Raw genomic sequence first — 63,861 nt, 5'->3', positions numbered from 1 at the left:
GCTGAGACGACGTGCCCGGTGCCTACTCGCATCGTCATCTCACCAGCCTCTAGCTGTCGCCAAGATCTAATCCCCTGAAAAGAAGAACAAACATGATTAGTGGCGCTCGAATCAATTATCCAGGCAGAATCATCATTCTCCACTAAACAAGTTTCAAGCACACATTTACCTTTATCGGCCTTGGTCTTAGCCTTGGTTGCTTTCTTCTCTTTCAGATACCAAGGACAGTTCCTCTTCTAGTGTTCATCTTGGTTGCAGTGGAAACATTTTCCCTTAGCAACTTGTGGACGCCTCCTTTGGGCGATAGGCGGTGGGTTAGCAAGTGCCTTCCCTTTTTCCTTACCACCCTTCTTCTTCTTCCCCTTTGCAGACTTAGAAGCAGAAGGTGCAGACTTCGTTCCTGAGGTCGAACCTCTATGGAACATCCTGGAGGATGAACGTCCTAAGGATCTCATACCAAGAGTTCCATGAGCGCGTTCGGATAGCTCCGATCTCACCATGACCAAAATATAACAATATACATTCATCATATACAGTTATTCAAATAAATCTAATTATCGGCATGCTAAGAACAAAGATAAATAACAAGGAGACAGAGTTCCATACCAGTTGAAGACTATCTTCAATCTTCGAAACTCCAACGCAACGGAATCCTCCAACAAATCTACCAACGCCCGGCGGGAACGTCGACTGCACCAGCACGATTAACGCGAACACGAATGTCGCAATGAGGATGACACCACCACTAATGAGCCCCAAGTATTCTCGGAGTGAAAGGGTGGACTTTGATGAATTTGGTAGAGGATGGAGGAAAAATGAGTCATGTAAGCGCTAAATAAGTAGGAGAGAAAACAATGCTATCGTATAGCAGAAGTTCTTATCGCATAGAGGAGCTACATAATCGTGTAGGATTTTCTGAACGATCGTTTAGAAAAAGGTATACGATCATTTAGCTAAATCGGCACACTATACGATCATTTAGAGAAGCTATCCGATCATCTAAGCAACAGTGTGCGATCGTTTTGGCGCGAGGTATACGATCGTTTAGGCGGAGAACGCTATCGCATAGGCTCTCAAGCGATTGTTTACTTTCACCAACGCGCGCTTCCGAATTCTTTTGGGCAATCTGACCAGCGATCGAATGAACGATTCAAAAATGAAAACCTTTTTCATTTTAACCCATCAGTTACCATAACCAATACTTCCCACTAACCCACGTCCGAATAGGGAAAAAGGATTAATTATCATATAATTAATCAATTAATTAATTAATTAATATAATCATATTATATTTATATCCTATAGTTTGATATCACATATCTACTATAGTATTTTCTCCTTTACTTGATATAAATCATATTTATATCTAATTTCCTCCAAAATAATGTATCTCATACATTTAGTCAATTATATCATATATAATTAACCAATCCAATTATATCATATATAATTGAACTTTCTCTTGTCAATTTGAACATTTTAAATTAACCCAAATACTGGTTCTCGACTTTATCCAAGCTATCCAGGGGACCTAATGGACCTGTGGCTCGAAGCTCTAACGATACGTGAATAGCTGACTAAACTCTTTAGCCACGAGATCCACCATCCATTAACTGTCAAGCATTCCACTAAAGACCAATAGCTAAACTCTTCTTACCACAGATATATTTCTATATCCATTAGATATAACCAATCATGAGTATGATGACCCTTCACAAATACTCGTAAGTACAGTTGGACCAAATTACCATTATGCTCCTGTAGTTACATCTCACTCCTTAAGTACCACTGATTCTTCTAATGAACAATACAACATAGTCCAACTATGAATGAACACTTCTTGGGCTAAGAGAAGGTGTGTGGCGTCACATCGTTCAAGCCCCAGAATCAGCCCTTAAGGGAGCCATCTATCTGCTTACCCCTGCTTCGGGGAATGAGTAAATTCCATCTTGTGTAGTTGAGTTCCCAACTCCCAAATCAGACGAATCCCCAAAATTGTAGGTTTGAATCGGCGACCTGGCCACTAGCACCCATACAAATCAAAGAACCGCCCTCAATGGCATGAGTTCCCAACTCACTCAGGATTGAGGTCATGTTACCTATAGTAATCCTAGTGAAGTGAAGTCTTTGTCCTTAACGGTGTTATATAATGAGACATTAACACTTCGTGGTCAGGTCTTATATAAACTCTTTGTATAGGACGCTCCCGCTCGCATGTCCTCGACACGAATGATCAGGATCAGACCATCTATGAAAAGTCACAACACTTGTGACCATTCCACAAAGTGGGCCACATCCGCGTTACCAGGATAAGGTTTCCCTCCTTTATCCATATACTATAGACCATTTTGGTTATCACTCAAGACATGATCCATTTGTATATCACTACATACGTGTTTGAGTCAAATATAGATAACCAAGGATTTTATGTTTATTGGTTTGTGGTAAAACAAATAAAACAATTAATCGAGGAAAATACAAGATGTGAAGTAAATATCATATATTAACAACACAAGTGTTCGTACATACTGTTTACAAACTACAGGACACGAGACTTTAGGGTATCAACCCCAACATGGAACAATCAATTATACCCACTAGCATATGCAATAGTGGACAATGAAATCGATCGATCATGGAAATAGTTTATGTCGAATTTAAAATGCACTATCGAAGAACTCAATAATCTAGTATTTATATACGATCGGATGGTATCTACCAACAATGCTATTCGTGCATTTTTTTTCCCATTACATTTCATGGATTGTGCATGTGGCACATAGGACAAAATATTATTATAAATTTTAAGGATTGTACGGTCATTGGGATGTTTAAAGATGTAGCATGACCATTTTGCATGACAGAGTTCCAGACAAAATGGGACGAACTTCATAGTTTTCGAGACATTGTTATCATGAAATATCTAGAAGACATCGATCTTCAAAAGTAGACACGGGCTTACCAAATAGAACGAAGATATGACAATATAACTTCCAACAGTGCACAGTGTTTCAATTCATTAACTAAAGAGTATCAGTTATTACCCAAAGTATGTTTGATTGAACATATTAGAGGAATGCTCCAATTGTAGTTTTATGAATGGAGGAATTACGAGGATCTCGAATGACATTGCACTCTGACTATTGTGAAACTTGATTGGCAAGTGAGGCTAATAAGGTAGACGATATCGAGTTGAGCCTAATGATTGTTATAGGGTCCACGTGCGAGATAATCGATTGGATGGTATTGTGAATCTTCACATAAAGGAATGCACGTGTAAGGAATTTGACTCACTTGGTATCCTGTGTTTTCATGCAATTGTGGCCGTTAAGGAATGAAACATACCCATCCAGAGTCTTCGCAGTCGATTTTATACGATGGACCCTCTAATGATTGCGTATGCAGAGCCTATAAATCCACTCAGGCACATATCTGAATGAAGAGACCTCCTGGATATGTAAAAAAGACTATCCTTCCTCCAAAGTTTGTGGCATAAGTCGAGCGGCAGAGAGTGAGAAGAATACCATCCAGAGGAGAATTTTGCAAACAAATAAATTGTGGTAGGTGTGGGAATTATGGACATAATAGAAAAAACTATAGCGAATCGCTCACAACTGTGCGATGTACTGAAAATGGCAGAACTAACTCAAATGTTTGTCGAGGTTGATTGTCTAAATATAGACCCAATTGACACTTTAATTATCTCAATGTACTCACTCTGTATGTCTTGATCTCTTAGAATGTCACTCATGCTCTTGTTATGTATACTCTTACAATGTCACTCATGCTTATGCATAGACTCATGAACTGACTCATGTTTTATGTATAGACTCTTAGAATGTCACTCATGTTTATGTACAGACTCCTATGAATACCATCAGAATGTAAGTCTCGCTCTCTTTCAAAATCTTTCTCTCTCAATGTATCGCTCTCTCTATAAATGTTGCTCTCCCTGAAAGTCGCGCATTTTAAAAATATATATAGTCAAAATAAGTAACAGATTCCAATGAAGTTTTATATACATAAAAAATACATGTTTTACATACATAAAAAAATATATTTTTTTATACACATAAAAAATACGGAGTGTTCACCCACAACTAACACGCTAACTACATCCTATATTCACTCATTCTCTCCTGAGTGATTATAGAAGGATCAACACCAGTCACCAAAATGTTGTAGTAATTTTACAGCAAAGATGCCACAATCAAATGACCCGTGTTGTATGTTGTCATTGATAGGTTGGGTGATTTTCCAACGGGATGTGGATAGGTTCGGCTTTGAACGTTTCACGTCACAATAGTGAAGTAGGGATGGTACTGTGACAGTTGATGGCGCCAACCAAGTCCCTAGCTTCGTCATTGGTGTGTATGATAGAAGTGGATCGAACACGAATATATGGCCTCTTGTCCATTGCAAGGACCATCCAGTGCTCACTAATGTTCATTGCCGTATACACGAAATCCACATTTGCCCATTTGATATCGAATTTACTAGTGATGTAGTCCTTGTACATGTCTCCATCCTTCCATACTAGGGCATCCTTCAGTCTCTACTTATTCTTTATCCATTTAAATACCCTGCTACAAGCATTAAGGTGACCCTGAAAAATAAAATAAGAAGTTAAGTAACGAAATATATCATAGTAAAATGACTCTGCACAACAAAATATATCAAAGTTTACCGTTACTCTAATTGGCAAGATGGTGAACTTGTGCATGCACATGTCAGGTCAGTTATAAAACTTTTCTTTCATAAAATGAAATAAAATATTTGTGGTCTGCACAAAAAATTACTATGTCAGTCAAAATACAAGATATCCAATTGTAAAAGAGTCAAGACTAGGAAACTTATATCACATTCAACCCATGAACTCGGTTCAATCAATTCCTTGAAAAATTACTTCGATAGTGGCTCAAAGGAATTCTCTTGAACCTCGTTATCTGTATTTCCATTAGTGATCCAACTCATCATTTCTTTAAAGATAGTAAGTGAAATGTCATATCTAGGTTGTACCCGACAATCGCTCTGAATAGTGACTAGGCACACCCGGAAGATGATACTTAACCTTTTGACTTTCAGACAGAAGGTGTACCCTAGTCATCTCTTATTATTTTCTTCTTTAGTTGAGTTGGAGGTGTATATTTATCAACACCTTTTCTCTTACAACTAGTTCTTCAAAATTTCTACATAAACAGATAATAAAAATTACTCATCAAGAAATATTAAAAAAATATATTCAAATCACAAAATATTAAAAAAAAAAAGAAAGATTACCGATCAATAAATTACTCACTGATGTAACTCCTTGCGTTGTCGTAACAACATTAGAAGTGTCGGCCTCTGTATGTGACATAGTGAGTAAGTCAAACGTGTCAGCCTCTGGATGTGGGATGTTAGAGGGTGAGGCAGACACGTCAGGTTGTGTATGTGGGATGTCGGTCTCTATAGTTAGACATCGATGGGTAATGATGTGGTATCAGGCTCTAGATAGGGTATGGGATTAGGTGTAGTGGTGGTATTTGGAGGCTCTAGAGGGGGATGGGAGTATGAGAGGCAGTCGCATCAGTTGTATCGAGATCAATAGGTGGGATGAGCGACAATTTGGCATCATCACCTGTATGGATGGGTGACCTTGTCATCTCCTCAATCACCATGGAACTCTTTAATTAGTAAACATAAAATGATGAGTTCACAAATATGTAAAAACTAAATATGAAGCAACAATAGTAAATGTAAACCTTGCACATAGATCATAAAAGTGACTGGATGGCCGATAATTGTGCTTTCATGTCTGTCATATTTTCCTCGATCTTTGATACACAACTATCTAAACTTGATATACGACTATCGAACCTCAATAATAAGCTATCAATGCTCAGTAGGTACGAATAAACAGAATCGTTGGGATTGCCTCTCTCCCTGCAGCTAGCACACTCAGGACACTCCTCATCCGTAGATCACTCTCTATGGGAGTCTGCAGAATGGTCATCAGGTGGGTTTAACTCATCCTCATCGCGTACGTCCCCCACCACATCATGGAACATATCATCACTAGGTGTGTATGTCCTTCCCTCCACCCTTCCACATTCAAAATCCTTGTGCTCGACATGCTCATGTTCATCATTGTTACCTCCAAGATGATCATCACAGTCGTTTTTAGAACTGCTTCCACTACTCGACCTACTGTCACTTTCAGCACTATCATCATTGGAACCTAGATTGAATATAGGTTGTCTGTCCACTAGGGTATCCCAAAACTCCTTCTCAGCGTCGGTCATGACAAGACCCTCTTTAACCTTAGTCTGCATTAACATCCCAGTAAAATGGTTACTATCAATTTAACAACCAAATAAACATATTATGCATAAAATACACTTACATTGTTAGACTCGAATATATCTCTCTTGAGTACTTTGAAGGACACTGAGTGGGAGCATGACAATCGTAATATACGAGGTAAAGCCACCTTGCTCCTTTGCTCAACAATGTTCCCAACTATCGATGCTACTAGGATCTCGTACGTCCATATCTAAATAAGATTTAACATATATTAAGAACAATAATAATGTTAAATCAAACAACACCATTATTATGTTAAGAAAATTTACCTGGAACGCTTATGGAAATCCACACAAAGAGTACTTCATGACATAATTTTTATTTTCTTTCACCTTCGTCTTGTATAAACTAATCTTATCATTCAACGCAGTCTTTAGAGCATCGAATGTCCTCTCCCAAATAATGGTACCCCAATCTAGACTATTATAATACTTTATGTTCTGAACATCCTTAAATTGTTTAAGTTCCACTGCACTTTTCTGTTTGTTCTTTCCCATCATTACAACCTCCATGTAGTACACTAGGGTGATCTTCACAACATCCTCATCATTTTCGAACTCCAACTCCTTGTATCTTTCTTATAGTAGACTGAAATGTAATGTGTCCTTTGTCACTCGATTACCAAAATACTTGATTGCAATTTCATATGAGGACTCCTCATTATGATCAACTCGCGTTGGGGATTGCCACAAACCAGTCATCAATAAAAAAATTATCCTTCGAAAACCTGACGACCTTTTTGCCAACAGAGAATCTCATTGAGTCAGTTCTCGTGCTCTTCACTTCTCTCAATAATATATGGTGGATAATTGGGATGTTGAATACCATGTCAATGTCTACAAATCGCCTAAAAACTGTTCTCTTGAACATCTCTAACTGTCATGGGGTAAGCTTCTCCTTCACAGTCTTGTTCGCATTAGCAATGTGGGCCAAACTCGTTATTTGACTGGGTAATCACTCAACTACAGATATTCTGAAACATGTTGACATCTTAAATCACTTCTGCATGAAATAAAGATTCAATCAGTAATTCCTTCAGAAAAAAAATTATAAACACAACATTCTATTTAAGTCTCGCTAGAACCACTCTCACTAGACATTGTCTCGTTAGTGTCGCTCTCTCTAGTATCGCTCTCTCTAGTGTCGCTTTCTCTGGTATCGCTCTCTCTCTGGTGTCACTTTCTCTGGTATCGCTCTCTCTGGTGTTGTTCTCTCTAGTATCGTTCTTTCTAGTATCATTCTGGCCCATTTCACTCTCACTTATCTCGCTCACATTCTCTCTTTTTACTCGTCTTCAACCTCAGAACACATCGAAAACTAAAAAAACAAACAAAAAAACCATAAGTTCACAGTATTTCTAAACCCCAAATTGATCCATCCTTTCTAATGTCGCTCTCTCTAGCATCGCTCTCGCCGATTTCACTCTCACTTATCTCGTTCATATTCTCTCTTTTTACTCGTCTTCAACCTCAGAACACATCGAAAACCAAAAGAAAAAAAAAATCATAGGCTCATAGTATTTGTAAACCCTAGAATGACCCACCCTTTCCCCATTACCGATTAGTTTAGGACATAATCGGACTTACCGATCAGATTCGATTTTTCGGTGGAAGTGGAAGATTTTGCAAGCCCAAATGATGGATTTCAAACACAACGAGACCGTTCGGAACTTATGAGCGATACGAAGCCGTTACCTTTGAAAAGTTTTTAGTTTTGGTTGGTTTTCAGTAAAAGGGTAAGAAGAAAAAGAAGTAAGGGCATTTACATAATCTGGTATGGTGATGATGTCAGCAGAGGGTCATTGACATTTTGGGCCTAAAAAATGGGTCATCTGTACAAATTTTCCTAATAGATTTTGTTATATTTACAATTTTTTTAAAATGTCATGATACACTTAATTATTATCCTTAAACCCTTCCGCATAGAGAAAAAAAGAAACAACTTTATTTATTTATTATTAATTAATACAAGGAAAATTGTATTGGGTAGCAAATTAAATTTAGGGTTTAGTAATTATTACTTAAACTTTTCAAACTTTGAAAATATGGCAAATATGCAATCAATAAATAATTTTTTGGTTTAGTAATTATGAATTTCTAATTATTTTTTATTACATAAATCCCTAAATAATTAATTTATAGAGAGAAAAGTGGCAATTGACAATCAGCGGCCGGACGTCTAGTGGTCGACGAAGGGTAGGGTAAGCGGAGGTTAGCAACAAATGGTGCGGAATTAGTGAAAGAGAGATGTTAGGGGAAAGAAAGATAGATAGAGAAAGAGAAAATCGGCGATAGACAACCGAAGATCGCTGACCGAACGTGCAGCGATCGACGGAGGTAAGCGTCAGGGAGGTGGCGGTGGTTGGCGACATATCGTGTGGAGTTGAAGAGAGATGTTGGGGGAGGGGAGAGGGGTCTACTGCTTTCGAAGAAGAGGAAGTTCAAGTTTTTTTTTTTTTTTAAAAAAATCTAAGTGTATCATTTTAATTCAACTGTGTTTGTGCATTTTTTTTAATACTTTCATTATTAAATTGTGAGTTGGACTTATTTTTTGCTTTTTTACAAAATTAAAAGATTTAGACTACAAGCTTAATATTATAAACTTATTTTGCCCATATTGCAACGAGCCCTTGATACAACCAACCTATGACTTCTTTTAATTAATACTATAATCAGTCATAATGGTAACCCCAAACAATAACCCCTATTTTACATGTTCATCCCAAATAACGGGGAAAAAATCTAAATTGAATAGAACGAACCACTAATCCAAATGCCTACGAAAAGTATAAATTATTTGAATTCACAGTGACCCGATCAAGCATTTGCGAAAACTGGATCCGCCATTTCTTCTTCTTCTTCTTCATCTTCATCTTCATCGTCCAGCGCACTGTGGAGAAACCCTTCCTCTGTTCTTCAACTTGACATTTTTACAGGAAGCTTCAGCTTGGGTCGATTTGTCGTCATTTTTTCCTTTGCGAACCAGATTGATGTCTTGTAGAAGAATTCCCTGACATGGGAAGCTTTTGCTGCAATCGAATTTCACAGCCACTTCTGAAGCGCTTGTGCCTCTGATATTCTGGTACATTACATTACTCACTTGTACTGCGTCTGCCTGTAATGTGTTTGATAAAATGCTTAGGACAAAAATTTTGTATATATTGAAACTTTTGATTTGTCCTGAATTCGGTTTTTGAAGTGTTTACCTGTTGTGTGCATGGTTCTTTCTGGTCACAGTAGTTTTGATCTATGATTATTGGGTTGGTCACATTGTCCATCACAATATTCTGGAATATTATGTTTTGTGCATACCCTTTTCCTCCCTGTAGACCAATGTTGGGTTAGAACTAAAGAAATATTTGATGAAGTAATTTAAGTCAAATCAGAACATTAAATCTAGCTGTTAGGTTGTGTGTTTCTAAAAGGGAAATGCTGAAATTTTCTTTTGGTTGGTAAAACTTCCACATTGGGCTCTCTGCTTTTACTCTTCTAGTTTTAGGTCTTGAACTTTTATGAATAGTCATAAATTTGTAAAAGCTTTCATAAATCTTAAGTTCTCAGTTTTGGTATTTAATATCAAACCCGTTTCATTTGATTTCAAATGTAAGACGAAAGCAATTTTTGCTCAAATTTTGTAGACCAAAATTGAACCTGGAAGTTAAGAAACCAACAAAACAAGACTTATACTAAATAATTTTCCAAATTTTTGTAAACAATGGAAGAGAAAAAGATGGAATGAAACCTTTCTCTTCTCCAAACTGTCAAAAAACTCGAAATATGCCATGCCAATTCTTTAAGTATAAAGAAAATTAAAGAAAGAATGACAAGGCATGGCCCATTGGATTTTTTGCTGTTTATCTTGCTTTTGAGCAGAAGCTTCCATTATATATTAATTTTACCGGTCCACTAAGTTTGAAAACTTTTCAATACTTTTTTTTTGTTCTTGATATTTGTGAGCAATTTGGTCAGTTTGTGTACACCTCAACGACACACCTATCTACCCTACAACATTTGGTCCCAAGAAAATTCATAGGATATTAGCTTGTTGATCACCATGAATTGTATCCATTCTCTCCATTTTCTTTTATTTTTATAAATTATACCCTATGATTATTATTGACAACTAGGCTAATCTATTGTGGATTTTTCAATGTCAAATTCTTAGCTGACTGGCAGGGGAGAAAACAGACCAAACTTCCCCCTTCCCTCCTGAAGGTCATTGACTTGTGAAAAAAATGTTAATTGTTTGGTAGGTTTGAAAAGCACATGATACCTAAACTTCTACAGGTATTTAGTTGGTCAAAAAGTAGAGGATTAAGTAATGTGCAGGTCAAGTTCTGGTGTCAAAATCAGCAGGCACAAACACTGTTGCTTTTGCATCCAGTAAACTTCTTTCATTTTCTGATTTTTGAGTCTTAACAAAGTGAAATACCTTCAATTTTCAAGTCAAAACAAGTGATCTTTACTGTTCTAAACAAGTTTTCTTTGAGCTACACGGAAAATTTAGAGCAATCCTTTTACCTGCCAAGTTTTAATTCTCACTCCATTTGATGTTCCTGAAAACTTTGCTGTATCAACCACCACATTAGAAACCTCCGCTTCTGATTTTCCAGCTCCCAAGCTTCCAATACTGCAAAATAAATCAGGAAAAGAAAAAACACACACACAATCAATAATACGAACCCCATTGAATGAAATTAGCTAAGTTTTGGAGCTTTGTTGTTGGTACCTGATTCCATGACCTGGTCCACAAGTGATGCCCTTTGCTCGGACATTTTTCGACCCACTTACGATCGAAATGCAGTCATCACCTCCAAAAGAATACCATAGACATATTTCAGAACTATCATAAAATTAAAAAACAAGTTCTCGTTTTAGTTATATATAGTGTATTTATTTGAAGGTTTGGGAATAGGAATACCAGTCATTATAAGACAGTTTTTTATGACAATTGATTGGGTGCCTGTGACATGGATGCCATCAGTGTTGGGGCTGTTTCCTGGTGCATATATCCAGAGATTTAGAGCTTTGACATTGTTGCATTTCTGAAAAGAAAGATGCATCCTTTGTGCATTTCTGAACCTTATCCCTTCCACCCTTAGATTGGTACATTCATAGAATGTAACAGCCTGAATAGAGAGAGAGATTAATTTCAAAGTTAATGAAAGTATGAGGAAACAAAAACTAAATTTTGAGTCCATTTGAAACGAATTTCTAAATACTTTAAAACATTTTTGTTTTAAACACTTGAAAATCATTTCAAATAAGCCCTTGATATTTGATAGGATCTCTTGAAACTATTTTGGAGATGATTTTTTCTTTTTTTTCAGAACTAAAATGATCATGTAAAACAACTAATTTCTTAAAAGTGTTTTTTCTGTTTCTTTTATGATGTATTTTAGCAAAATGACCTATTTAAAGATGTTCTTATTTCTCTCAAAGTTTCAAAACCACATAATCCTGTTTAATGATTTCAATAGATACAATAATAATATTAATTTCTTTAGTTAAACTTTATCCATTTAATTTTTAAACAAGTTAATCCCAACCCAATTACCCAATTTGGCAATGGTAAATGATTAATAACTTTTACTCATATGGATATGAAAATGAACTTACTGTTGGAGCTTCCTTGCAAGGCTGAAAAAACAAGAAAAAGGGGAAAAGAAATCATTTAATACACAAAATAAGTTATGATTATATTAATAAAAAAATGAATTGAATTAAAAATTTTAACTCACCAGAGTTTTATTGACTTTGCATGAATTTGACCACCATTTTCTTCCATTTCCATTAATGATGCCTTTACCTTCCACTCTAAAATTTGATATATTTTGAAAAATAATCCAATGCCTTCTGTCTTTCTCATAATCTGATATATGTGGGGATGCCTTTATTGTCCCTTCGATCTTCCATGTTGGAAAAAAAGAATAGAATTAAATAAAAATTATAAGGAAATTTTTACCAATAAAAAAAATGTCAAAGCATTTACAGAAATAGAAAAAAAAAAAAAAAAAAAAAAAAAAAACTATAGACACAACATCCTCTATTAAAGAAAATTGAAATTTTATTATTGAGTAAATAGTTTTTCTTATTTTTTGATTTTTGAAATTTTTTCTTAAATTATTAGAGAAAATAATATTATTATAATTGAACTCAGCATAGTATTGTCAAAGAAATAACATATTATTGATTTTCAATAATTAAAATAAATTCTTGAGTTATATATAAAAGAAAATATCTACATTTTATGTCGATGTTAACTTTTTTTTTTTTTTTTTTGGTTGAGAAAAGATGTTTAACTTTTCATTTTAAAATATAGGAATTTGCATAACTATACCATTTCCAATAAATGTTCACCAAAGTATCTCACTTTCCAAAATAATTGCAATAATATACGAACGAAAATACGCATGAACCCCTTGACATACCGTAACAAAATGGAGAAGCAATGGGATGAGTTTTTCTTTTTCCTTTTTTCTTCTTAAATCTTATTTCTAGAGGAGATAAAAAGCCACCTTTTTTAAAAATGAACAAACTTTAAATAAAAATTACTCAATCATGTATTAGATAACATGAGATTTCATCTCAAAACCATTTTGACAATAAGAAGAATGATCCATCTATTCCTGAAGATAGTGCCTCTTTGAGTTTACTTTTCTGAGATCAGATATATTTTTTAGACCAAATGTCTATTTGGACTTGATAAGCACTGATACCATACTAGATAACATATGGTTCTCGAAACAAATTGGAATGGGAGAGTTTTTAAATGTAGATTCCTCAACACCCTCGAATCCTATAAGCTCCCTACATCCTAAATTTTAAGTAATAATTTTTTTTTTTTTTTTTTTTAACGTTATTAAAATGTGAAAGGAGAGACATCCTTAAACCACTAAACAACAAGAAAAGTGAAAAAGGGGAAGAAAAAAACAAATAAAAAATGGAAGAGTTGAAAAATGTAACGTTGTGAAGAAGAGGAAATGAAAACCGTTAACTAAATGAAATAAATACAAAAGGAATTTATGACGACTTATTACTAATAAAAGATTGCAATTTATATAAATTTACCATATGGAAAAAAATATTTCCTCCACAACAACTACTTTTTAGACCATAGAAATATGAGTGAAACAGAATTATTATTTATTTAATGCAATATACATAATTTGATCAATTCAAATAACCCACGTAAGAAAGTAAAATAGAACTTTCTACCTACCATAGTAAAAAGATTAAAAAAATATATATTTTTTTTAGTAAAACATTCATATTTTAAATCATACTTTTTTCAATTAAACTTACAAAATCAATACACGTCACTAGACAACATAATCCAAATCAAGTCTATCAATATTTATTCAATAATAATAATATCTTTTTTAATAAAATGGTTAAAAAATCTAAAAATAATATAATTGAGTTTAGTTTGCAACAGTTTGGTCATTATACTTTTGATTAAGATTAAATGTCTCATTTGGTAATAATTTGATCGTTATACTTATGAGTGTGTATATATATTAACGGTTATAATCTATACGTTACAAAATTATTACAAAGTCATAACAAAATATAAAATAAGCTTTTGTCCAAAAATGAAAAATGTGTTTTTTTTATTGAATATTTAAAAAATATAGTGAGATGATTTTGTAAAACATATACCTTAAATAGAAGAGGAGAGTTACAAGGACCAGAGAAGGTGATTGGCTTAAGATGATAAATTCTGTCACATGGAACCAAAAAAATGGCATTTGTAGAAGAACAAGCGTCCTTCCAAGCTTCTTTAAACGCCTGAAATAATTAAAACACAAAACATTTCAGCTCCCAAACTCATTATTTCACAATTATAGTGCTATATTCTATAAAAATAAAATAAAAAACCCACCTCGCTATCGTCTTCTCCGTCACCCATTGCTCCATAATCATCGACGTTGAATATTTCGGACGACGCTACAGGCGACGGTGCCATCTTCTCTAACCTCGTCCTCAACATGCTTGAGAATTCAGAGGAGTACTCGTAATAATGTTGATCATGATCTTCTTTGTCACCACTGCTAATTGACGGCGGAGGATCAATGTCAGCATACGAGCCAGAACATGTTGAGAAAAACTCGGAGATGGCCATGGTAATTAGAAAGGAAAGAAGAAGAAGACAACAACGATGACTGAATAATTGGCAGCACATCATATCGTGCAGTTATAAAAGGGGAAAGGAGTTTGAGGGGGGGGGGGGGGGGGGGGGGGGAAGGGAAGAAAGTAGGGAAAGTTTTGATGGAATTGTGGGTGACCAACTGAATCAAATCAAAAACATGAAATGTACTTTAAGATTTGTGGGGTTCTTTATAGGAAATGAATGGAAGTTTGCTTGGAAATTTTTAAAGAGAGAGGATTTTTTTTTTTTTTTTTTTTTCTTTTTTCTTTTTGGCTGCAAAAACATGAGTGTGAGAGTTTTGGATTGAAAAGCAAGAGATTGAGATGCAAGAATGAGTTGGCCGGTAGCCGACTTTTGGGTTATTATTTTCTTTTTTTCACTCGAAAATCAAATTTTAATTTTAATCTCAATGGTTTATGTATAATTTGTTTGGGGTAATTTATTTTAAATTAAGTATTAATGCATGGATTTGCATGGATAAACCCTATTTGTTAATTAAATTTAGCTATACTTTGTTGAATAATTTCGCTACAACTATAGCCAAAACTATATCTTAAACGCAAAAATATGGTTATGTTTATTTTAGGGTTTTTTTTTTTTTTTAAACGTTATCATCTAGAATTAATTTGTCATCATGAACATGTACAATTTATTAATAATTGATATATGCTTCTGAATCGAAAGTTCAAATTCTCAAATATTAGTTAGTACTAAAAAAAATTCTTGATTTAATTTCTTAGAGGCATAGTTGGGGATATTTCTTTTAGGTGAATATATATATTTTAGTTTCTAATTCAAGTGTTTTTTCAAAATATAATTTTTATTTTAAAAGTTAGCAAATGATACAATTGAGTGAATAAATAGAAATTTAGAAATTTAGAGGAAGATATTAATCAAACTATTATAATTTGTAGATTTTGCAAAATTGATTATTACATTTATAAGGGCTATTTTCAAATATAGGAAAATGAACCAAAATATTTATAAAAGACCCAAAGATAGTAGTCTATCGCGATCTATCACAGATAGACAATGATATTTTACTATTATTTGTAAATATTTTCAACAAATTTTTCATTTAAAATAATTTATTTGTTTATAATCGTTCTTACTAGTTTATTAGAAAGGAGATTTTCAAAAATAGAAAAATAAGGAAAACTATTTACATAAAATAACCCAAAATTTAATCTTCTTTGATAGAGATTGATATATGTTGATAAAAGCTAATAGAAATCTATTAGTGTCTATCAATTGTCAATGATAGAAACTGATAAAAGTCTATCACTGATAGACATTGATAGAAGTATGTTAATGTCTTCTAATGTTTTTGCTATTTTTGTAAATAGTTTGATATTTTTTCTATATGTGAAAATTTTCCTTATTACAATCATATATTGAAAAAAGGGTTGAAAAAGAGATACTTTTTCTTTTGAAAAAAAGTTTAAATGGTTTTTCCTTTAAATCTCAATAAATTGTCGAACAATGATTCAACCTTCTAATCTTTGAAACAATAATCTTAATTAAGTTCAACTATATTCAAAACAACAAAAAGTTAAAATTATTTTGTTATTTATAAAAGTTTTTTTATATGACATATGATGTGATGAAATGATCTTTGGAAGGCAAAAAGCTATTCAAATTACTTTTTTATTCTTCCAAAATTGTACTTTATTTATTATTATTTTTAAAAAAAAAAAAAAAGATTGATCAGGTTCCACTATAAAGGAGATCCATATTAATTAATTTTATCTTAACAAAAAAGGGGGAAAAAAATCTGTCATTTGGGTCAAATTTTGTCTTCAATATTTATTTTGTGATGGTCCAAATTTAACTTAAGGATAAATATAATTTTAAAAACAAAATAAATAAATAAATAAGAGTTTTGTAGAGATAGGAGGGTAGGGTTTATGTTAGGTACAATTCAGTTTTCAGTTATAAATTAATAGGGGAAAAGAATATTTGGCAAATTCCCACTTTTTAGTTCAGTTCCTATCACAAAATAATGACACAAAAACTTTGACAATCAAATTCAAAAGGCTTTCTTTATTTTTTTTTCTTTACAACTAAATTAAAGTTTCATTGTTTTATATGTAGAGGCCACCTATATAGGACCAGAAAAGTCAAATTTTTGACTCGTACGGAACTTTTTTTTTTTTTTACAATTTAAATTTATTTTTAAAAAAATAGATGTTAAAAAAATATATAAATATGTTGTGATAATGGACCAAAATTACACATATTTTGCCTCATAAAGTTAAAAAGAAATATGTCATTGTAATTGTTTGTGTTTGTACTTATATGCAATGCGTACAAGTTAAATTCCACTGAATGAATTGGTTGGCCTTAAAGGAAAAATAGGAATAATAAACCTCTTTGGATTCACTACTTTTCTCAAAATTAAAGGCTACGTCTAAAATTTTATAAGAAGATTATTACGCAATTCACCTCTCTAATCTCATACAATATTTTCATATTTTCAAAATGTCACCAAAGTTTTTAAAAAATTATTTTTCAAGAAGTAGCGAGAATTCAAATTTTTGTTTAAAGAAAATTAAAAAAAAAAAAGATTGAACTTACAACTTCTTAAAATAAGTCAACATGCTTTAACCATATGCTCATGCTAACATAAAAGTAATTATTTTACATTTTGGGTAATCATCTTAAATGGTAAAATTGTTGAAAATATTTAAATATAACAAAATGTTACCATTTATCAATAATAGACCACGATAGACTTTTATATAAATATTGACATTTTGCTATATTTGTAAATAAGTTAATTCGTTTTTCTTTATTTTAAAGCAGTTATACATTATTTTATATTTATTTGTTAATTAAACAAATAGAGATATTATATATTTACTTATTCATGATCTTTACCTAAATTCCTAGGTTGTTTCAATCATGAACTCTGTTTTTTAGGCACTTTCAAATATTTTGTTTAATAGAAAAATTTGTTATGTCAAACTTTCATATATAAAATACTTTTATAGTTTCTCGAGATCCAACTATACAAAATTTTATCAATCACATTATGACAATTTATTATCTCCTAAAAAAGTGTCCATAACATAGAGCTTCCAATGATAAAGAAATTGTCAAAACTAAAATTTGAACCGACACACATACAAACAAAATTTTGATCAATCATTATATTGAAACTTACTAAAAGCCAAATCCACTCATATTCTTTGAGAGAAAACCTATGATATTACAAAACATATATTCCATTCAACATTTGACATGTCATTAGTAATTATTGTTTTATTTTACGCATCTCTTAATAGACTTAAATGCTTCTTTTAATAAAAAAAAATATCATGAATAAAGACAAAATATGAAAATTTATCTAGGATACCATAGCATATATAATACTAGAAAAGTTCTCCATAATCTGTAATTCTATCCAAATACAAATAGTAGATGAATATATGAAAATTTGTCATATGGTTGAGATAGTTTAAAATCGAGTTTGGAAGGTTTGTTCGGTAAGTTAGGGGAAATTGACAAAGTTGGGTAAAAAATGGGAAATTGCGTGGTGGGTTAAAGAAGAGGAGAAGACCCATAACTTAGAAACTTGACGTGGTTGTGTTTTTATAAAGGGTAAAAGGCATGGGGGGTTTATGCGACATGTAGTTTCGGGTTTTATGTTGTCATATTTACTATAATTACTTAAAAGATTCCTCGAAAATTGATCGATTTTCTTTCGTAATGAATAGAACTATCTCGAGGCTAGAAAGTCTTATAGTTGATAATATGTTATGTATGGAGTCGGTACGTAACGAATTATAATTGTGAATATGGACTACCTTGAATCAATTGAATTTTGTTAGTTGAATAATCTATATATCAAAACTATTTTGTAGTTATCGTAGTTTTTTTAAACAACTATTTTTTAAAAGAATAAATAAGTAACTTTTTATACGATGATTTTTTTAAATTATGAAAATATTAATCATTATCAATTTGAATATAGGACACTACTTAGATCATATATGTGAATCCTTTCATACTTATGGTTGAACTTTTCTAATATATATAGAGATTCATGTTTTTTATTTAAAAAAAAAAAAAAAAATCATTTTTGGACTATTATACCCTTCTAAATTTATACTTATTCCATTCTTTTTCAGGAAACTTAATTTTTTTAGTACATGCATAAACAAATCTACAGATTGCCCTTAGTTAATTTAATTTAATTTCATTTATCCTCATTATTATTATTAATGTTAAATTAATGCCAAGAGCAATACACACTTTACTAGCTACTTTTATTAGATTTAATTTAATTAGACATCAAAATCTAAAAATTCTGAAATTTAAAAAGTTTTGTAACTTCCCCACTACCTACTTTTATTGGATTAATTTAATTAAACATCAAAATTTAAAAGTTTTGAACTTTAAAAAGTTCTATAACTTCACATTATTCTACTAAAAGTTTTCTTCCTCACCCTTATTCAACAATCTTTAGAAGTTCCACTTCTTCATTTTTGTTCTCTCGATATATTGTTTTAAAAATTATTTTAATTTTTAAGGTATCTGAAAAATAATGATAGATTCTTTATAAATGATGATACATATATATCGTATCTATATTCTAAATTTTAGGTTTATGTTTTTTATATGATTTATTGGATCCAAATAACATACTTTTTTGTCGTATAACATATACTATAATATTCGTCTACTAATTATTTTGAGAGCAAACTTATTCGTAGATACATGAGTGTATAGTTATGATATTTTTCTTCTTTTATAACTAATGTATTGTTTTTGTTTATAATATTTTTTGACAAAATAAAACATTTAGTGATCTATTATAAACTCATGTTTGAGAAAATCATTTTGTAACTTAATGTCTCACTAAACTTTTAATATCTAATTAAAAAATAAATTAAAAATTAATCATCAACCAGTCCTTATGGACTATGAAAAATAAAATAGTAGAAATTGTCATTTCATTATCCAATAAATTAAAGATTTTTCTTTTAATTATAACTATAATTATAATATAAAATCAAATTAGGAAATTGATATATAATCTATGTCTATAACTTATAATCTAGATTTATATCTATACATATATCATAATATTTATAAATTTATTCATTCCATTTTCCAATAAGTTAAAGATTTTTCCTTTAATTATAATTATAATTATAATCTAAAATCAAATTAGTAAATTGATATATAATCTATATCTATAACTTATAAGCTAGGCCTATATCTATACATATATCTATATCTATATTAAAAAGCTAGGGTTTTTTTAAAACATTTTTAGTCTAAAATATCATCTTAAATACCATTTTATTACATTGCAGTTATGCCATTTCAAAATAATTATAATTCTCTATTTTTTTAACATTCAAGCATTAATTATTTTATTAAAGTAAATATGTAACATTTATTGCATTATCTATTTAATTATTTAAATAAATTTAATTAGTAAATTTTAATTATTTGTAACTAATTTACTTTCTAGAAACGTGTAACGAGATTTTTTTTTTCAGTTACTAATTTATTTTTATATTATTATTGTTGTTATTATCTTATTATCAATTACCAATCAAATAATAAACATCAACTACTCAAATAAGTTCAATTATCAACCATCAATATTTATTAATGTTAAAATCGTGACACTCAAGAGCACTATACCTTCGCAATCCAAAATTAATGTTAAATAGAGTATTTTAAATTGAAAAAACGTTTGGGAAAACCAAAATACAGTTACAGATTTTAAGTATTGATTAATAATTAAATATTGTGATCATAAGTATGTTAAAAAAACAAAAAACAAAAATCAAATGAGTCTCTTCTCTTTTAATTTTGTCTTAATTGATAGCTTCATTTGTGAACCACCAAAAGAATGAATGAGAAAGAATTAAGCCAAGTTGAGGATAACAACATTAGTTTGATTATTTATTGACTTTATGTCTTTTAATTTTTTCTCATTAGATATAAAACTGATTAATTAGATATTAGTTATATCATTCTATTAATGAAGTTTCTATTATGCTCTTTGGACTTTTTACATTATTATATGATGTATAAATATATCTTCATCGAGGAATAAAATGCATCGAGTACAATTCTACTATAATCAAGTATGATCGAGTATGATCGAGTATGTTCGAGTATGATCGAGTAATTCTTTCTCCAAGATTTTCATCTTTTACAATTCTAATATGTCTTAATTGAGAGCTTCATTTCGTTGGTCCAATCAAACCTTCTCCTTTAAAAAATTCTCCAAAGCGATTTATTTACGTAATGGTCAGCGTTTGTTAGGAATGTAGTAAATACTACAAAGATGAGATCTATATGTTATTGAAGAGCAGCGAGACAATCAAAAGTGAGTTGCCACAGTTACGAAGTGACATGATATAGATTATCGTCCAAATATATTGTGTTTTTTCCTTGTGGAACTTATATTTTGCTGAAGTTTGATCATGTGGTAAATGAGGCATAATAAAAATTATTTCTAGATTGCTATATTAGGATAAAGCAAAAAAAAAAAAATAATAAAAAAAAAAAAATTGTAAATATTAATTTTCTCCGTAATTCACGTCAATTTTATGTTTTCCTCTTTCATTGTAATTTCTAACCCTACTTTGTGTGTTTATTTTATATGAAACTATACATTAACTTTAGCTTTTTCTTTTTAGATGACAAAAATTGAATTTTATCGAGAAAATGTTACCAAAATAATATGAGTTAGAAAAACCAATATTTATACTTAGTATCTAATCCAACCTCCCATCTCCTTTCAAAATAATAATAACAACAACAACAATCAACCTCCCATTTAGTGTATATACTAAATAAATTATGTCAAGGAAAAAAAATATATCTTATAATAGCATTTTAATTATTTTTAGAAAAGAAAACAAAAACCTTTGGATACTCTCAATAATTAGATTATAATTCTATAAATGCAATACTTATACTAAAATACAAGTAAGCAAACCTAACATTTTGAATGCACTCTCTCAAAAATTTAAAATTGTTAAATCATTAACTTTTATTTTTAAAAAAAAAACTCATGCAAAAATAATGTAATAGCTACCGTTAAGAAATCAAAATAACAAAAAGAATTTGAGAAATAAAACAACTACTATCAAATTTAGGGAGAAATTATCTTCGTGAAAAGAAGAAGCAAAATGGTTGAATTAATCAGAGTCCGATATAAATTAAAATATAATATAAAAATACACTAACAAAAGTTGAAGAAGGTTAAAAAGTTACAACATTTGTCCAAAAATTCTATTAAATCATTACTGCAAAATTGGGCCTTAATGTTGGTTTAAAACTGACATTACAGGGGTACAATGTCGGTTGAAATAGACATCAAAGATTGTGTTATAAAAGGTCTTTAATGTCAGTTGTCTTTAATGTCGGTTTTAAACCGACATTACAGCTAACCAAAATTTAAATACCAATATTCTTCCATGTCGGTTGAAAATCGATATTGTACACCATCTTCAATGTCAGTTGAAAACTGACATTGTACACCATCTTCTATGTCGGGTTTTTACCAATTTTTTCAATAATTGTCCGATATTTTTTTAATGCCACATTTTTTTAAATGTTCAATCCATTTTTAATGTCGATCAAAGAGTTAAAAATTGACATTAACTAAAAATACATATATATTTTTTGTTTAAGCATGTGCAAATCAATAATATATTCTTAAAACAATAATATTTCTCTTACTTGTACGTATACAAAATAAAATCTTAATTTTTTTTCTATATTATGATTTCAACAAACAAAAAAATTGACCAAACAAACAAAAAATACACAAAAATTGACCAAATAATAATAGACACTAACAAAGTTGAGTTTAATACATTTGCCAAAATGGAAGGAACTTAATAAAGAATTAGAAAATGCATCATAGTTATCTTTCATAGTTGATCCATTTTTCATGCACTTTCAAACCCAAAAATCCTAAAAATACCTACAACAAGAAAATGAAGATAACACTTTGTGAAGTATCTTAAAAGTAAAATCTTCTATGAAACTCACCCTTCAACTGGGTCAATTGCAATGAAATCTAGAAGCAAAAATAGAAAGAACCTAGGGAACATTACTATATTTTAACTAACTTTACTAACTCTTATGCTTTAGAAAAATTTCGGCAAATGACATCACTATACAACAAAACCATTTTTTTTTACTTTGACACCTATTCAAAGAAACGCACTTCCAATACAACATTCAAACAACAATCTTCTCTCAACAAAACAATCAGAGTTTCCATAACACTATTCATACGTAGTAATTTGAGCACAAATTGACTAAAATTTATATGAACATAAATTGCAATATATGAGCACAAATTGGAGAGTCATAAAATTTCTAAGTAAAGAAATCTTAGCCAAAAGAATAAAATGTGATCACACTCAACTTTGACTAAAACCAAACAAGATGGTACTTTGGACCCCCCACCTAAATTCTATCATTTTATTGACCCCTTCCCACCCAAGTCTAGAATGCATTAAGCATATACACACATATATCTAGATAACTACCTTAAAAGCTTTCAAATCCAAGAATTTAATTTTAGTTTTAAATTAGTTAACTATTTCACATCATCGGAAAGCAGATAATCAATATAAAAATTGAATATAAGTAACATTCAAAAGAATTTCATAGAGACAAACAATAACAAGGAAAAATTTGTTTATATCAACGTGAGACAAACACAAAAGAACACAAATAAAATATTGTCAAGACCAAAATATAACAAAGAAAATGTTCTATAAGCACATTAACCACCAAACAAAAAGATAAAAGCAAGACCATCAAACAAGTTCATATTCTTGAACTAATTTTCATTTTAATACTTCCAAATCTTATGAACCATAATCAACAATAATACCTAAATTTGTTTATATTAAATTTTGAGATAAAATCAAATGAACAAATAAAATATTAAAGGCTAAAATATAAATTTATTTTAATAAAAGTTCTAATATACACTTGAACCTCACCAAGCAAGATTATCAAACAAACACATATATTTTTTAACTAATTTCATTCCAACATTTCAAAATCTCAAGAAGTTTAATCATTGGAATAAAAACAAAATGAATGAAATAACTTTAAATTACTAAATTGAAAATATAAAACGAAAGTTTTATCTTTGGAGCAAGCAAACAACTCAAACAACCCACACAAAAATTGTGAAAAACTTCACTCAACCCACAAGCTTGAATGGATCTGACAAGGAGCTCAATGATTGGAACAGATCTGAAAAACGAACTTGCATAGCCAAATCTGAAGACCCACAAGTAGGTCGAGCAAACAGATGACCGAATCTGAAAAACTCACGACCAGATTTGCAAATTCGACGCCGATGACGACCTGAATGACAAACGACGATATCAAATGTCGACTGAGAACGGTGAAGACCCACGAGCTGAACAACGATACTGAACGCCGACTGAGAACGAATGCACTGTAGAATTGAAAATCAAACACATTGTAGATCTGACAATGAAGATGAACGGTGAGATGTGAAGGAACTCTTATCAAAGAGTACCTATGAGTGGAAGCAAGATCGTTCCAAATTCATTGTGACAAAAATACCACATTCACAAACAAACATACAAGTTATGCATCTACAAACAAAGTACAACATGCTTTTAACAATTAAATAACAAAGGACAAAAGACTCACATTTGAAGAACTTTTCTTCCCTTGACCTCTCGCTCTTGTCAAGACCAGCAACTTCTCGTTGTCGCTGTGATCGCCAAGTCAATCATCCACCAAATCTCGCTGTCGCTCACCACCGAACGGTCTTCTACACGAATAGGCAACAAGGAGGACACCACCACTCAGTAACCTCGGTATTCTCGGAGTGAGAATCCAGGAGGTGTGGGCTCTATTGGATTTAGTAGAGGGAAGGAGGAAACTACGATCGTTTACAATGACCAAGCAAGTGGGAGAGATTTTGTGTCTATCGTATAGACGAATGCTTGATCGTTTAGCAAAGGGTGCATGATCGTTTAGTAATCGGGGCTGATCATTTAGACGATCATTTAGAAAATCTTGCTCTCGCACATCATCGTTTAGAAAAAGCTATACGATCGTTTAGAAATCTGCGCGTGTACACGATCGTTTAGGAAAACTTGAGCTATTGTGTATGCTCTCATTAGCTAGACGATAAGCAGTGTACTAATCGTGAAGCGATTATCCAATCTCTTTGCAAAATGAAAACTATTTTCATCTTATCCTTCAGTTATGAAAACTGAATGCAACCTCCCACTATCTCATACGGTTATGGAGAAAAACCACCAACAATTATCTCATAATTGTTTAATTATAAATAAATATAATCATATTATATTTATAACCTATAGTTTTAATATCACATCATATGCAACATATAAACTATAGTCCTTTTCTCCTCCACTAGATATAAATAATATTTATATCATTTTCTACCAATTAATGTATCTCATACATCATGTCAACTATATCATATATAATTGACTCGTTTAATCATATCATATATAATCAAACTCTCTCTTGTCAATTTGAACACTTCAAACTGACCCCAAAATTTTTTTAAAAAAATACGTGTACGTGCAATGCACGTGGTGGTACAGTAATATTATTGAAGTAATTGAAAATTACGGTTAATAATTTGAAAAATGGTAAGAATTTGGTATAGCCCCTTATAAATGGAGGGAGTGTTGAAATAAGGAAAAAAAAAAACTTCTCACCACTAACGCATAAGTAGAAAAATAATAGAGAAAGTAAATGAAATCAATAAAACTAGAAATACAAAAACCAATGTAAAAAGAAAACTTCAAACAAGAGAAAAAAGATTGTAGGTCAGAAAAATTTCACGATGTGAAATTACAATCACATAGAAATCTCTTCTCGACCCCAATTATAAAGTCCTTCTCTAAAGATTTTGACTACTCACATCATTTTTTCTACTCTTAAACTAGAGAATACAAAAAGGAATTTAATTAGAGTTAGCACACCTAAACTAAAGTGTATCTAACTGAGACAACTGAAAACCAAAGGTATAGCTCTTTTTATAGTGCTTGGAGCTCATCATTTCCTTTTAACTTTTTCGACGTAGAACAACTGCACTTCTAATATTTTTTCAGAACCCATCTTGATAGGGACAACGACCTCTCTATATATATCTCCACAATGATATGATATTATTTACTTTGAACATAAACCTAATTTCATCCAAAAGACTTCATACTAATGAAGATAGTTGTCTTCACTAGTATACTCATGATCATCCCTTTATCTAATAAATGAGTGAAATTTTGGTTACATTTCTAACCGAAAGATGAAGTTTAGATGGTTGTAGATTTTTGGGGTTGGTTTTAATTTTTCAAATTGGTATTTTTGTTACTTGATTTTGATACTTTTCCAGATATATCATATGTATAATCCTAGCCGAGACTTCTTATGAATAAAGAGAGAGAAATCAATTCAGGTAAAATGTTTAGTTTTACAATTGTATTCATGTAAGACGTCTTGGTTAAGCGCTCAATATTATGCATGAAGTGATAAGTGGCGACAGCACAGAGTTGGAAGAAGAAAGCTAAAATTAATCTATAATCTATACATATATATAAAAGTACAGGAAGAAACTTTTTTTTTTGACAATTCTGCCCTTGGATATTTTAAAAATACCTAACTTATCCTCTACTCTTCCCTCTATTTCTCATGTTAGGGTTAACTTTTTATTTTTTTTTATTTTTAATCTTTTTTTTTAGTGAGAAATTAAAGATGATATGAGTTTAGTTTTAAAATCTAATACACTCTTCTCTTTATTTAATACCCATCCACTATTACTTAAAACTCCACAAAATCTACCATACATAAAAACCTTTTACGTTTCTCAAAAAAAAAAAAAAAAAAAAACATGTGTTTTGAAAAATATTTCTTATTAATTTATTATAATATTAAAACAGTTTTTAATATAAAAAGTTGCTTGAATTTGTAATTTATTATGGAATGTCAAAAGTTTTAGACTTCAGGAATTTTTGTAACCCTCTCTATTTCTAGTATTATAAAAAAAACTCTCATCTCAATTGTTTTCTACAAAAAGAAAAGATTTGTTTTTGTCAATATATTCTCTCATTTGTGCTATTTTCTCAAAAAGTGTCTAGATTTAGTGTGTGTTAGTGCTAATATAATACAAGATCTATATATTGTTGTATATTACTTTTTTTTCTTATTCCTTCCTCTTTTTTTATTCAAATGAATAGAATACATACTATAACTTTTTGATACTTTTTCAATAAAATTGACAATAAATTCTTTATTGGAATACATACCAAAAGCCTTATGTACCTTGATGCATGGACAATAGCCACCAATCGTTATAACTTTGTTTATATCATGATGAATGAGGAAGTGTTGATTGTATTATTTTTTTTTCTGTTTAATTTTTTTATGAAGTTTAGTTTTCAATTTTATTTTATTTCGTTTAATTTTATGTCTTTAAAATTTATTTTTTATGTTCAAGAAAAAAGTGAATATGAAAAACTTAGCAAAGAGAATTAAAAGAAAATAATATACAATATTTTAAAAAATAGACATACATATAAAGTTATGAAAATATATTAAAATAAAGTCATAAAATTCAAAAATACTATGTATGCAAATAGTTTTTAAGTTGCCTAATATCATTCATTTTGATATAATGAAAAAAAAAAACCTTTTTTTTTTTTTTTTTTATAAAAGAAACTATACACAATAATAAAAACCAATTAGATTGAGAAATTGAGAGAGAAAACTTAATAGAATATCAATATTAATATATTGTCTCTATTTATTTTTTTTAATGTGAATATACTTTGAAATGCACTTTCTTTGGACATATACCATCAAATGCATTCACAAAATTTAAAATAATATTGTTTGTGCATGTGCACGATAATTTCAAAAGTTTTTTTTTTTTTTTTTAATATTCTTAAAGAAGTTAAAATCGACCATTTAGATATATTTATAATTTGAATACAAAAAATCTCAAATTATTCTAAAACTAAATACTAGTGTTATACCATGATCACCTTTAATTATAATTAATGAGGGTTTTTTATTTTATAGAAAAGTTAATAATATAGAAACGTTTTTGCAATTAGTTTATAAAACTACATAATAGAATTTATGAGTCATCTTCAATTATAATCAATTAACAAATTAAAGTTAAATAACTTTGCAAACTTCTTCTATTACTTCAAAACATGATAGAGTTATCTATATATTTCCTTTTCTAAAGAAAATGCATGTCCTACTTTTAACTTTTCTTTTCTACCTCAAATTTCTTCATTTTATATTATAGCATAATAAATCTAACCTACTAAATATTTATACGCACGGAGTTGTTGTTGTTTTATAATATATATTATATTTATATATATATATATATATATATTATATAACTATTGTAAGTATAAAAAATTTAATATTATTAACTTTGATAAAAAAAATTGAAAACATCACATGGAAGGCACGTATCAAAATCTAATATATATAAAAGTACAAATGTGGAATAAACTTTGTTTGGACAATTGTATCCTTGCATATTTTGATAATACCTATTTTAACCTTAAAAGTAAATATCACCCCTACACTAATTAAAAGCATATGAAAGATAAGTTCATCTTCTCTCTCCTCTCTCTCATCCCAATCTCACGTGAAGATCTTATTTCTATTATAAATATTATAATAATATATGTCCAATCATTAGTGTCATAAATGTCATGTGTCAATTTTCATGTTGTCCATATGTCATGTAGTTATTCATGCTTGGTGTCCATGTAAAACCACATCCTACTTGCCACTTTGCCAAATAGTGGCATGTAGTGGATCTTGAAAAGACACATTAGTGAGAAAATTAACTTCAAAATTTCACTCATATTTTCATATTATCCAATTTTATAATTTTAGTTATCTTATTTTATTTTATATTTTATTTATTTATTATTATATATTATTATATTATATTTTTTCCCATGTCGGTGTTCTCATTGTGATCCATTGTGCTCCTCAATTTTACAACACATTGTCAACACGAGCTCTCGTCGCTTCCCTCGCTAAAGGTTGGTCCTAAAGGTAGATTTTTTTTTTCTTTATTATAATTAATAAATTAAAAGTTTGCATATTTAGTATATATTAAATTTCTAATATAAGTACGATGTTTTGAGATGGTCTTGTCATGGCAAACATTATAATATTAGAACTCACAGCGCTTGACATTAATGGCAATAATTATTTGTCATGGATGTTCGATGTCGAAATTCACCTAGATGCTATGAATTTGGGAGAAACAATTTAAGAATGAAATATGACATCCAGTCAGGACAAAGACAAAGCTACGATTTTCCTTTATCGTCATCTCCACGACGAATTGAAAATGAAGCATCTTACAATAAAAGATCTTCGTATCTTGTGAACAAAATTGAAAGAAAGGTATGATCATAAAAAAAACCAGTTATTCTTCCTAAAGCTCGTTATGAGTGGATGCATTTAAGGCTACAATATTTTAAATCAATAAGTGACTACAGTTCTGCATTATTTGAAATCAGTTCAAAATTGTTGTTTGCGAAGAGAAAACTAATGATGATGATATATTAGAAAATACATTTTCTACATTTCATGTCCCGAATATGCTCCTGCAGCAGCAATATCGAGAGAAAGGTTTTAAACAATATTCTAAACTAATTTCATGTCTTCTCATGGTGGAACAAAATAATGAGTCATTGATAAAGAACCACAAATCTTGACCAACTGGAACAACACCATTCCCTAAAGTGAATGTTGTGAATGTTAATGATCGTGTTCAAGATCGTGGTCGTGGTCGTGGTCGTGAGCATGGAAGGGAAAGAAATAATTATATTTTCGTGGTGGTCGTTCTAATCATTCAAAATTTAAAAGAACCACACAAAATGATGACATAAAGGAAAAGTTCCATAAGATAAGAGTTCAAAGAGTGTTGAAAATAAATGCTTCCGGCGGGGAATGATTGGGCATTGGTCACATATCTGTCATATGTCAAAACACTTAGTTGATCTCTATCAAGCATCCCTGAAGGAAAAAGGAAAAAATGTGGAAGCAAATTTTACATACCAGGATAATGACATATTTGACTCATCCCATATGACAAATTTGGATATGGCAGACTTTTTTGAATCTCCTGAAGAGAAGATTGGCATAGTTGGTGGAACATCAAATGTTTCTTTTGACTTTGAGAATATCAAGACTTAATGTTGTTATTTTCTTTATCTATCTTCATTTTTTTTAGTAAATATTAACTTTTGTATATTCCAAGTGTTGTTTTTCTTATTGTAATTATTTCTTGTAATGAAGAAACATGGATCATTTTCATATGTTGGGTGATTAAAAAATGAGTAAAGAAAATTTATGTCTAGCAGACAATACAACTACACACACAATACTTACAAATAAAAAATACTTTTCCAAATTGACAATGCTGAAAGCAAAAGTAAATATAATATCAAGTTCTACAAACTTGATTGAAGGTTTTGGAAAAGCAAATATTATTTTGCCTATAGGGATAGAATTTACAATTAATAATGCATTGTTCTCTAGTCAATCAAAGAAAAATCTTCTAAGTTTTAAAGATATACATTGCAATGGTTATCATACTGAGACTGATAGTAAGAATCATGTTGAATATCTATGTATTATCTCAATTATCTCGAATAAAAACGTATATTGGAAAAGTTGTATGGTTTATCTTCCGGATTGTATTATACTCATATACGAGTAATTGAAACATATGCAACAATGAACCTAAAGGTTATGAATTCAAATATATTTGCTATTTAGCATGATAAATTGGGTCATCTAGGGTCTATAATAATGAGAAGAATTATCGAGAATTCCAATCTAATGAATTATCATGTGATGCTTGTTCTCAAGGCAAATTAATAATTAGACCATCACCAGCTAAAGTGGGAACTAAATCACCTACATTTTTAGAACGTATTCATAGTGATATATGTGGACCTATTGACCCACCAAGTAATTAAGTTAAGAGTACAATTTTCTGATTATACAATTAAGATCATTCTTCTTGATAATGCTAGTGAAATTACATCCCAAGCTTTTGATAATCATTGTATGTCAAGTGGGATAAGTGTTGAACATCCTATAGCTCATGTTCATACAAAAAATGGTTTCGCATAATCATTTATAAAACGTATTCAATTAATTGCAAGACCATAACTCATGAGAGCTAAGCTTCCTATATCTGTATAGGGACATGTTATTTTGCATGCAACGTCATTTGTACGCATTAGGCCAGTAGCTTATCATAAGTACTCGCCATTACAATTAGCCTATGGCCATAAGCCAAATATTTCTCATATGAGAATTTTTGGATGTGCAGTGTATGTTCCAATTGCCCCATCACAACGCACTATGGGTCCTCAAAAGAGGTTAGGAATATATGTTAGATATGATTCTCTATCAATTATTAAATATCTTGAACCCCTAACGGATGAAGTATTTACTACTAGATTCGTTAACTGTCATTTTAATGAGACAAATTTTCCAACATTAGGGGGAGGAATTAAGAAGTTGGAAAAAGAAATTACATGGAATGCATCGTTGTTGTCTTATTTAGATCCCTGTACAGATCAATGTGAACTTGAAGTTCAGAAAATAATTCATTTTCAAAATATAACAAATCAATTACCAAATGCATTCATATATGCAAAGAAAGTAACTAAGTCACATATACCAGTTGCAAATGTCCCATCGAAAATTGATATCCCAACACAACAAGTTGTCACTAATAAATCTAGAACACACCAAAAGCGTAGTAGACTAGTGGGTTTTAGAGATAAAAATTCTTGAAAACAAAGAATAAATAATAGTAAAAAAGACTTGGTTGAGGATGTAAAAAGCCATAAAGAATCCTTGACATGATTAGTGAGGAAAGTAAAATAATATCTAAAGATAATAATGAGATTTCAATAAACTATATCATGATAGGAAAGAAAAAATAGAATCGCACTAATGTAGTTTTGATAATATTTTTGCGTATAATGTTGCTCTTGATATTTTATCTGAAAATGAGGATCATGAACCAAAATATATTGAAGAATGTCAACATAGAAAAGATTGGCTTCAGTGAGAAGAAGCAATCGAGGCAGAATTAAACTCATTTTCAAAATAGGTTTTTGGACTAGTTGTTTAAATACCAGAAGGTGTCAACTCTATGAGATACAATGGGTATTTATGAGAAAAAGAAATGAAAATAATGAGGTCACAAGATATAAAGCAAGAATAGTTGCAAAAGGTTTTTTACAAATACCTAGTATTGATTATGAGAAGATGTTTTCTCCAGTGGTGAATACAATTACACTAAGATATTTAATTGGCCTGACTGTATATGAAAGTCTGGATATGCATCTTATGGATGTAGTCACAACATATTTATATGGATCTCTTGACGATAATATTTATATGAGAATCCCAGAAATATTTAAGGTACCTGAAACATATAGATCAAATTTCCAGGGATTGTGTTCAATAAACTTATAGAGATAACTATATTGATTGAAACAATTAGAACGGATGTGGTACAATCGCCTGAGTGGATATTTGTTGATAGAATGATACCAAAATAATCCAATATGTCCGTGTGTTTTATAAAGAAATCACAATAAGAATTTACTATTATAATTGTATATGTTGATGACTTAAATATAATTGGAACTCTTGAAGAGCTTTCAAAGGTAATAAAATATCTTAAGAAACAATTTAAGATGAAGATCTCGGAAAAACAAAATTTTTCCTTGGTTTGCAAATTGAGCATTTGGTAGATGGGATATGAAGGGACCTTATGAAGGGACCATGAGTAGAAGCGATGGATCTTCCCAATTTTTCCAATTTTACAGAAAACATAAATACAATTATGCATTTAAGAAGACAATAAAACATGCATCAGAAAATTACAGAAAAATAAATAGGGTTTCAGAAACCCTTACCTTTGAAGAACTCAAATCTTCACGTATCATTTCCAACGTACAGTCAAGAACTGTGAAATGGCTGATTGGACACCACCACTTGGAAACCAAGGTATTCTCAGATAGAGAACCCATGAGGTGTGGGCTCTGGCTATTTTGGATTATGAGAGAAGGGATTGAGAGAGGAGATGGAGGAGCAAGGAACTTTCTAAAACACAAAACTTTTCTGTTCAGAGGACTACTGTGAAAAATCCCCTAGAGGTAGAAGATGAATCCCCTATTCTCTGGCAAGCATCTACCAGCGTGATGGAGAGAATTAAGGGGAGGGAAGTTATTTCCCTCCCTTTAATTTAATTTTAAAAAAATAAAATAAAATAAAATAATTTAATTTTAATAAATTAAAATATTATATATATAATAACTAATTTATTATACATATATACATAACTATATGTTATATCATATATAACATATAAACTATAGTTTTTTTTTATATTGCATCAAATACAATATAACCTATAGTTTCAATTCTCTCTCACAGATGACTTTTAATATAAATCACATTTACGTTAAATTCAACTATATGAATCCAATTCATATAATTAATATTTGAATTATATTCAAATATTTATTTCCTTTCATAAATATAATATACCAAGTACATTATAGTAATTATATCATATATAACTAAATAATTAATTATATCATATATAATCAATTTCCTCAATTAATTTAAACAATTCAAATGAATCCAAAAACTTATTCTCATTAAATCCCGTGGGCTACCGAGGGGACCTCATGGACCTATAGCTTGAAGCTCCAATGATACATGAATAATTAATTAAACTCTCTAATTAAATTATTCACCATTCGTTAACTGTCGGGCACTCCACTAAGAATCAACAGCTATACTTTTTGCACTACAGATATATTTTTGTATCCATTGGATATAACCAAACAATAATATAAAGACCCTTCACAAATTGCTCGTAAGTACAACTAGGCAAAAAATTATCGTTTTGCCCTTATAGTTACATCTAACTCCTTAAGTACCACTGATTTCTCTAATGAACAATAAATCATAGTCCAACTATGACCAAGCCCTTCTCGGGCCAGGAGAGTGTGTGGCGCCACATTATTCGAGTCTCGGATCAGCCCTTAAGGGAGTAATTTATCTATTTGCCCTGACATTGGGGAAGGAGTAAATTCTTTCTTGTATAGCTGTATTCCCAGCTCCTTATCAGATGAACCCCCAAAATGGTAGGCTTATTGAGTCAGCAATGTGGTCACTCTCACCCATAAAAATCAAAGGACCACCCTCATGGGCAGGAGTTCACAACTCACTAGGATTCAGGTCATGTTACCTATGGCCATCCTAGTGAAATCTAAGTCTCTATTATAAACAACATTATATAATGAGACTAAACATTTCATGGTCCGATCTTATACAAACTCTTTTGTATAGAATATCCCCGCTCACATGTCTCCACATGAATGATCAGGATAAAATCCTTTGTAGCACTTTACAATATTTGTAATATCTACAAAGCAGGCCATACTCGTAGTGTCACCAGGATAAGGTATCCAACCTTATCCATCTACTACAGATCATTTAGGTTATCACCTAAACATGATCCACCCGTATGTCTCTACATACATGTTTAACCTACAAAATAACCTTGGATGCTAGTTTATTGGTTGTAGTTAATGCATCCTTGCTTGGTGCTCCTTCAGACTACTGCTCCTCTGTTGAGAGTGAATACTGATCCTGATGTGGATTTCCTAGAATCCTTATCAGTCTGAAAATCAGAGTCCGTATATCCTATAAGAATCAAATCCTTAGAACCGTACACGAGCATGTAGTCCCTCGTTCTCCGTAGATACTTGAGGATGTTTTTAATAGCGATTCAATGATCATATCTTGAATTACACTGATATCTACTGAATATCCCCACTGCATAGCAGATGTTAGGTCTCATACATAACATCGCATACATCAGGCTGCCAACAATCGATGCATAGGGGATCAATCTCATTTCCTCAACTTTAACTCATTGACAAGCATTTTATCAATATATAATGCTTCAGACAGAGCTAGCATTTTGTTCTTTTGATCTCTAAAGATCTGGATTTCCAGAACAAACTGAGCCTCTCCCAAATCTTTCGTTTGGAATTGGGTCGCTAGCCACTTCTTAACTTCAGTCAGTAGATCTATATCATTCCCAATGAGTAGGATATCGTCTACGTATAACACTAGAAAAGCTACTGAACTGTTGATGATCCTCTTGTACAAAAGGCTCATCAACATTTTGATCAAAGTCATAAGATTTGATCGTAGACCTTATGTTCTAAGATCAAGAAGCCTACTTCAGTCCATAAATGGATCGATTAAGCCTACAAACCTTTTGCTCTTGACCTTAGGTAATGAATCCTTCAGGCTGTTCTATGTAGATGGTCTCCTCAAGATTGCCACTCAGAAATGCAGTCTTGACGTTCATCTACCAAATCTCATAGTCATAATATAAGGCAATGGACAGAAGGATTCAGATAGAATTTAACATGGCAACAGGTGAGAACGTCTCCTCATAGTCAACTCCCTCAACCTGGGTATAACCCTTTGCCACTAGTCTAGTTTTGAAGGTTTGCACCTTCTCATTAACACCCCCATCTTCTTTTGTAGATTCATTTACAACCTATAGGTTTAACCCCATCAGGTAGATCTACAAAATCCCAAACTAAATTGAAGTACATTGACTCCATTTCGAGATCCATAGCTTTGATCCACTCATCTTTGTCAACATCCTCCATTGCCTTCTTGTAAGAAAATGGATCCTCAACATCTCTGTCAGCTACCAGAGCTAGGATTTTTGTTAAACCCATGTAATAAACAGGTGGGTTTATAATCCTCCCAATGCATCCAGGTTCCCTCTACACTTGAGGTGGATTTAACCTATTAAATGATCCAACTTCAACAACTCTTGTTGAGGTGTTGGGTTCTTCAACAACTCTTGTTAAAGGTTCATTCTTTGGAAAGTTCATTCAACACAATTTTACTATGGGGCTTATGCTTCTTTATGTGGTCTTCTTCAAGAAAAGTAGTTTTGTTGATATCTACAGTTTGTTTTCTTTAGGGTCGAAGAAGAAACCACCTCACGTTCCTTTGGGGTAGCCTACAAATAGGCACAATTTTAAACGGCATTCCATTTTCTTAGGATTTGCCTCAAGCACATGTGCTGGGGAACCCCAGATTCTGAAATGACGTAAACTAGCTTTATGACTATTTCATAACTCCAAAGGTGTTCTGGTAACACTCTTGGATGGAACACAGTTCAAAATGTACGTTGCAGTCTCTACTACATAACCCCAAAACGAGTCAAGTAAGGTAGCATAACTCATCATAGACCAAACGATGTCCAACAGGGTTCGATTTCTCCTCACTGCTACACCATTTTGTTGAGGTATATCAGGTGCTGAGAGTTGGGATACAATTCCATGTTCTATTAAATAATTTTGGAATGTCAAATCCATAAACTCTCTACCCCGATCAGATCGAAATGTCTTTATTGTTTTACTTAATGCATTTTCAACTTCAGTCTTGAATTCTTTGAACTTTTCAAAAGATTCAAACTTATGTTGCATTAAATAAACATACCCATATCTTGAATAATCATTAGTAAAAGTGATGAAATATTCATAACCTCCCCTAACTTCTACATTCATCGGACCACAAATGTCTGAATGTACCAGCTCTAAAGGTTTTTTGGCCCTGTGACCTTTTCCAGTAAAAGGTCTTTTAGTTATCTTGCCTTCGAGGCATGACTCACATACTAGTAAAGAATTTTCTTTTAACTCGCTTAGAAGTCCATTCTTCACCAACCTATTAGGATTGATGTTTCTTAACCTTAGGCACCAAAGTTGTGAATTTTCTTTTGGAGAAATTTTAAGTCTTTTATGTTGAGTTACCGCAGTTTTAAACATTTCAGTATTATAGAGGGCTTTAGATGCTAACGGTCTTAGTACATAAAGGTTGTTTTCCAGTTTCATAGAACAAATATCAACGCCATTTTTTTTTAAAATAAACACTTTATTTACATGGAAGTTGATACAATAAGATTGTTCAAGTAAACACTTTATAGAAATTAGGTTCTTTTTTAAACCAGGAACTACATACACGTTTTCTAGTAAAATGAATTTATTCTATAAAGTTAACTGGAGACCTCCCACTGCCATAGCCAAGACGACGTGCCCAGTTCCAACCCGCATCGTCATCTCACCAGCTTCTAGTTGCCACCAGGAACTAATTCCCTGAAATGAAGAACAAAAGTGGTTAGTGGCGTCAGAATCTATAATCCAAGCAAAATCATCATTCTCCACTAAACAGGTTTCCAAAACAAGTAAATCGAAGTTACCTTACTTGGCCTACTTTTTCTGCCAAGTGCTTAGGACAGTTCATTTTCCAATGTCCCTCCTGGTTGTAATGGAAACATATTCTTTTTGCAGCCTTGGCTTTCTTACCCTTTTAGGCAGCAGCTGGTAGGTTAGCTTTCCCCTTTCTACATTTCTTCTTCTTCCACTTTTTGGTGCTGAAGGAAGAAGGTATAAACTTTGTCCCAGAGGTCAGACCTCTGTGGAACTTCTTAGAGAATGAAGCAACATTTATCTCACCCTTCTGTTCCTTGTTTTTCATGAAGGACTAGAAGATCTATAGCTCGTTGAGCAAGGTGGTTAGGTTGTAATCAATCCTATTCAAAACAACATTGCTACGAAAGTGTAGAAAACTTTTAGGTAAAGATTCCAAAATGAAGCTAAGCTGGCTGGCTTCATCGATGATGGACTCATTCATCACTGCCACGTTGAAGTGGACCATCATGTTGAGAGCATATTCTCGAACAGATGCTTCTTCTTGCACACAGACATTGAAGATGTGTTTGAGAGCGTCATACCTGAGCTGTGCGGATGGTTGTCCGAACAATCCCCTCAAGGACTCCATGATCTCACGGTCGTACTCATGGGCTCATGCTTCTTGGCTAAGACTTTAGAAATACTCGCCAAGATATACGCTCGGGCCTTTTCGTTTGCCCGTGTCCAACGCTTGTATGTTTCTCAAACATTTTGAGCAGCATTTGGAGTTGGAATGGGAGAACGGTCCTCCATCAGAAGAAAATGAAGGTCATGGATTATAAAGATTGTGTTGATCGTATTTTTCCATGAAGTATAATTTTTGTCCGTTAATTTATCAACGACGAGTAGATTTAATGTCACGGAAGTCATCATGAAATAAATTTGTTGAAATCATACAAATTTTGTATTATTAGTTTATTTATATTAAACCAACAAGACAACCAATTAATTTTAGCAAAAATGTCTAGTGTACCCTAAGTGACATCTATTTTGTAATGATGTTTCGATGAGGCAGGACAAAAGTCACCGGTGATCAAGTGCCCCTTCACTGAAATGAGACAATCTCAACTAATAAACTGAAAAACTCCTTATTACTGTCACTATTAGTCACCATTGTTTGGTCCAGAGTTTGTTAAACTCGCTTAACAATTTTTGTAAGTGTAACCCCTCATTTTAGGTCCTAGAGTTTCGCCCTAATGAGCCAACTGTATGGAAAAACAGATTGAGACATGAAACTAAAGCAACCCTATTCATTGCTGGAATTTGAATAAAGCGTCAAGCAAACATGTCATCCTTTAGGGGGACATCCACGGTGCCATGAGGCCATGTCTGAAACTTTACTTCAAACTAATGAAAGAGACCGAGGGATGTGTTGTCACACGTCCCGCTCCCACTTGCTATAAACACTCTCTCCATTCACCTTGATATTGATCTATACAAATGCCACTTGTAGAGGGACACCCACGGTGCCTCGAGGTCGAGTAAAGATCTCACGGTGTGAAGTTTAAGGAGAAACGTCAAGAGGATGAAATGGAGTATCATATACCTCATTTTCCTCCCACTGAGTATTTTACCTAGGGTTAATAAACTTAGGAAAATCCGACTACTGATTTTATCTAAGTGATTATTTAATTTGCCCAACAACAACACTTGCCTTTGGATAGTTTAAACAATTTTGATTAAGGTTTATTAATCTCTTTAACAAACTTGAATCAAGCTTACATGCTTGTAACAAATCAATCTAATTCACCTTTTCAGGTCAGTTCCCATGTAGGGGTGTTACGTATACGTCAACTTAAATACCCCAACCTAAATAGAACTAGCCTTAGATAAAAGGTCCTTTATAGATACATTTGTTACAATATTTAATCTTTTAATTAAGATCAATTTAATCCTATTAAATTGATTAAAATATTAAACTTAAAATTCTAATCTCATTAGAAAATTGATCTTAGATCTATATGAATCATGTTTTAAAACAATTTTAAAAGATTATTTTTAACCTAAGGTTTGCATGCAACTCTTAATTATTGATTTTGATTTCTAATTTTATTTTGTTATAACAATTATAAACAAAAGAAATAAATTAAAATCATACAAAGTATGCTTGGACATACTTTAGTAAATTATAACAATTATTAACCTAAAGTAGTGTCATACTTCATGTAATTTCATTTCATTACTAACATATATAGCATTTATATAATAAAGTAATGAAACATATTATAGCATACATCCATACATACATTGAATCATATATTATAACAATTATAATATAAATGAAGCGTGTATATGCTATTAATGCATGCATACATATATTATAACAACTATACTATATGATGCATGAGCATGCTATATTAATTAAATCATGTATCTTAAAATTATAACATTTATAATATGATGCATGAAATTAAATGCATAACCTAAGGTGGGATTTTATATTATATGGCATATTTTATGGCATATAAATATAAATTAAATTCATACATCGCATGTATAAAATAAAAGCAATTAACGAATCGGGATTGGACACCTAAAAGAAAATTTAAATCAAACTATTACAAATAAATATCCATCCGGTTCGAAACAGGTGAACTGGGCCTTGAACCGCCCGAACCAGACCGCAAATAGCTTGAACCAGCCATGAGCTGGTCTAGAAGAACCTAACTAACTCGAACTGGAGAAACCACGAAACGAATCAGATCAGCAGACTACAAACCGCGTGCGAACACAAACTACACTGCGAGTCCTCTCCGTCTCGGAGCATCATGACGTTATGAAAAAAAATTTCGTTTGCCGCATCGCAACGTTGTGGCGCTAGGGCATAACGTCACGACGCTATTGTACAATCGCCCATTGTACGATTTCGAACTTCTTCAAAACTCCACAGTTTTTTGCCTCGTTTTCTCCAATATCTAGCTAGGAACCACCATGAACAACTCAAAGGCAACAAATATAGACTCAATCGCAAGTTTACACCCCAAAACACGGGCCTTTACAATACTAAATTTGTAAAACAAAAGCGATAAATCTAAATGCCCAATCTCATAAACATCCGTTAATGTAAATTATTCAACATAAAACTCATCACATGAATTTATAGAATGCACACACCCACCATTGACTGTAAAATTAATTCATAAAAATGGGAATTTGGGATAAAAACCTAGCTTTGATACCAATTGAAGGAACCCTATGAAGGGACCATGAGCGGAAGCGATGGATATTCCCAATCTTTCCAATTTTACAGAATAAAAATTTCTAGAAAACATAACAACAATTATGCATTTAAGAAGATAATATAGCATGCATTAGAAAATTACAGAAAAATTAATAGGGTTTCAAAAACTCTTACCTTTGAAAAACTCAAATCTTCACATATCCATTCCAACGAACAGTCACAAACTGTGAAATGGCCAATTGGATACTACCACTGGAAACCAAGGTATTCTCAGGTAGAGAACCCATGAGGTGTGGGCTCTAGCTATTTTGGACTCTGAGGGAAGGGATTGAGAAAGGAGATGGAAGAGCAAGGAACTTTCTAAAACACAAAACTTTTCTATTTAGAGCACTACTGTAAAAAATCCCCTAGAGGTAGAAGATGAATCCCCTCTTCTCTGGCAACCATCCACCAACGTGACGGAGAGAATTAAGGGGAGGGAAGTTATTTCCCTCCCTTTAATTTATTTTTAATGAATTATATTTAAATATATAATATATATATTATATATATATATATATATATATATATATATATATATATATATATATAACTAATCTATTATAACATATATATTAAATATATGTTATATCATATATAACATATAACCTATAGTAATTATAGTAATTATATCACATAAAATTAAAATTAAATCAATTATATCATATATAATTAATTTACTGAATTAATTTGAACAATTCAAATTAATCCAAAAGCTTATTATCATTAAATCTCGTTGAGCTACTGAGGGGACCTCATGGATCTGTAGCTTGAAGCTCCAACGGTAGGTTAATAATTAATTAAACTCTTTAATTAAATTATTCACCATCCGTTAACTATCGGACACTCCACTGCACTCTTTGCACTACAGATATATTTTTGTGTCCATTGGATATAACCAATCAACAGTACAACGACCCTTCACAAATTGCTCGTAAGTACAGCTAGGCCAAAAATTTTTATTTTTCCCCTGTAGTTACATCTAACTCCTTAAGTACCACTGATTTCTCTAATGAACAATAAATCATAATCCAACTATGACCAGACTGTTGGGTTTTATGCACTAAAACTCGTAGATAGTGAATGTAATTAAATGACCATCATTAATAAATAGTTATTAATGTTTTTCTCAATAAGTGTTATCGATGCTTTATTTAATTTTGTCTTATTAATCCTAAAATTCAATAAATTAATATTCTAGGCTGTCTTATGAGTTTTGAATTGTATGTAGAGACATATAAGGATCAATGTTCAAGATACAACCTAAAGGGTCTATAGTATAGGGGTAAGGTTGGGTATCTTATCCTGGTAACAATATGGATAAGACCCACTTTGTATTTGATACAAACGCAGTGATCCAATGCGTTCATGTAGGAGACAAGCAATTGAGGGTATCATGGGCAGTGAATTTGCACAAGACCAGACCGCGAAATAGTAACCATTAGATGTAACTCCGTTGACTAGTTAGGTTTTTATTTCAATAGGATGACCTAGGCAACTGTCTTACTCCTAAGTATATTATGAATTCTTGTTCACGAGGGATTGTCCTTTGATTTTTATAGGTGAGAGTCGCCAGTTTGCTGACTCGATATGCCTACCATTTTGAGGATAAGACCGAGTGGGTTGCTAGGAACATAATCGTACAAGATTGATTTCACTCCTTCCCGACTTCAGGGTTAGTAGATGAGTGTTCCCTTAAGTGGTGTCTCAAGGACATGAACAAAGGGCTTTACCCTCTCACTGGCCCGAGAGAGGTTTTTGTTTAATGGTTGGACTATAAATAGGTTGTTCGTTAGAGGAGCACTAATATTTGAAGATGTAGAGGTAACCCATGGGTAAAACAGTAATTTGACCCAGTTGGTGTTACGAATACTCGTGAAGGACTAACTTGCTGTTATTGATCCATATCCGTGGACACAGAAACATATCTGCAGTGAGAAGAGTGCAATTGTGGGTCTTTAGTGGAGTGTACTCATAGTTAACGAATATTGATTAATTTGGTTAATGAGTTTACCAATTAATCTCACATCGCTGGAGCTTCTGATTTATAGGTCCATTAGGTCCCCCTCTTAGCTTGTAAAAAGTATTGAGGTAATTTGTCATTAAATTGAATTTGAAATGTTCAAATTCAGAATTGGAAATTTTTTAATATATGTTGATACATTTTAATATAAAGTTTTATTTTAGACTTTATTATCAATTTTATATATGATTCAAAATTAATAAATGAGAGAACGAAATATTTGAAAAGAGTTTGCTTAGAACTAAATGGGATCATTATTTCTAACCAACCCGAAACAAACAATATTTATAAAACTCGAACAACATTCTAACTAACTCGTAGTTAAAGTGGAAGTAAGAAGTTGATCCACAGGGAAATGTTATTTAATCTTTTCTTTAACCAAGCTTAACTATAAAAGCTATAAAATGGGGGGGTTGTTTATTAAGACAAGAAACAAGCTAAAAATCAAAAGAAAAAGGATAGTTGTAACCAAATTTAGAACAATTTTGCTTCAAATCCAAGTTAGACGTTCAATGCAATTCTTATCATTGAATTCTATAAATTTAATTCACAATCGGATTAAGCTTGCAACTACTTACTTAACTAGATTAAACTAGTCTTTACAAAGGCAAACAACTACCAATAACCTAGTAAAAAAAAAAAACGTCCTAATCAACGATTAAGGTAGGATATCCCTAACCGTAATCAATCTACATGCTTCTGCCTCTATTGGGTTTGATAATAGCCATATAGAAGAGAAAACACGTGCATTAAGTTTTAGGATTTAATTGTGTCGATTAATTGTTAAGATAGCTTATTCAATTAATCGAATTTTCTTCAAATCTAGTAATTAGTGCCTCCTAGGATAGCCATTTAACACACAATTACTATTGCCTCTTGGAGATCTTGGCTAGACATACTCGATCAATTAAAAGAAATGCATTCAATTATGAGTGAATGTGACAAAACCAAGCATCTAGGCTAAACATGTTCAAGATACAAATCATTCAACATGCTTCAAGAATTAAAAACGGATTCAAGAATGCTCAATTCAGATTGTTAATGGTAAAGACAAGCAGAAAACTCAAGAATTTGCAAGAAATCTTGAAATCGAAACAAGGTTCAATTACTTCACAAATCCATAGACAGATTCATGAAAAATTACAAGTTATTGTTTACAATTTAAAAAGAAATCAAAATCTAAACTAAGTAGGAAACAAAATTACCATAGAGACTAAGTGAGACAGAGAGAAATTCCAGCCTCCATTGAAATCGTGCTTCCCTCTCTTCAGCAAAAATGAAAGAAAACTATTTATACATGCAGGGTAGCGTCGTGATGTTGGGGTCAACGTTGCAACGCTAAATTGCAAAAAAGCCAAGAAGCATTGCACTTGAGATGTGACGTTGGTGTTAGACGCTGCGTGCGGGATGAATCGCGTCAAAATCCAAAGCGTTGCAACGCTGTCCCGTTATGCAGCAGAAGTGAGCATTTTGTCTTCAAGCGTTGCTTGACGCTCCTTCTGGGGTTATGATGCTAAAACTCGACAATGAAACTCGATACTCGATGCTCGATGGCATTTACTTGATGGTATTCTAGTAATTACTCGATTACTCGATGGCATTAAAAAAAATATAGAATACTCAATGGTACTCGATGGTACTTTGGTAATTTTCTGATTCTCTTTAATTGTGTTGATTTTCTTGGTCATTTTTTTTTATCTTTTTTGCCCAATTTTCTCTTAATGACTCTTAAACATCTTGGGGACCGTTTTACCTACAAAATTAGCATTAAAAGCAAATAATCAACACTATTTTGGAAAAAATTAACATAGAAAATATATATCCTTTGAAGGCAGTTCAAATATTAATTTATTATGAATAGAATTTATATTAAAAACTATATGTTAAAATAATGTACATTGAATGCGCATTAAAACTATAGATTAAATGAGAAAAATATATTTGAATATGGGAAATTTAAATTAAATATGTGATATTTAATTGGATGATTAATTAATTATGTAATTTAATTTAATTTTAAATTTAATTAAATTGATTAAATCAAAACTATAGGTTAAAATTAATGCACATTAGATGCGCATTAACACTATAGGTTGTGTGAGAGGGAACCATTTAAATATGATTTAAATGGTTATTGGTTTTTGTTTAATTAATTAAATTAAATTAATAGTTTTATTTAATTTTAATTAAATAAAATGCAATTCCCCACGTAGGGGAGTTACTAGAGACGTAGGATGAATCCTCACTTTCACCCCCTCTCTCATTCTCTCTGTATCAAAACAAAAGGAAAAAAAGGCAGTAAAGATCAATTTGATTGATGGGGAAATTATCTGCGTTTTTTTCTTCCTTCTTCCTTCTAATTCCAAAAAGGAAAAAGAAAAAAGAAAAAAGAAAAATCTCACAATTCTCATCTCCTCAATTTTCCTACAAGAATAGGGAGGATTCAAGTGGTGGTGCTCATTCCCAATTTGAACGAATTCCATAGAATTCCCAAAAGGTTTGCAATGTAAGGTTTTTTTTCCTATATAATTAGGTTTTTAGGAATTACATGCTTAATCTATTTTTTCTGTTTTATTCCAATGCAAAATTGTTCTGTTTTAAATGTCAATTTTAAATACGTTTGGGTTCTGTGTTTTGACTTTTGTTGTGCCTAAGGTTTTCATCCCATCATAAACCCTTTTTGGGCCAGGAAAGGGTATGTCACCACATTGTTCAAGCTCCGGAATCTGCCCTTAAGGGAGCAATTTATCTACTTGCCCCGACATTGGGGAAGGAATGAATTCCTTCTTGTGACTGTGTTCCCAGTTCCCCAATCAAACGAATCTCCAAAATGGTAGGCTTATTGAGTCGGCGATCTGGCCACTCTTACCTATACAAATCAAAGGACTGTCCTTATGGTAATCTTGGTGAAATGTAAGTCTCTATTATGAACGGCGTTATATAATGAGACTAAACATTTCATGGTCCAGTCTTATATAATCTCTTTTGTATAGAATATCCCCATTCACATATCTTGACATGAATGATCAGGATCATATCATTTGTAGCACTTTACAACAATTGTAACATCTAAAAAGTGGGTCATACTCGTAGTGTCACTAGAATAAAATATCCAATCTTATCCATTTACTACAGACTATTTAGGTTATCACTTAAACACGATCCACCCGTATTTCTCCACATACATGTTTAAGCTACAAAATAACCTTAGATGTTATGGTTTGTGGTTAATACAACTAATTTTGAAATAAAACATCACATAGTTTATTACATAAATAAAAAATTTGTACATTACAATTACAAACTATAGAATCCTATGAGATTTAGGGCATCAATCCAACAGGATATTTATTCATTAGTCAACTTATACAGGGAAAAATTTGAAAAGATTTTACATGGACAAAGTACATCCATTGAACATTCCCATAGAAGTTCATTCACTAGATGTGAAAAAAGATATATTTCTACCTCAAGATAATAAGAAAAAACTTCTTAGTCCTAAAGTACCATATCTTAGTGCAATTGGTGCACTTATGTATCTTGCTAATAATATAAGACCAGGTATTGCATTTTCAGTAAATTTATTAGCTAGATATAGTTCTTCTCCAACAAAAAGATATTGGAATGGAATTAAGCATATACTTTGTTATCTTCAAGGAACAATCGATATGAGTTTGTTTTATTCAAATAAATCAAAATTTAATTTAGTTGGTTATGCAGATTCTAGATATTTATCTGATCCACAAAAATCTAGATCTTAAATAGATTATTTATTTATACGTGGAGGAACTGCTATCTCTTGGCGATCAGTGGAACATGTGGCTTGTCTTCTAGTAAAAATCTTCCAATGATATTATACGAACACAACACAATATATATAGCCAAAATCAAAGGAGGGTATATTAAAGGAAACAGAACAAAAGATATTTCACAAAAACTTTTCTATACTCATGATCTCGGAGAAAATTGTGACATCATTGTACGAAAAATTTGTTCAAAGAATAACCTGGCCGACTTATTTACAAAGATGTTACCTTCCACAAAATTGGTACTCTTTTGGTGCACAAAATTGAAATGTGACGACTCAGAAATCTCAACTGATGTTTCCATGAAAGGAAAAGAATATATTATATTCTTTTAGGATTATTAAATTATATGAAATATGTACTCTTTTTCCTTCATTAGGATGTTTTCTCATAGGAAAAATTTTTCTTAGTAAGGTTTTAACGAGACATATTTCATATATATATGAGCATATAAGGGGGAGTATTATAAATATTATAATAATAGATATCCAATGCTTAGTGTACTAAAAACCATGTGTCAATCTTCATATTGTCCATATGCCTTGTGTTATTCATAGTTGATGTCCACGTAAGACCACATCCTACTTGCCACTTTACCTATAAATAGTGGCATTTGGTGGATCTTGAAAAAACACAAATTGGTGAGAAAATCCACTTCAAAATTTCACTCAAATTTTTATATTATCCAATTTTATAATTTTAGTTATTTTATTTATATTTATATATTATTATATAATATATTCTTCATATCCGTGTTCTCATTGTACTCCGTTGTACTCCTCAATTTCACAACAATCTCTTTTTTTTCTTTTTTTTTTTTAATGTGAAATAAATAGAGTTTTATTTGAGAAAAAAGCTAAGTAAAATTCACCTACCATTTCTTAAACCCACTCAAATACATTAAAACCCACACACTCATCTAATTAATTCGAAGCAATTAAAAATAACCCAATAAATTCCTTAAAACTAATTAATTTGAAGTAATTAAAAGCAACCCACTATTTCTATAAAAATGTAACCTATATCTATATACATTTTTTTTAATAGATACACATACAAGTATTTGAGAGATGAAAAGGTTAAAATTAATTTGAAAAAATATTTTCTCTTCATCTCCTATAATTTAATCCTCAAAATTTATGAGTCTTTTACTACAATATATAATCGTTGTACTAAAAAAAACTATATTTAATGGTGAAATTTCAAGGGTTTTATAATTTCTAACCTCCTCTAATTGTATAAAGAGCTATTCTTCAACTATTTTCACAAACATTTGAGTTTCTTTTTTGCATAGGTTTATTATTTTCTTCATTGTTTTACAATACTTTAATTTCTATTAGATTGTCTAATTTGACCTTTATTTTCTTTGGATACAATGTCGATATACTTCAAATTTAAGAAAATACATATAAGCAAATAAGGGAGTTGGAAAATGAAAAATCTCAATTGAAGAGGTTTAGTATGAGTATGTTTTAAATTCACAAATATTCTCTCTCTAAATAACAAGTACTATCTCTTTAGAATTGTATTTAGCTTCATCATCTTTTATAATGATAATAATAATTGTGATAAAAATTTATATATCCTATGATGTTATTGTCTTTAATTTTTTTTTTTTTTTTTTTTTTTAAACAAAAGCTATCCAAGTATTGATTTGACAATAACTAAAAAGTGATTAATTTTTTTAGAAAATTTTCTTTTAAATAAATGAGATTTTCTTTTGGCCAAACCTGAAGAGAGACATGATGAGAGTGAGGGATGAGGAGAGAGAGAAAATATTTTAATTTGTTTAATAATAATATTTTTTTCCTAATTTGTTTACTTTAATAATATTTTTTGATTTTTTATAGAATATTTTTTTCAACAAATTAATAATAAATTAAGCAGAAAATTATTTCAAATGGTAAAACTGTTGAAAATATTTACAAGATATAATAAAATTTTAAAACTATCAATGATAGATGCTGATAGACAATTACTAAAGTCTATCAATATCTATCAACGTCTATCAATGTCATTGATAGACACTGATAGAAGTCTATTAATATCTATTTACATCTATCATTGATAGTTCTAAAATTTTGTTATGTTTTGTAAATATTTTGATTCATTTTTTTATATTTGAAAACAGCCCTAAACTTTAAAAACATACCTATAATGATGATTGCAAACTTTTTGTCTCTTTAAATTATATTGTGATCACTATTTTTCTCTAGTGTGCTGTTGGTTGTTATATAAATGACTGATAAATTAAATGAGTATATAGAAAGAATTTAAAATAAGAAAAAAAGGGAAAAAAAAAGTCATCATCATTACTATAAAATTAATAAAGCAAATATATATTCCATCATCATAAAGAAAAAAAAAAGGATAGAGACTATATACAAACATTTCTTTTTTTAAAAAAAACTATGCATTAAACTAAAATTTGGAAACTAACAATTAAATAGATGTCAAGGTACACAATATTTAACATCTAGATGTATAATTCATAATAAGTTGATAAATTATTTATTGTAAATTGAAAAATATTTTATTATTTAAAAAAACATAAACAATTATAATATTTAATACACACTCAACTATTTTTCACAAAACTAGAATTTTGTTGGGATTGTGCCCTAAAACCTCATAATTTATTAGTTGATTAATTTAATTATTAACTATGCAATATTAATTTTATCCATTAACAAAAAAATATCCAAGGTCATTACATGAAGTCTTGAACATATATGTAGTTGATATATGGGTGGATCGTGTTCAAGAGATAACCTAAAAGGTCTAGTATACGAATAAGGTTGGGTGCCTTATCCTCGTGACACTATGGATACGACCCATCTTGTAATAGTTACAAATGGTTTGATCCAAACCATTCATGTGGAGACATGTGAGTAGGGATATCCTATACAAAGAGTTTATATAAGACCGGACCGCGAAATATTTAATCTCTCTTTGTAGATTAATTGATGAGATTAATATTTCATAGAATGATCATGTGTGACTCGATCTTAATCCTGAGTGATTTATGAACTTCTGTATGTAATATCAGTCCTTTGATTTGCATAGGTGAAAGTGGTCAAGTTACCGACTCATACCATTATGAGAATTTGATTAAATGGAAAGTTGGGAACATAATTTCACAAGATGGAATTCACTCTTTGTAACAACCCGACTCCCTAAGATTTATACTAAGTTGTTTCTATACACATGCATTCACCTTAAAACAACACTTTTCATGAATTGACAAAAATAAAGTAAATTCTATAAAATAAATAACTTTTATTAAAGGTAAATAACTAAATTTTTTTTAATAGGGTACCCTTAAATGAATAAATAGATAAAATAAAATAAAATAAAGCATCACTATAAATTTTTTCCTAAAACAACCAACGGTGCAAAAATTGAAAGTTTTCTAAATTCGACAAATTAAATTTTAAAACATGAAATCATAGGAAAAGACATGAGTAAAAGCATCTAACTAATCTCAATGGCACGATCACGGATTCCACCTGTCATTTGTCAATGTATCTTTACCTTTACCTAAAAAAAACATGACAAAAAATTAATATAAAATACTCAGTAAGTAACCCCACTATCGGGGTTAGGCTATGCATTTATGTTCAATAAATGCAACATTCTAGTGAGTCATGCAAAAAAGCCTATACTAATCATGGATGGTCATCTAGTGAATAATTGAATCCGCCCTATCGTAGGTGGGATGTCATACCCCCTCTCGAGCTTACCTTTTTCGCTCGGAAGAAGGCATGAGGCCGATACCACCCTTTTGTGGCACCTATTATCCTCCTTAACCTTTTTTGCTTGCTAACTTGTAGACCAAGTAAATATAACAAGAATTTTTTAGCTTAACTTATTTTATTACAGGCCAATATAATGTTTACAACTTCAAAACTAACTTAGATAACTTTAACTCCTAGGTTACAAAACTCATTAAGAGTAGACTTAAATCCTAAAACGTGGTTTGTAGTGTGGCAGACCTTGACCTCAACCGACATCCTGGAACTCCTCTCTTGCGCTACCTAGGGGAGGGGAGGAAACATTTTGAAAACGTAAGTCAAAAAGCCTAGTGAATGAGATTTTATTGACAAGCTTCATATTTCAAACATTTTCGAAATAACATACTAACGCATGATAAATCTTTAAAGCAAAGCATTTCATAAAGCATACTAAACGCATGATAAATCATACATCAAACCTTTACCCAAACTTCCTTAAGGTAGACCAACTCAATATACTCAGTCATTGAGGTGAAACCATTCTCACACCCTCAGTCTTTGCTAATGCGAAACCAACTCAACGCATAGCACTTGTCGTACGTGCATGCAGAGCTCTCATCTTGGTACTAGATCCAATGGTTTTGAAACTCACTTTCAAAAACCATAACTTTTAGCCTAATTCATGAATAGTAAAATAAGAGTTCAATAACTCAAAGCATGAAAACATAATTTCTAAGCGTTGCTAAAACAATAATTTTCTTTAGAAAACAGTCACTCACACTAGTTAAAACATAACTAGTCAATAGTGTTACATCTAGTGGCTACTATTTCACGGTCCAGTCTTATGCAAACTCATTGCATGGGATACCTTCACTCGTGTGTCACCTACGCGAACGTATTGGATCATTATGTCTATATCAAATACAAAGTGGGTCGTATCCATAGTATTATCAAGATAAGGTACTCAGCCTTATTCCTATACTATAGACCATGTAGGCTGTATCTTGAATATTGATCCCTGTATGTCTCCACATACAGTTCATGACTCATAAGGCAACCGTGGATGTTAGTTTATTGGATTTAGGGTTATTTAGACAAAATAGACAACAATACAAACAATAACATTTATTGAGTTAACATCTATAACTCTTTATTGATGACGGTCAATTAATAACATTTACTATCTACGATTTGGGGCACAAAATCCAATAATATCCTAACATTCACATATAGTCAGCTCATATCAAATTCTCTATCAACAAACACATGACAATTACAACCGTAAATCAAACAATACTCCATGCATATAATTCTAAAGACTCTTTTTCTCTTTTTTTTTTTTTTTTTTTTTAGAAAAAAGACATACCTAGCGATGATGAAAAATCTATTAATGCCCAATGGGACAATCGAACTTATATAATAAGTCAGTCTTCAAAACGTAAAAAATAGGCTCTGATACCAATTGTAACGACCCGATTCCCTAAAATTTATGCTAGGTCGTTTCTATACACATGCATTCATCTCAAAACGACACTTTTCATGAATTGGCAAAAACTAAGTAAATTCTATCAAATAAATTACTTTTGTTAATGGTAAATAACTGAAAATCTTTGAACGGGATACCCTTAAATGAATGAATAAATAAATAAATAAAGCATCACTAGAATTTTTTTTCCTAAAATAACTAACAGTGCAAAAACTGAAAGTTCTCTAAATTCATCAACAGACCAAGTTTTAAAAAAGGAAATCATAGGAAAAGACATGAACAGAAGCATCTGACTAGTCCCAATGGTATGATTATGGATTCTGCCTGTCATTCGTCAATGTGTCTTTACCCTTATCTAAAAAAAACATGATAAAGAATGAGTATAAAATACTCAATAAGTAACCCCGCTACCAGGGTCAGACAATGTATTTATGTCCAATAAATGCAATGTTCTAGTGGGACATGCAAAAAACCTATACTAATCATAGATGGTCATCTAGTGAATAATTGAACCTACCCTATCGTAGGTGGGATGTTGATAACTTGTAGAAATATAAGTTATTTTACCTCTTTTATCTGAACAATTAGGAAAAAGCTTGGAAAATGCGATAATTTGATGAGGAATTCATGTAAATAATTATATCATGCGATCACACATCCACAAAGTCTCTATTTTCAAAAAAAAAAAAAAACAAAAAATCGTGCTTTTTTTGGGTGCAGGAAATCTTCTTATGCGATCGCAAGAAATTCTCGACACTAATATAGGAATCACATAGTTGGTAGCCTCATACAATGGGGAATGATATGATGCATGGACGGTGGAAATCAAATCAAAGACCAAGTTGGTGACCAACAAGAAAGCTCCACAACAGAGCCAATGAACTTCTGACACGGAGTAGGCGGCATACTAGGGTATGGAATTTAATGCACCTTATCAGCATAACCATTAGTAAGAGAAGAAAAGCTACCTCTTGACGCCTATAAATACCCTACGAGACTTCCATGCAAAAGAGAACAAAGACATTAGGAAAAACTCTACCCAGATTCTCACTTCAAAAAGCATTTCCACTTCGAGCCCTCATGAAATCTTAAGTGAAAACTTAGGATTTCTCTTTGGAAGCAAAAAGGGAACTTCACCTCCAACACTCTTTTGAAGCAGTTATCTACAGAGCTGGAGGGAGTAAGAAATTGCATACCATGGCTTGATTCTTTATCTCTATCTCTTTTCTTCCAATAGTTGCATCTATATTGTGTAAACGTTGAAAGACTTCTTTTTCTCAATTTGAATGCATCTTTAGTCTATCTTTTATCCATCTCCTCAATTTTTATTATGAGCAACTAATTTCTTTATGGGTTGAGAAACATTGCAACTAACATGAACTAAATAAAACTTAATTGTGCGTTCAACTTGTTTTATGCATGCTTTATAAACCACTTGAATGAGTTGAGAGATTGTTCTAAGTAGATTGAAATTTAGGTTTGAAAAAGCCAAAGATTTAGACCTCATAAAACAAGAAGAGAACATCTTTAGAAATAAAGAAATATCTTTTGTATCAAATACTCATCGCATGCATCCTAAAGATAGAATATTATGGCTAAACACACTGAGAAGGGTAGGTTGTAGTTTAAGTAAGTTGCTTGAATGCATGATTTGTGTATTTACTTAGGAATTTGGTGAATATTTTTCTCAACCCTACTTTTATTCATTCAAATGTCACACTGCTCACATAGACTATTTCGTTCAAGGGTGTAATTTCCATTGCATACATCACCTTCTTTTAGTATTAGATTAAGAAAAGAAAACCATCACATATTTAGTAACAACTCACATCAAGATAGAAACAATATTTGCCAACGCATATAGAACGCAATTCTGAGTTCGACCCTGGACTCACCAGGACTCTAGTTAGGTTTATACTTGGGTTTAACTAAGTAAAACAATGTGCTAACAAGATTTCACATAACACTCACTTCATCACATAATTAAAACACACTACAAGAAATAACATATACAATAACTAACAAAAAAAACTATAATAGACTTTTTATAGCCTTTTTCTTTTTATAACTTTATTCAAAAGTCCTAACAGCCCATATTATTAAAAGTTTGGGACTTTTTATAGTATTTTTCTAAAGCTATAATGGATGCTATTATAAAATATGAAGATACAACTTATATACGATGCTATAAAAACATTTGATGGTATTTCTTTTATTAAAGCTATAATATGTTTAAAGCTAAAATAATATGCTATCTTTAACATATAATACCCTTTTTCCAACGCTATAATATAATACTTATAGCTATAATTGTATGCTATAGTAATATTATTTAATTATTTTCAATTATTATAATTATTATAATATTTTAATAGTATTTCGTTTTTGCTATATAAAACTTTCTATAGCTTTTAACTCATGGCTATTCAAACGATTTCTGGTAATTTCCCATAATCTATACATATTTTGCTTGTTGGATAGCGGATTTTTGTCACCGAATTCTTCAACTTGCTAATGATGATGTTGATGATAAGTGTTTTTGCTTTAAAAAAAAAAAAAAAAAGAATTCTTAAAAGAAAATACAAATCAAGAGAGGAATAAAAACATGATAGGGCCTAGAAGGTCAACATCACTCGGTAGGATTTTAGAATTTAAAATGTGAATATTGATCATGGATATTAACGAAACTATAATTTGCACTTGTCCACATATTAGAAAATTCAAGAATTCCTCATTGTATGCATTGTACCACTATATATATAAATTTGGACAATGACAAATAGCAATAGCATAACTGTCTCTCCTCGAACATGGAGCTTCACAAAAAAAAAAAAAAAAAATGTACACTACAATTTACATTATTTTATAAAATTGGGGGAGTATAATGGAACACAGAAATAAATAAAATATAATATAATAATAAATAAATAAATATAATAATAATATAAAATAATATAAATAAATAACTTAAATAACTTACAGAAAATAAGAAAATTATAAAATTATAAAATTTTCTATAATTTCTTTCCAAAAAGTTGGGATTTCTCTCCAATCTTCACCACCTTACAAAATCCACAAAATGACCACTATTTATAAGAGAATTGACAAGTAGGAGGTAGAATTAGTTGGACATAAAGGACGTGTACTCATAAGACATGGACTACATGTTCAAAGACACATGGATAGTAGGAGAATGTCATTTATTCTTCTAGAACACCAAGTTTTGACACTAATGGGCATCTATTATTATTATAATATTTATAATACTCCCCCTTAGATGCCCATTATATATGAAATATGCCTCATTAAAATCTTACTAGGAAAAAACCCCATGGCAAAAAAATCTTGTTGAAGGAAAAAAGTATATATTTCATATAATATAATACTCTTAAAAAAAATACAATATATTTACTCCCCTTATGGAAACTGTTGGAATTAATACCCTAAATCTCGTAGGGTCCTGTAGTTTGTAAACACCTGTATGAACAAACGTTTGTGATATAATAATATGAGATATTTTCTTCACTGTTGTCTATGAAATATGAGATATTTTATTTGCATTTACCACAAACCAATAAACTAAGATCTCTGGTTGTCGTTGTAACTTAAGCATGTATGTTGAGACATACAAGTAGATCATGCCTTAAGTGATAACCTAATTGGTCTGTAGTATATGAATAAAGGAGGGAAAACTTATCCTTGTGACACTGCGGATACGACCCGCTTTGTAGATGTTACAAGTGTTGTAAAGTGCTACAGATGGTCTGATCCTGATCATTCATGTGGAGACATGCGAGCGTAGGTGTCCTATACAAAGGAGTTTGTATAAGACCAGACCACGAAGTGTTTAGTCTTATTATATAACGTCGTTCATGACAGAGACTTTCATTTCACTAGGATTACCATAGGTAATATGACCTTAATTCTGAGTGAGTTGGGAACTCCTGCATATAAGGGGGGTCTTTTGATTTTCATGGGTGCGAGTGGCCAGATTGCCAACTCAAACCTACCACTTTGGGGATTCATCTGATTGGGGAGTTAGGAACTCAGCTATACAAGATGAAATTCACTCCTTCCCCAAAGCAAGGGTAAGTAGATATATTGCTTCTTTAAGGGCTGATTCCGAGGCTTGAATGATGTGACACCACACATCTTCTCATGGCTCGAGAGGTGTCCACTCATAGTAGGACTATGATGTATTGTTCATTAGAAGGATCAGTGGTACTTAAGGAGTTAGATGTAACTACAGGGGTAAAATGGTAAATTGGCTCAGCTGTACTTACGAGCGATTTGTGAAGGGTTATTGTATTGTTGATTGGTTATATCCAATAGACAGAAATATATCTGTAGTAAGAAGAATGTAGTTGTCAGTCTTTAGTGGAGTGCTCGACAGTTAACAAATGGTGGATCTCGTGATTAAAGAGTTTAGTCAACTATTCACGTATCGTTGGAGCTTCAAGCTATAGGTCCATAAGGTCCCCGTGGTAGCTCAATGGATTCAAGTTGATAATCAGTTTTTGGGTTAGTTTGAAGTGTTCAAATTAACAAGAGGGAGTTTGATTATATATGATATAATAAATTGGTTCAATTATATGTGATATAATTGACATGATGTATGAGATATATTAATTGGAAGATTATGATATAAATGTGATTTATATATAAGTAAAAGAGAAAAGGACTATGGTTTAAATGTTACAGATGATGTAATATTAAAACTATAGGTTATAAATATAATATGATAAGTTAGTTATTATATTTATTTATAATTAAAACAATTATATAATAATTGTGGGTGATTTCTCCTTTAACCGTGCATGAAAGTGGGAGGCTATGTTCAGTTTTCATAACTGAAGGATAAAATGAAAAAAAAAAATTATTTTGAAAGGAATCGCTTCATTAAGTGCATTACTAATTGTTTAGCTCACAAGAGACTACACGATAACCTTCAAGTGATTTTCTAAACAATCCTGTACTAGCATCTTTTACTAAACGATCGTGTAAAGCGATTTACTAAATGATCACATGCCAAGCGAGATTCTCTAAACGATCGTGTAAATAATCAAAAGTGTTTAACTAAACAATCGTGTACCTAGCGAGATTTACTAAATGATCAAGCATACAAAATCTATGTGATAGACACTTCATTCTCCCACTTGCTTGATCGTATAATTCAATCATTGTTTCCTCCATCCCTCTACCAAATCCAACAGAGCCCACACCTCCTGGATTCTCACTCCGAGAATACCAAGGTTCTTGAGTCACCGCATTCCAATGTTGTGCACCAATTTTTCAAAGGTTGCTATATGTAATGCCTTTGTAAATAAGTCTATCAGGTTATCTTTCGAACAAATTTTGTTGTACAATGATGTCACTATTTTCTTCAAGTTTATGAGTTAGAAAAGCTTCGATGAAATATGCTTTATTCTGTCTCCTTTAATATATCCTTCTTTGATTTGAAATATGTATGTTGTGTTGTCTTTGTATAATATTATTGGAAGATTTTTACTAAAAGATAAACCACAAAGCCTTCCCCGAGAAAGAGACAAGCTAACTCAAAGAAACCCTGCGAATATTCAATAATTCCTTTTGGTTATCGCCTTGTTTTAGCCAATCTCCATATCGGTGTTTTTTTATGGATTGCCATGGACTCTCTCTTATAGTGGCATTCTCTTCTCCAGGCCTTGTTCCACGAATGTACTGAGTCATTGATTTTTGCCATACACGTTCTCGACTAGCCTCATGAATTACAAGAATTTCAGCATGATTTGATAAAGTAGCCATTATGGTCTGTTTCACTGACCGCCATGATACAACAGTTCCTTCATAGTTTGAGATCTAGCATTGTGTGGATCAGATAAATATCTAAAATCTGCATAACCAACTAGATCAAATTTTGGTTTATTTGAATAAAACAAATCCATATCAATCGTTCCTCGGAGATAACAGATTATATGCTTATTTCCATTCTGATGTCTTTTTGTTGGAGAAGAGTTGTATCTAGCTAATAAATTTACTAAAAACACAATACTTGGTCTTGTATTATTAGCAAGATATATAATGCACCAATTGCACTAAAATATGGTACTTCAAGATCAAGTAGTTCTTCATTGTCATCTTGAGGTCGAAATATATCTTTCTTCACATCTAATGAACAAACTTCTATTAGCATGTTCAATGGATATGCTTTGTCCATAGAAAATCTTTTTAAAACTTTTTATGTATAAGTTGATTGATGATCTACTAAATGTTCAATTCAAACAAAGGCAAAATTTTGTTTTTCCAAGATCTTTCATCTCAAATTCTTAAGATATTCTATTGCCTTTGAAAGCTTTTCAGAAGTTCTAATTATATTTAAGTCGTCAACATATATAGTTATAATAGCAAATTTTGACTGTGATTTATTTATAAAAATACATGGACGTATTGGATTATTTTGATATCCTTCTTTCAACAAATATCCACTCAGGCGATTGTATCACATTCATCCTAATCGTTTCAATCCATATAGTGATCTCTGTAACTTTTTTAACATAATTCCAGAGAATTTGATTTGTATATTTCAGGTACCTTAAATCCTTGTGAGATTCTCATATATCATTAACAAGATATTCTTATAAATATGTGGCACCACACACCTTCTCATGGCCCGAGAGGTAAGTAGATAGATTATTAATAAGATGGAATTCACTCCTTCCCCGAAGCAGAGGTAAGTAGATAGATTGCTCCCGTAAGGGTTGATCCTAGGGCTTGATCAACGATGTGGTGCCACACACCTTCTCAAGGCTCGAGAGGTATCCACATGTAGTAGGACTATATTGTATTATTCATTAGAGGAATCAGTGGTACTTAAGGAGTTAGATGTAACTACAGGGGCAAAATGGTAAATTGGCCTAACTGTACTTACGAGCATCTGTGAAGGGTTATCGAAGGAAAAAAAATATAGAGGGAAGAGATAATGTATGTACAACAAAGGACACTTGTTGATTGGTTATATCCAATGGACATAGAAATATATCTGTGATAAGAAGAGTTCAGCTATCGGTCTTTAGTGGAATGCCTAGCAATTAACAGATCTCGTGGCTAAAGAATTTAGTCAGCTATTCACGTACCGTTGGAGCTTCAAGCCATAGGTCCATAAGGTCCCCTTGGTAGCTCAATGGATTCAAGTTGAGAATCAGTTTTTGGGTCAGTTTGAAATGTTCAAATTGACAAGAGCCTACACCTTCTGGATTCTCACATCGAAATACCGAGGGTTTTAACTGGTGGTGTTCTCCCCGTTGTTCTATTCATGCGAAGACCGTTCGTGGGTAGACGATCGTGATTTGGTGAACAATTGCAGTGGACATTCGCAGGGAGAGTGAAAGGAGCAGTTCGTTTGGAGAGAACGAGTTTTTTTCTGTGAAGAAGAATTCTTCAACTGGTATGTTTTCTTATTCTCTTATTATTTAATTGTTAAAAGCATGCCGGTAATTTGTTGAATATTGCATAACTTCTCTGTTAGATTGTAAATGTGGAAATTCTATCACAATGAGTTTGGAACGATCCGCTTCCACTCAGAGGTACGCTTGTATAAGAGTTCCTTCAATTGGTATTAGAGCAAGGTTCTGATATTCCAAATTCATTGATGCAAAGAATTACATTTACTTTCTCGGTGGGTAAAAGCATATGTGCTCTCTATTTAACCATTAAATAGTTTGTGAATGTAGGATTAATGGAGTTTCTGGGATGAAGCCTCTGAATTGTTTAAATTCTTTTATATTTTGAAGTAAATTGTAAGGGACCCTGCATTTTTGGGCGTATTAGCTGCTATCAAGTCTGTAATTTCAAAGTTGATTGAGTCTGTGAGTCATTCGTGAAGAAGCTTCAAGGCAAGGGTTGTTGTTCTTTGAGGATGAAGACGACCAAGTGTTGGTCGGGTCGTGTAAACGATGGGGTAGATGATCGTAGAGTATCGAATACTTGGGAGCAGGTTGATGCGCGCATACTAGACGATCGTGTAGCTCAGCAAGCTTCATCGTTTAGTTTCTAACTACACGATTGCGGAGTAAATCGTTTACTTAAGAGTTTGTTAAGTGATCGTCTAGACGATTGAGCTTCACAGCTACGTTGTTGTCTAAACGATCGTTTAGAACTCGTGTGTTTTTGTCTTATGCGCTAAACGATCGGGTACCTCATGCTTCATCGTATAGTTATTGGTACTCGACCGTAGCTAAAGGATCGTATACCCTACCACATTTATTAAATGATAGCTTCGCCTAGCGATTCAACACCCGGTTTTCCTGTGAACCAGTTTGATCGATGGAAAATGTAATAGATAGAGTTTTTTCTTTTCGGTTTTGAGGTGGTTTATCCCGGTCCATTAATCTTTGTGAATGTACATAGGATGTATGCTTATTTATATGTCATATGATATGCCATATAGAAGAAATTCCACCTTAGGTTATGCATTGGTCATGCATCATTTCTTTATTATAAGTGTTATGATTTACAGAAGCATAATTTAAATTACATAAGAGCGTGCTTATGGATCATATAATATAAGAGTTATATTTATGCATGCATAAAGCATAAACATGTATCATCTTTATATTATAAGTGTTATAGTATAAAGGTGTATGGAGTATGTATGCTTAGTTCATTACTTGTATGTAAAAGTTATGTATAATAATGAACAGACATTGCATGAAGCATGACATATAGGTTAAATTTATAAGTGTTATAAATACCTAGTTGTGTGGCAATGTGGTTTTAGTTGTTTCTTTATAATGGTTATTAGTAAATTAGAACTAAAATCAATAAGGAAGATATGCATGCAAACTTAGGTTTCAATCATGGTTTTAAAAGTGTTTTAAAACATGGTAGAGATAGACCTAAGATCACGGTTCCAATGTGATTAGCAACCTTAGGCTTTAATCTTTTAATCAGTTTAATAAGATTAAATTAACTAATAAAAGTTTAAAGTGTAGCAAATCTAACTATAAGGGACCTTTTGTCTAAGGCAGGTTCTATCTAGGCTGAGGTATTTAAGGTGATGGAAACAGAACACCCCTACTTGGAAAGGTGAAGTAGATAGATTTGATGCATGCATGCAAGATTGAGGACAGTCCATTAAAGAGTTTAATGTGACTACTTGAACTTATTTATTGTCAAAGACAAGCATTGTTTTTTACAGATTAAATTCATTTAGATTAAAATCAGTAGCCGAATTGTCTAAGTTAATGAACCCCTAGGTAGAACATTTAGTGGGAGGTACTTGGGGCATCTGATACTTCATTTAAACCTCTCGCGTTTCTCCCTTTATTGTCCACACCGTGAGATCTATCTTCAGCTTCGTGGCACTCTGGGAGTGTCCCTCTAAAGGATGGTGTTTGGGTAGGTCAATATCAAGGTGGATGGAGAGAATTTTCAAAGTAAGTGGGAGCGGGACGTGCAACAGCATATCCCACGATCTCTCTTATTAGGTTGGATAAAGTCACTGTGCATCGCCTCGAGGCACCATGGGAGTGTCCCTCTATAGGATGACAGTTTTGCATGTTTCTTTATTTGATCTTCTATATAGAATAAGGTTACTTAGTCTTTTATCCTACCTGCTTTTACTCTGCGGTGGGCGCATTAGAGCGGGACTCTAGGGTCGAAAACGAGGGGTTACACTTACATGGAATTGTTAAGCATTAACAGTTCTAGATCAAACAGATGATGTCTTAATCTACCTAATGATTGAGAATGTCTCATCTCAGTGAAAAAGCATCTGATCACCCCACCGGTGATGTTGTTTTGCCTCGCTGAGGCATCATTGTGAAATAGAAGTCTTTATCACTTAGGGTACTTAGTAACTATTTTGCTAAAACTAATTGGTGTTAAAATGTAATTTAGCTAAAGACTTATAAAAATTTGTTTTTTTTTTCAGCAACAGTTTTAAAATGGCTACAACCACAATCGCTTTGCTTGGTGCCTGATAACTTGTAGAAATACAAGTTATTGTCTCTCAAAAGTTGGAACAATTAGGGTTTTTAATGATAAAATCTCATCATTCTCAAAGAAAATGCATGGAATTACTCAAACACGACCAAACTCATACAAAAAAAGTGTTTATTGCTGAAAAGTTGTGTCACTAACGCATAATATTGCAGGATTTCAACAAAGATTCTAAGTGTCGCAGGCAAGTCAACGCATGGGTATGCGTCGAAGGGATTTCAATGCAACAAAGGTTCATCGATTCAGGCTGTTTGTGTCAAATCACCACTTGCAAGCATGGGCATCTGCAGCTGGCAGCATCTAAAAAGTGTCTGAATGTCAGGCAGCTGACCAGGGTATGGAATTTAATGTTGCCCCATCATCAAACTGATGAAGAACAACGGCTATAAATAGAAGAAATCCTACCAGAAGAAAATATTAGCTCATTTTGTATAATTCTGAAATTTAGAGACTTAGAGTTGTGTTGTTGTGACAAGAAGGAAGAGATCCATCCCCACCGTCGATCAAAGAGTGGAGAAAGCTTAGCTCGAGAGAGAATTTTTCTTCCATTTCTTCTACAAGTTGGTTGTACACAAATTTAAATTGAGCCAAAGAGGACAAGAGATTGTACTCTGTGGCTTGACTCTTTTCTTTTCATCTCAATTCTAATTCTCTTCATCTCATTTGATTGAGTATTGATCTTGTAAAGATAATCTGTTTCTTCATGAATTCACATATTTGATCTACTACACCTCACCATTGTTTATTTCTTACTTTATGTTAGATGCATCTATAACTTCATGCAAAGTCTATTTCTAAACGTTTAAGCCAACTGAATCACTTGGTTAAAGCTACTTGAGCTTGAATTATTCGAGAGAATAAGCAAGCAAGCATTAAGTTAAAAACATTTGGTACATCTAGAGATAGAAGCACTAGCATTTTACTACCTTCTGTGATTAACGCATACATCCTAGATATAGGAAATTGTATGGCATTCGCATTGAGAAGTGCTGAATAGAAAGTATGTAGAAATCTAACGCATTTATAGAGATAAACAAGTCATTTCCATCCGCATCGCATTCCTGTACATATACATTTCACTTAGATCGACGCATACCACTTGCACTAAACACCATTTTCACATGACCCCTTGTTTTATACTTGTCCTTTTTGTACCTTCTTGTATGCACGCAGCAAACTTAGTGTAGACTCATTCCATATTCACTTAGGATACTTCTACATTAGCTACAATGCAAGCTCTGCGTTAGCTTTATTCTAAATCCCTGAGTTCGACTCTGGACTTACTAGGAACCTGGATTGGATTTATACTTGGATTTGATTCAGCAAAACTTGAACGCATAAAAAGGAGTGTCATGCATCCCTTCACGCATCACTAACGCATCATTAATGCATCATTCATATTTGTACCCTATTTTTCCAATTTTCTCATACAATACACTCCTAAGCTTGCAGCACGAAGTGACGAACAAGTTTTTGGCACCGTTTCCGGGGATTTAACAACAAAATTAACCAGAAATTTTGCTTGTATCTTTTGTAGGAAACTTATAGCTGAGGGAGTATTATGAGCTAAGTCGAAGCTTGTAAACGTTTATGAGAAGGGAAAACACTTCTGAACTCGTATACGACCCCGAAGTTGAAAGAACCGTCTGATGAAGAAATCGATCTAATCATCGTTGTAGGTTAAGGCAACAACTACTCAGATAGCAAATTAGGCAACAACAAATGGCGGACAAGTAAGGAAATCATAACTTAGCTCAACAGCTAGCCCACGCTGCTCAAAATCCTATCATAATAGCAAACAGTGGTACGCATCCCATGCAGAAGTATGCGTCTCCTGTGTTGTATGATTTTTCACCAGGGATCATATATCCAATGCCATATGGGACAAGATTTGAGATAAAATCTATGATGTTACAAATGCTTCAAATAGCTAGCCAGTTTGGGGGTGCTCATGGAGAAGACCTTCACGCCTACATGAAATGTTTCTTGGAAACGTGCAATTCGTTTGTGATTCTTGGGATCACATCAGAAGCTATCAGGCTATCCTTATTCCCATATTCTCTGTGTGACAACTAGCTAGTGAGTTAAGTTTGTCGGGGAGAAGATCAAAGGACCACCGCGTCTTGGTTTCTATTCTATATCTCCTAACCCGTTGAATCATGACTATATCCACTATTCTGATATTCCAATTCAATAAAGATGATGAACAATAGATCTTTTTTATTGCATTTTCATATTTAGTTGGACCAATTGGGTAGATCAATAAAACACAGCACCATCCTTGAAGCTGAACCAAGTTCTTATGCGACTTCTTTCAGTTGGTTTGGGTGGTATAGCCCGTTGCAGAAGTCCCCCCTTTCTAGAATACTTGCTAGCATGTCTTTCGGTCGGACAGCTTGGAAAGAAAAGAAATGAAGTCAGCTGACCCGATCCATCAACTATCTGAAATGTTGGCAAACAGGGCCAGCAATGCCAGCAGCCTGGTGAGGGCTGGCTGTCTGGGGACAGGTTAAGGCAGGGCCCTCTGGGCTTGCTTCTCATACAAAGATTTGGGCGAGTTCTTTGGAGCCTGGGGAGATGACGACCTGAGAAAAGTTAGTAGAAAAATTTATGTAGAAATATTTCCCACCCACCACGAACGCAAGGAGGCGGAGAGAAATAATGAACTTTGAGCAAGAAGAATTCGAAACCTTGAGTGCCACGTGGGAGCACTTCAAAGGACTGGTC

General features: G+C 32.0%; 1 protein-coding gene across 1 annotated transcript; it reads right to left on the bottom strand.

Moving 5' to 3' along the window:
• Window positions 1–8,875: 8,875 nt before the first annotated feature.
• Window positions 8,876–14,554, bottom strand: LOC120086635 (polygalacturonase QRT2-like). The gene is made up of 9 exons (XM_039043375.1): window positions 14,230–14,554; window positions 14,007–14,135; window positions 12,086–12,253; window positions 11,964–11,984; window positions 11,266–11,473; window positions 11,074–11,155; window positions 10,866–10,974; window positions 9,551–9,667; window positions 8,876–9,459 (listed from the first exon to the last, which is right to left on the bottom strand). The coding sequence occupies exons 1-9, from the start codon at window positions 14,530–14,532 to the stop codon at window positions 9,220–9,222; spliced, it is 1,377 nt and encodes a 458-aa protein (XP_038899303.1). The 5' UTR covers window positions 14,533–14,554; the 3' UTR covers window positions 8,876–9,219.
• Window positions 14,555–63,861: the final 49,307 nt, after the last annotated feature.

This window comes from Benincasa hispida, chromosome 9 (assembly GCF_009727055.1).
Source record: "Benincasa hispida cultivar B227 chromosome 9, ASM972705v1, whole genome shotgun sequence".
NCBI classification, from domain to species: domain Eukaryota; kingdom Viridiplantae; phylum Streptophyta; class Magnoliopsida; order Cucurbitales; family Cucurbitaceae; genus Benincasa; species Benincasa hispida.
This window is presented reverse-complemented; position numbering and strand designations above follow the sequence as displayed.

What these genes read in the sequence shown, in the direction of transcription:
- LOC120086635 (XM_039043375.1), bottom strand. Translation starts at nt 14,532, where the DNA reads ATGATGTGCTGCCAATTATTCAGTCATCGTTGTTGTCTTCTTCTTCTT. An exon ending in CTTGCAAGGAAGCTCCAACA is followed by an intron (nt 11,474 to 11,963) that starts GTAAGTTCATTT and finishes CTCTCTATTCAG; the next exon opens with GCTGTTACATTCTATGAATG. An exon ending in GGACCAGGTCATGGAATCAG is followed by an intron (nt 10,975 to 11,073) that starts GTACCAACAACA and finishes TTTATTTTGCAG; the next exon opens with TATTGGAAGCTTGGGAGCTG.